This window comes from Populus nigra, chromosome 1 (assembly GCF_951802175.1).
Source record: "Populus nigra chromosome 1, ddPopNigr1.1, whole genome shotgun sequence".
NCBI lineage: Eukaryota > Viridiplantae > Streptophyta > Magnoliopsida > Malpighiales > Salicaceae > Populus > Populus nigra.
Genome location: NC_084852.1, coordinates 13,730,298 through 13,802,386, shown reverse-complemented (window position 1 = coordinate 13,802,386; position 72,089 = coordinate 13,730,298). Strand labels below are relative to the sequence as shown.

The 72,089-nt window shown below is 30.6% G+C and overlaps 3 protein-coding genes and 1 pseudogene across 3 annotated transcripts; 1 reads left to right on the top strand and 3 right to left on the bottom strand.

The window, feature by feature from the left end:
• Nucleotides 1-20,077: 20,077 nt before the first annotated feature.
• On the bottom strand, nt 20,078-22,020 carry LOC133702547 (WRKY transcription factor 28-like). The gene is made up of 3 exons (XM_062126854.1): nt 21,388-22,020; nt 21,126-21,266; nt 20,078-20,795 (listed from the first exon to the last, which is right to left on the bottom strand). Exons 1-3 carry the CDS (start codon nt 21,813-21,815, stop codon nt 20,426-20,428), a joined length of 939 nt encoding a protein of 312 aa, XP_061982838.1. The 5' UTR covers nt 21,816-22,020; the 3' UTR covers nt 20,078-20,425.
• Nucleotides 22,021-44,500: 22,480 nt separating this feature from the next.
• On the top strand, nt 44,501-44,914 carry LOC133669346 (uncharacterized; annotated as a pseudogene).
• Nucleotides 44,915-49,804: 4,890 nt separating this feature from the next.
• On the bottom strand, nt 49,805-56,132 carry LOC133690433 (two-pore potassium channel 3-like). Its single transcript, XM_062110675.1, has 2 exons — nt 54,918-56,132; nt 49,805-50,419 (listed from the first exon to the last, which is right to left on the bottom strand). Exons 1-2 carry the CDS (start codon nt 56,063-56,065, stop codon nt 50,272-50,274), a joined length of 1,296 nt encoding a protein of 431 aa, XP_061966659.1. The 5' UTR covers nt 56,066-56,132; the 3' UTR covers nt 49,805-50,271.
• Nucleotides 56,133-58,205: 2,073 nt separating this feature from the next.
• Nucleotides 58,206-62,469, bottom strand: LOC133680800 (uncharacterized). The gene is made up of 7 exons (XM_062103795.1): nt 62,312-62,469; nt 61,960-62,025; nt 61,768-61,817; nt 61,357-61,421; nt 58,964-59,055; nt 58,754-58,825; nt 58,206-58,664 (listed from the first exon to the last, which is right to left on the bottom strand). Exons 1-7 carry the CDS (start codon nt 62,312-62,314, stop codon nt 58,626-58,628), a joined length of 387 nt encoding a protein of 128 aa, XP_061959779.1. The 5' UTR covers nt 62,315-62,469; the 3' UTR covers nt 58,206-58,625.
• Between the last annotated feature and the right edge of the window lie 9,620 nt (nt 62,470-72,089).

Genomic DNA, 72,089 nt, shown 5'->3' with positions numbered 1-72,089 from the left:
CTAGAAAGTATATATGTCATCTCAAAACAATTCAATAAACTTGAATAATAATTAATAACATAATTCTGAACAAGAAAAAATAAATACTTGAATTTGAAAGAATTACAATGATAGTATTACTTTTCACAACTTGCTAATGGAGTTGGTGTGTATTTCTCTTGAACCGAAAGCCAAAATTTAGTTCATAACTGCTAGAAATTTGACAAAAACAGAGAAGAAAAAATATTTAAATAAATATGTTTCATTTATATATATTGATTTATGGCTTCTTAAAACTTATATAACATAAAAGTAATTCTTAAGTTCAAAATAAAAAAGTTGAATAGGATTATAAATATATACACAACATCTCAATAAAATCAATGATATAAATAGAGATTTTGAAATAAAATTACATAGAACACTAGCATATTTGGTATGTGTAATATAAAAAAATTAATTAGAGAAATTGTCATTTCAATTAAAATGGACCCACAACAAGTAGTAGTTGTTTTAATTAAAAACATGGGTTAAAGTTAAAGGCAAAGTAGTTTTCTTTCAGAGTAATACAAGTTTTGGTTTCAAAGCAAAACAAGTATTAACCAAATATTATTTTTAGATTAAGAAAAACTATACTTTAAAAGCACAATAATACCAAATAGGTACTTATTATTAATATTAAGAATTAAAAAAAAGAAATTAAGAATTAAAAAAAGAAAAGAAATTGAAAAGGAAAAAAAAAGAGTAAATTGAAATTCAATGTCTAGGTCTAACACACCTACATCTTGAAAATTAAATTAAATCTACACCTTTGTCGAACCCACACTTAATAACACAATTCCATATTGTCAACCACTATTGCCGGGATTAGATGAGAGGATTTTGTTGCTTCTATAGTTCTTGGTAGTTGACTACGGATGGTTGCGGGGTTAGGTGTGAGTTTGACAACGGAGTGGAAATAATTTATTTTTTCATGATAAAGGTGTTTATGACCCTTTATATCACAAGATAATGGACACATCGATACTTAATAGATTGAATTAACATGAAACGTTGAACTAGAAAAAAAAATCAATAATTCGTATAGGTAAAATTAAAGGTGACACCAAATACACAATTTTATGTAAAACAATTAAGAATTATTTTAATTGGAGGAGTTTTTTTTTTTTTTTTTATACTAGTAGCTATGGTAAAAATAATTTTATGAATCCTTTCATTTAAAGGAATCAAAGATAACGTAAGACAATAAACAAGGATATCTTAAATAAAAATACTAGATCCAATTTAATAATCTGATAACTTTGGATATGTTTTTTAGATTTTAATATTATTAGTATTTATTGACTTGTTTTTAGGCATTTTTAGAGTTTCAATAGTCAAAATAAAATACCAATACGATAATATACAAGTTAAAAGGGATTTAAAAAACTTATTTTTAATTATTTAAGGTGATGTGTGTGTGTATAAATATAAATTAAAAAAAATGAGAATTCACTTAATTATCTTAATATTTTAATCTTCTTCTTAATTATAAATAGAATGGAATTCAAATAATGTTATTATTCGGTAATGTCACCATGTTAGTATTATTTAAGGATTTAATAGATGGAGTTGATATTTTTACATATAATCAAAGATAATAATTTTTATTAAAAAAATGATAAATAATAATGTCTTTATTTAAGAAAAAATCACAATAACTTCTCTTAGATATCATAAAATGAAAAATTTCATTTAAAAGTTTAAAGATATAGTAAAAAAAACCTTCTTTTATATCAAAAAATATTCTCAATTTTCTCAATAATGCATGTGTGTGCCATATCGTTGTCATTAGTTTGTGTCATGGAGGATGCAGACATAGTCAAGATATTATTATTAGGTGTTAAAAAAACAATAAATAATGAATGCTTAATTTTATGGAATATTAAATAATTTTATAATGTTAAGGATTGGACTGATGATTTTATTGAACAAAAATGAAAGTGATTTTAAGAAAAATAAGAATCGAGTTAAAAAGGCAATTGTTAGTAAACCATTTGAGGGGTTTGAGTCTTCAAGGATTAAACTACACTTATGACATTTTTTAATGCCTAACAAATAACAAAAAAAAAAGAAAACTTAATTTAAAGAAATATATTTTAGTGATCCATTTGAGGTGATCTAAGCCTCCAAAGACTAAAGTTTACTTATGATATTTTTAAATGTCTAACAACTTAGAACAATCTAATTCCTCTACTTTGTCATTTTATTGAACTTGAAAACAATCTCAAATACTGTTGTTTCTTGCTTTGTGAATCATAATTGTGTTCCACCTATATTTGATGTATCATAATCTTTTGCTTGATTGATCATGGATTATTGATTTTGTTCGTGTTCATATAACACTTCGGTCTTTTACATGATAAATCAATTTTTTACCATGAAAGACTATTCATTTCCCTTGTTAATAGAATTAGAATACATAGGGAGCATTACTACCCTCCCTTCAAAAACCTTAGACCCCGTTTATTTGCTGGAAAGTAGTTTTCTTTTGAAAAGTGAATTCCAGGGAAGTGAATTATTTTCCGATATTTGGTAGTATAATGAAAAATAAGTTGAAAAATACTTTCCAGTGTTTGGTTATGTCATGAAAAATGAACTGGAAAATCACTTATTAATATTTTTTTTTCAAGTTTATTAAAATAATGAGGAACAAATCTTGCAAATTAAAAAGTTGAATGAGAATGAAATTGAAAAAAAATATAATTTCATAAATTATCTCAAATAAAATAAATAATAATCAAAATAATAGAGATCAAATCTAAAAAATTAAAAAATAAAAAGATGAAGAAATTAAAATAATAATAATAAACATTTCATAAATTATTTCAAATAAAATAATTAACAATCAAAAGAATGAGAACCAAATTTGATAGATAAAAAATTTCAATTAAAAAATAATAAGGGAAAAGAAAATAACAATTATAAAAATGAGGACCGAAATTAATATAAAAATTAAATTTTAAGGGATGAAATTGAAAAAAAAAATATTCAAAACAAAATATATATAGCAATCAAAAGTTTAAGGATCAAATTTGATATAATCAGCAAATAATATAACATTTCTAAATTTTTCACAACTTCCAGAAAGTGTTTTCCGCTTAAAATAAAAGGAAAACACTTTCCTGAAAACCATTTTCCTGAAAACCATTTTCCGGTAAACAAACATAGCCTTAACCTTATCTTTGAGATGAGAATATGTTTTTCTAAGCTATTCTTCTCTTACCATACTATATTTTTATTATTTTGACCTTGTTATTTCACTAATACTTTTTGTGTACACGTATTTTTTATTGTCTTCTCCTTTTAATTTAAGATTCTTTCGGGTTCTAGGCATTATTGGCCTTCCTTGTTGATTGGTGGTAGTTTTAGAATCAACTGCTCTTCTTTTCCAATCCTTCCATTTGTAAAGGAGATATGAGGAATGGGATGTACTCGGGACCTAACTAGGAGCTCTAAACGATAAGTTACCTTCCCTATTCCTTAATGTATTTTAAAGGGTCCATAATATTAAAAATTTTAACTTTTATTTTTTTTATTGTTGGATGCTTAATTGAAAAAATGGTTGGAGTTTAAGGTACACTCAATCTCTCTACTTGTATTCTTATTTTTTTTTTCCCTGATTTGCCTGGTTTTTCTATGATATGCCTTGTGAAGATTTGATTTAATATTTTATAATAAGTCTTTAACATGTTCTTCCATTGACCTATTCTTATTTAACACAAGGATGTGTATGATTAAATTGGGTGGGAGTACCCATATAACATCTCAAATGAAGATATCCTAAAATATGAGTGGTAGTTAAATTGTTTCACCATTTTGCCATAGTTAACCATTTGGGCCATTATCTAGGATTATCACTTGAAAAAACTTTCTAAAATCTTATTAGTAATCTTGGTATGCCTATCTATTTAGGCATGATAGGTAGATGACATGTGTACTTGTACTTCTAATATTAAGAATAGCCTTGCTAAAACTTGCTAGTAAATAGAGATGTCTATTAGTTACTATATCTTTAGGTAGATCATGCAATTTTATTACGCAATGAAAAAAGATTTGTGCCATAAATGATGTGTAAGTATGAGTTAATGCTATGAAATAAAACTTTTTGGAGAGTTGATCCACCACTACTAGAATTTTTTTATTTAAGTATATTTTTTTTAAAAAAAATTATAATCAAGTATTTTTCATGCAACTCTTATTAATAACTCCCTTGTCTCATGACACATTATTTGCCCTAAACTACTAAATTATGCTTATGAAGTTTTATGATTGGAGGGAACTTTTCCTTCCAAGTTATTTTACCCTATACAACTTTTTATATAGTAAATATCCCAATTGTCATTGTATCCAAGAGGTAGAAGAAGAGTAAAATAACTTGAGAGAGACAGCTTCTTCAAATGAAAGGGAAAAATCATAATTTAGTAGCATGGAGCAAAGGATATATACCAGAGCAATTGATAGTATTTGGATGTAAAATACTTGATGAACAGTTTTGAAAAAAAAAACTGATTTACTCAAACAAAAACAAATTAAAATTAGAAAATATTAAAGATTGATGTACTTATAATGCAATTATCTCTGTTCCTTGTGCTGCAGGATTAATAATACCATGAGTTTCCTCATGATTAGGTTCAGCTCTCGGTTTATTAGGATTGTTGGAGGATTTGCAATACGACTTGGCTTCCGAACATGTTTGTTTGATCAAATATTTTTTTTTAAGCTTCACAGCTATAAATGGCATGATAATTAGTTTTTTATTATTTAGACACTCCTGTATTTTAAAGAAAATATGAATTTTTTAATTATGTTATTTTATATTAACGGAATGAATTTGTCAGTAAAATTATTTTATGATATAGTGTTTGTTTAGTCAAATAGTTTTTTTTTAAAGCCCCACAGCAAAAAAAAAAAAAAAAAAAAAACCATGACAATTAGTAAATATGATTTCACAGTAACTTTTTATTCAATTACCATGTTTAAAATTGCATCTTTACTAGCGAAGATCTCATATTCCATGAATTGTATTAATCTTTATATATCTTCCATTCTTTTGCTTGTCAAAACTTTTCACATTTATTTTTATATGAATTTAATTTTGAGTGGACAAGATTTTTTAATTTAATTGTATAATTATTTTTATAATATTATTTATTTTTTAAAACTCTTACAATTTACAAGTTTATCTAAAAACCTTGTTCAAAATAGTTGGAAAAGGCTTCAAATCCCAAAGCTTTCACACCTTACCTAGTTAGGGTTCCAAAGACCCCAAACTTAAAAAAAAAGAAAAAAAGTGATGAGTTAATGGACCACTTGAGTCCAAAAATCACATGTTAGAAAGACCTCAGGTTTGTCCAAAAAAACTAGCCAATAAGATTAAGAATAATTACACAAATAAGGATATGCATGATCGAGGCTTAGGATATAAAACAAATCATGATTGACCTTTCTAGTTATTTGATGTCTTTGAATGATTACGATTTTTATTTGGATATAATCAATTAAGATTTTAATTTTTTTCTTTTTTTTTCTAATTAAGTGACAAGTCAAATAAACACTCTCTTTAGCTTAGAACTCCCATATAGAGTACATTTCAATGGTGGCAATAGAGTACCATTGTTGGGCAATTGTTTGATGCTCATTGGATCTAGTAAGCAGTACTAGCTCTTTAACCTAAAAGGATTGCCTTGCCTTGGCAGTTGATAGATTGTGTTGTTTCTCTTCACTATTTTATATCTAGTTTGTTTTCAGGTACATTATAAAAGTGTTTTTTAAAAAAAGTTAAATTGTTTTTTATTTTTTTATTTCAAATTAATTTTTTTAATGTTTTAATATTGTTTTAATGTACTGATATTAAAAATAATTTTTTTTAAAAAATATTATTATTATATATTTCCGAATAAAATATATTTTAAAAAATAATCATTACCACACTTTTAAACATCTCTTAATTCAAACCTTGAGACTAATATCATGAAAAAAATATTTCTTTAAATGTACCACATGCATCGATATGATAGATGTATTTTTAAAATTATACTGATTAATGTATAAACTGGTTCATAGATATTTCTTGTTATAAAAAATAGCTAAATTACTCTTTTAGTAATAATTTAGAGTGTGTTAAGTTAATTGGATAATGACTTATCATAACTATTTTTCAATTATATTGTAAATGTGTGTGTGTGTGTATATATTATGATTAGATTATACTTCCACATTTAGAGGCAATATTTATTCAAAAAAATATGTATAAACAAATGATATTGTAATTCTTTCTACCATGCAGACCAACAATGTATGTTTTACCTTGACAATAATTGATCGCGACTTATTCATTTTTATGTTTTAAAAGTGTTTTAAAAAAAATTTAATTTTTATTTTTTGTTTGAAATTAATATATTTTTGATATTTTCAGATCATTTTGATGTACTGATATTAAAAATAATTTCTAAAAAATAAAAAAATTATTTTAATTTATTTTTTAACAAAAAAACACTTTAAAAAATAACAACTACTACACTCCAGAATACCCTAAAAGCTTATATGTGCATGTTATAGGCGCACTAACGAATGCAGAACTCTGTTTCCATAAACATATATGTAAACAAATAATACCTTGATTCTCTGCTCCATGTGGACCAACTATGTATGTTTCATGTCGACAACATTCAAATATATTATTGCTTCACGTTTAACTCTGCCAGGAATATTGAACAAAAACGTTGTACACATGGTCATCTGTTCTTCAGCTCCATGGACCCAGCATGGATTTTAGTTTTAATTAAATATATTTGTGTTTTCCAATTCCAACAAAATTATGTAATTACTCGAAATTTAAGAGATTTGAACATCACTTTTACCTAAATTTAGAGTGGATCTAGGCCGCTACCCTTGATAGCCAGCTAGCGTTCCCATCGGTCAGAAACCTCCCTACGACTTGACTCTACTTTTGGTCCGTCCAAATTTCTTTGTATAGATTCTAGCCTTTTTTTTTTCCAGTCAAGATATGAAGCACATGTTAGGCAGTGGCTTGTACATGTTCTTGAGTAGGAACTTTTTTCCCAAGCTCTACTTTGAATTGTCGCTGCCTAAACAGGCAGTCAACTTTTCCTGCTTTTGCTTCACTCAAATTGGAGAACATAAAAATGTCCATTCAGCATCAAATTCCAAGCTGACCACTGACTGTCACACTTGTAATGCTTTATATCTCAAAACGTCTTTACACATTATTAGGCCACCCAGCAGAAATAGTTGAATTTTGTTTTAAAAAAATGGTTAATCCTTCGGTATCTTTTCGAAACATGCCGTTTTTATGTTTAGGGTATAAATTTTAATGCGGCATTTGGATTGGATTGGATTGAAAGTTTTTTAGGATATTTTAGAGGCCATGTTTTTTATTAGTATTGGGGAGATTGAGGATGTGTTACACATGATTATAAAAGTAGAGAAATAATTGAGGAGAAAGGATACTGCAAAACCTGGTGGATATTCAGGATTCTCTTTGGGTTTGAAGTCAAATTTTAGAATAGAGAGTAATGCATAGGTGAAACCAATGACTACATTTAAAGTAGCCAAACTTTCATTTGTTAGGAAGCAAGTTGCAGCCTTGTAGGAAAAAGGGAAAAATATCGCTCAACCGAAGCATAAGTGAGAAGATTAGGTGTTTTCAATATCAAGGGCTAAGGCATTATGCACGTGAATGTCCAAATAAAAGAAGTATGATTATAAGAGATGATGGTGAGGTGGAATCAGCTTGTAAGGATGATTTGGAGGTGATGTCAAAAATCGATGATTCTAGTGATGTGGAGCATGATGTGCAAAGAGAATACTTGGTTATGAGATATTTGAGTGTTTAGATTTATAAAAAGGATGTAGAGCAACAAAAAGAGAATCTCTTTCATACTAGGTGCTATATTGATAATAACATATATAGTATGAAAATTGATAATAGTGGTTGTACTAATATTGCTAGCTCAACTTTGGTTAGAAAGTTGAACTTGAATACATCTAAGCATGCTAAGCCATATAAACTTCAGTTGTTGAATGAATATGGAGAAGTTAAGGTGACTAAGAAACTTTTGGTTTCATTCATAATAGGAAAGTCTAAGGATGAGGTTGTATATGATGTTATTCTTATGCATGCTACACACCTATTGTTTGAGGGGGGGACCTTGGTAGTTTGATAGGAAGGCCAAACATGATGGATTAAAAAACAAGTATACCGTGAGATGAAAAGATTTACACACTTGTTTTATTGTCACCTAGGAAAATGTATGAGAATCAATTAAAGCTTAAGAAAGCCAAGGAAGCTGAATAAGAATTTATGAAAAATAATAGTGAGGATGTGAGGCCAAGTGAAAATAAGGTGAGCCATGAGTGTGAAATAATTTTTTTTTGGGGGGGGTTTGGCCATTAGAAATAAGTTTGGAGATTTCAACAAAAAAAAAATAACATGGGGAAAGCCGAGAGTTGAGAGAAAATAGTAAGGGTGAAAAAAGAAGAGTGTCTAGAAAAATTAGAGAAACACCTTAATTTTTATGCAAAACAAAGTGACCTTACTCATGCTTATCATTTCAATATAACTATGATTTTACTTTTGTATAAGGAGGCACATTTTAATTTTGATGGTTTGAATTCTTGTGTTCCTAGTGTTGCTAAATTTCTTTTGCAGGAATTTGAGGATATTTTTCCTAAAAAGATCCGTAATGGTTTGCCACCAATTCGAGAGATTGAACGCATCAAATTAATTTTGTTCTATGAGCATCAATTCCAAACCAGCTAACTTATAAAAGTAATCATGATGAGAATAAAGGGCTTCAAAGGTAAGTAAAAGAGTTGATGTTGAAAGAGCATATTTAATAAAGTATGAGTCATTGAGCAATTCCAATATTACTTGTGCATGAAAAGGACAATACTTGGTGTATGTGTATTGATTATAGAGCCATTAAAAATATTACAGTAAAGTATAAACATCATATCCCTAAATTAGATGATATGCTTGATGAGTTACATTGTTCTTCCGTGTTTCCTAAAACTGATTTGAAAAGTGGTTATAATCAAATTAGAATGAAAGAAGAAAATAAATGGAAGACAACAATCAAAACTAAATATGAATTGTATGAATGGTTAGTAATGCCTTTTGGTTTGACTAATGCCCTAATACATTCATGAGGTTAATCAATCATATGTTGAGATCTTTTATTAGAAACTTCGTTGTTGTCTATTTGAATGATATCTTGATTTATAGCAAAGAATTAGATAAATATATAATCATTTACGACAGGTTCTTAAAACACTCATAAAGGAAATATTATATGCTAATCTAAAGAAGTGTGATTTTTGAATGGAAAGAATTGTGTTCTTAGGTTATGTTGTTTGTGTAAAAAGGATTGAGATAGATAAGGGAAAGATAAAGGTTATTCAAGAACAGCCTTCACTTAAGATGATAAGTGAGGTAAGAAGTTTTAATGGTTTAATTAGTTTTTACAGAAGATTTGTCAAAGATTTTAGACCTCTAGTTGCACCATCAACTAAAATTATAAAGAAAACAGTAGGATTTAAATGGGATGATGAACAAGAAAAGATTTTTAACTTGTTAAAAGAAAAGTTGATTTCAACCCTATTGCTTGCTTGACATGACTTTACAAAAACTTTTAAGATTGAGTATGATGACTTATGTATAGGTATTGGAGCAGTTTTAAAACAACAAAAACAACTTATAACCTATTTTAGTGAGAAGATTAATGAAACAACTTTTAATTATCCAATATACGATAAAAAGTTGTATGTATTAGTGAGAACCTTGGTGATTTAGCAAAATTATCTTTGGCCTAAGGAGTTTACAATACATACGGACAATCAATCTTTAAAACATTTAAAGAGCCAAGGTAAGTTGAATAGGCGATATGCCAAATGGATTGAATTGATATAGACATTCTTATATGTCATCAAGTACAAACAAGGTAAGGAAAACATAGTGATGGATGCATTGTCTCAAAGGTATGTTCTTCTTAATACCTTGAACACTAGACTTTTAGGATTTGAACATGTAAAAGAATTATATGTGGATAATGATGACTTTGGTTAAGTGTACGGACAATGTGAGCATTTGGCCTTTGATAAGTATTTTAGGCATGATGGATTTTTATTTAAAGATAAAAAATTATGTATGTCTAAATTTTCATTGTGTGAATTGCTTGTGAGGGAAGCTCATTGTGGCCGTTTAATGGGACATTTTAGATTTGCTTATATTTAAAAAGATGAATGAGTAATATACATTTAAAGCCAATAAAGGAAGGAAAAAATGGCATTTGAACCAAGATATTGGGTTTGGGTGAATATGAGGAAAAATAGATTTCCTGGTTTAAAGAGATCTAAGTTGATGTCGAAAGGAGATTAACCATTCCAAATTATTGAGAAGATTAATGTAACATCTATAAAGTGGAATTACTAGGTGAATATAGTGTTAATGCTATGTTTAGTATATCTAACATTTCATTGTTTTATATAGCTGATGATTGGAGGGCAAATCCTTTAGAGGAGAGAGGGAATGATGTGATCCTAGCTTCAACACTAGAGATCCATTAGAGGTTTTATTAGGTCTAGTCATAAGCCTTAGAGTAAAGAGGTTCAAGGAGGCAATTAATAAACTTCTTCAAGATACATGGGCTAAGATCGACTTCGAGAGCATATCAAAGAATGAAGAACAAGCCTTGATTAATTTGATTCATATTCAAGAAGAGTTTGTTAGGGAGCATCCAGACATTACAGAAAGATTGAAATAAGAAGATTCAAATCTGTCAATTTTTACTTTTAACTATTGTTTGACTATAACTGGAATTATATAATGAATTTTTATGCAATTCTATTTTTATTGGGAAGTAGATATCCACATCTTTCTAGTGATATATGGTAAATCTTCTAATTCATCAATATAAGGGAGAACCATTCGTTTGAAGTTAGGCTTCTATTATACCAGCAGATTATAAAATTCAACTTTGGTCTTATTTTAATTAATTGGGCTATTATTTATTTATCTTTTCGTTTATTATAGATCTTGTCGTATTTAAGGGTTTATTTGGGTGAGATTTTATTTTATTCTTTTATTTATTTTGGGTTTCTAATGTCTTAAGGTCTATTTATCAAGTTCAGGTCTATTATGTCAAATTAGAGTTAGCTTTCTATGATATAAACCAATTGTTAATATTATTTTCAAATTGTAATATTTTTTTCTAAAGTTGTTGCCTATTGTGTACTTTGTTTCTTTTTATGTGGTTGAGTAATTCATATATTAAGTTCTTGATTGATTTTGCAAATTATTTGAAGGATTGATCAATCTCATTATAATTTATACTTCTCATTCGCATCCTGTTATAGGTGTAGCGTAGGGGTGATTAGTTTCATATAACTTTGATTCTCTAAGGAAAGGTTTTTGTTGGGTCAAGTTGAAAGCTTTTCTTCAAAACTCAAATTAGCAATCTAAGAAACAGTTTTGCATCACAAGGCCCATTTTGAATGTAATAAAATAAAACCAAGCCAAAGCCTAATTAATCATTACCAACCTCTCGGGTATATCGCTTGTATCTTAAAAGTAAGGATTAGGTTCCATATTTGTGCTTGATCCCAAGTCACTACTTCAAGCTCATATAGTCTATTACCTTTACTAGCAAATGCAATATAATATTTTAGGCAATATGTATATTTATTATTTAAAAATAAATGCAAAGTAGTTTATCTTAAGTAGGATATTTTAAGGTTATTTTCATTTTCCCTTTACATAATTAGTCCCTTACTTATAACCTTTAATGACTACTTAGGATTTCTAGTTACCATAAAACTAGGTGGCAACTCCTTTTTATAACTTTACCCTTATCAATCCTAATCAGCTTACTAAGATATCTCTGATAATATAATGAAGACTCCATAAGGGACTTAATAAAAGCTAAGCTTTATTTTTCTTATGATAATGTGTTGTAGTACTTTGATGCATACTTTATATTTCTTTGTGTTATTATTATTTTTCTAAGTTAATCAATGTATGTTTATTGTTTGATTTTATTTTTTTTTATCTATATATTATTCTTTGTATAATTTTTCTTTTGTGCTTACATTTCATACATCATCCTTTTTTATTTGTTTTGTTTGAATTGGATATGAATTTATGCCTTTGCACATATTACACAATATTTCTCTTTCCACACACATAACTTTAGGTTAGCATGGGGAATTGGTGGTGTGTTGATGATCATTAACCCAGACAACTATAATGACTCCACCAAACTCTTGTGAAAAGTCTAGCTTAGTAGTCGATGAGTTTCACTCGGTCAATACTATTTGAACCTTGTAAGGTTCAGCCTAATAGGGCTTGTTAACTAAACAACGGAGGACCTTTTAAGACCAATCTAGTTAGTTGACTTACCTTTACACATAATAATTGTAACCTTCTTTTTAAAGAGTCTCACAATAATATCACACAGAGCAGGCCTAATAAATATGAAGTATTGACTCAATCATGATATTTCGAGAGGAAATAGGTGATAAGATGGTCAAAATTCATAAACACTTTATAACAGTTTCAACAAGAGTCTAAAATCTTACAATAAAAAAAAGGATCGTTTGGGCCAAAAACTTCATATGAAGCCTATAAACTAACTTGTTAATGGGACTAACAAATTCATTTGATGTTGTAAAAGGCTAAGTCATCAAGACAAATATCATTTCATTTAGAAATATAGGAATTTAGCGGTAGTATTAGAAATACATTTTTAAAAAAAATTATATAAGCTCTCATGCATTTTTGGGACCCTTTATGTAGATGATTCTTATTCAAAAAAATAGATATAATGTCAACCATAGAAGAGCATCAACAGTTGCTACATATGCCTCAATATGCATGTAAAATCTATTTTAAATTATGGCATGATGAAATTGCATACAGATTTGCAAAGTTCATGAATGTTAGTGATATAGCAAGAAATGTTGAAGAGAATATAGGTATTACGAGCTCGCCTTGGAAGACTTAGGAAGACTCATTCAACCAAAAGATGAATGATCTAAGTAATGGTAAAATCAAAATCTAGATATTAGATCTAGGTATTTTTGGGTTGATATTATTTCCATCGATAGCCGACCTAAATGGCCTAGAAGCAACAAATATATTAATAAAAGTAGAAAGAAATCAAGGCAACCTAATAGTTGCAATTATAATAGAAACTATTATATCTCTTAATTGTAGTAGAAATATATATATATATATATATATATATATATATATATATATTTCTACTACAATTAAGAGATATAATAGTTTCTATTATAATTGCAACTATTAGGTTGCCTTGATTTCTTTCTACTTTTATTAATATATTATATATAATGAGAGTAGCCATTGTTTAGACATTTCTTAGTGGGTCAATTAAAACCCATTAAAAAGTTCATGAAGTTAGAATGGTAGTAGTATAAAGAGGCTAATGGTATGAATTATTTCATAAACACCCTACCACCATATTTAGCAAGAGGATAATTTACATGGGAGAGATGTTGTATGTCATTTTTTTATAGTTAACATTAGTAAGTTTTTTAAATTGAGGTCACAAGATATGTCAGTTATGCACCCTCTATAATAGCAAGGTAGTTAAGGTATCAACAATATGTCCAAATGACATTTGACCTAGCTCAATTTAAAGATAGTTACAAGGATGCAACTTTATTTGTTATATTAAAAGATGAAAAGGCTATCGCAAAGTATATATGGCTTAGGAACCAAAAGTTAGAGGTCAATACAAAAGCAGAAAGACATGCCAGGAAGTGAGTTGAAGAAGAAATATGAAAGATAAATGAAGAAATAAAAAAGTTTAAAAAACAAAATTGAGGAAGCTTTGAACACCAATAAAGAGTTAGAGGAGGTTCATCGATTCATTATAAAAGAGCAAACTCACCTTGTAAAATTATGAGAACATGTTGATAATGAGATGTTCAAACTAACATAAAAAAAAATACAATGATAGTTTCATAGATAATTAAAAAAATAACTCATCCCTGAAAGGATAAAGTTTCTTTATGGACCTACAATACTAGATTAAAAAAAACATGGAATATAAAAAAAATCTTTTTTTAGAGAAAAACTACAAGAAAGAGTTAGAACTAATAAGAAATAAGATATTTAGGTTCACTAGTTTGCTTGAGCAGGGTTATCATATTAGATCATTTATTGAAAGACTCTTCAATAGAGAGAATGCTCTAGAAATATACACCTTGCAGCATGCTCTCAAAGCTTTTATAACCCTGGATGTATCACCTAATTTCCATATCCAGTAAGGGCTACTACTAAGCAAAAAGCCATAAGATTCCTAGGGGTGATACTTGATGCTTAATTTCCAAAGGCTCCATATTCTATTTTATGTTATTGACCTACCAACAAGCAAGGTTTGCCTCTACTCTAAAGCTTATTATAGAAGAAGTTATGAATAAAAAGCCTAAAAAAAAATGGATCCTATAAAGCTCTTGGTAATTAAAGAATGGCTAAGAGAAATTAAAGGTATAGATTTGTATGATTTTGTAAAGGCTTTCAAAACATGATTGGCATAAGATATAGTCATCTCATAAAAGTCTAAGGTGTTTGAATTCACCAAATACATAAGCGTTGAGTGCCTCATGATCCGTTTAAGGATTTATTATGGCAAGATGGTGGAAGTGATTCAAAATGATAAGTCTCTTATTTGTTTCTTCCATGAAAGCTTAAGCAGTGTTGCCTTATCTTGGTACATAAGCCGAAATGGGAATAAGATAAAGTAGTAAAAGGATTTAGTTGAAGCATTCATATGTTAGTATTAATTTAACATAGAAGTAGCACTTGACCGATCGAGTTTACATGTTATGGAGAAGAAAGTCAAAATTTAATAAAATAATATATTGGTGTTAGAAATAAACCGTTTCTCAAATCCAACCTCTTATTTTGAAAAAACAATTAGTCTCACTCCTTATCAAGCACTTGACCGATCGAGTTTATATGTCATGGAGAAGAAATTCAAAATTTAATAAAATAATATGTTAGTGATAGAAATAAATCGTATCTCAAATCCAACCTCTTATTTTGGAAAAACAATTAGTCTCACTCCTTATCAACACCTTCAAGAACCTATTATATTAATACCTGTTGAGAAATGAGTCTGTTAGTTTATGGAGGTTGTACTCGTAGCTGAACAAGTGGAGTAAATCATCAAAGCTATAAGAATTAATGAGACAACTACACAAATATTAATTTAACATAGAAGTGGCACTTGACTGGTCGAGTTTACACATCATGGAAAAGAAGGTTAAAAAATCATTAGAAAAAATATGTTAGTGTTAGCAAGAAACTGTAGCTTAGATCCAACCTTCTTCTTTGGAAAAAAGAATTAGTCTTACTCTTTATCAACACCTTCAAGAGCCTATTTTATTAATAGCTATTAAGAAATAGGCTTGCTAGTTTTGTAGAAATTGTACTTGTAGTTGAACAAATAGAGTAGGCCTTTAAAACTAAAAGAATTAATAAAGCAGTTGAACCAGTATTAATTTAACATAGAAATGGCACCTGATCGATCAATTTTACATGTCATGGAGAAGAAGGTTAAAGAATTAATTAAAAAAAACAATGTTGGCAAGAAACCATAGCTTATATCCAACCTCATCTTTTGAAAAAAGAACTAGTCTCACTCTTTATCAATACCTTTAAAAGCCTATTCTATTAATACATATTAAGAAATGGATCTACTAGTTTTGTGGAGATTATACTCATAGTTGAATAAGTGGAGTAGGCCGTCAAAACTAGAAGAATCAATAAAGTTGCTAATTTTTTTTTTAAAAAAAAGAGGAAAACTCAACAAAAAAAAAAGGCGTTGAGGTGCATCACATGACTAATTATATCTATCAACCAATAAGTTACAAAAATAACCATGAGAGACTCCCCCCTTAAATTCTCCTAAAAAGACAACCAATTCTACCTATCCGTAGTATCTCCAACCATATCCTTCATATTATCCTACCTACCTTATACCATCAAACTTCTCAATTGTAATTATGGCAAGCATATTTTACAAGGTTCCATAATCCCCATAATACCAATAATAAGTCATGCCCCAGAATAGCTATACATTAAATATCAACCTTTTAATCATAACTAACAACATATTTATTATCAAAATACCTAACCTTTTTACCGACAATATACCCAAAACACAACCCATAGCAAGAGTACATGCCTCACATTTCCATGTCTTTAAAAAAAACTATATCAATAAATAATCAAACTAAGGTAAGTCCCTCATATTTTTTATAAGCCCATTCAGTCATCTTACCTATATTGGTATAAATTGGATGAGAGATTTGTTTACAATTCAGGGGTGATAGGTCATAACATTAAGATATGCAATACATTCAAGAAATAGGTTAGCCTGCTTATTAAGAATGGGTTGATAGCCTTCAAAGGATATGTAAATTCACTTAATATATACACCAATCCTTTACCAAATCACATGAGTAAGAATAATGGAATCATGAATATGATAGTACTTAAAAACATGGTGATTAATCAGAATAAATCATATTTAAAAGTGTGAATGGCGACTTTGCATGATATATTAAAAGTCGCAGCTACATAACATGTATTGCATATTTTATTTTAAGTTTCACCAAGGTTATGGGTATGTGATTGATGATTGAAAAGAGCTATACTAAGGTTTTGAGAATTTTTTAATGCTCATTGTTCATAGGTTTGAAATCGGTAAAAAGGCATAAGAGATTGGTATGAGTGATACTGAGAAGGTTAGGTTAGCTGCTTATAGGTACCAATTTAGTAAAAACATGTCATCTAAGATGATCTTAAAAAAGTCAATGTCTCATTATACAAATAATTACCAAGCGTTACCTTATGAATATGTATATCATCGCTATATTAGCTAGTCCCTCATAATCATACAAGCTTCAATATTTGAAATGAAAGAAATGGGTGACTTAACCTGAAATGAATGGTGTTATGCCCCCAAAAGAGTTTGAAGAATAGAAGGGAAAAAAGGGTTGATCATTCACCCAGTAGTACTAGAGAAAAGCTAGTGGATAATATGCTAGAGCTAGACATTGATATCGGGGTACACAGGTTACCGTTAGTCCTAACACAAACCAGTAAAGTAGAAATTAAGAAGAATAAGGTCGAATATTATAATCAAAGAGATTAAAAAAAAAGAGGTGTGAAAGCAATGGAAAGCCAAGTTCTTAAAGATTTTGAATACCCTTAGTAGGTATTGAATATCATGATAGTTACAAGAAAAGATGAAAAGTTGGAATGTGTGAATTTCAAAGATATAAATAGAGCAAGCCCAAATGATCATTTCTTTTTACCTCATATTAACATACTTATAGATAATGCTGCTAAAAGTTCCATATATTCCTTTATAGATGGAAAGGTATGATCATATTAAGAAGGTGGAGGAAGACAAAAACAAATATCATTTTCGTCACATCTTAGGGAACTTTTTATTACGAAGGCATGCTCTTCAAACTAAAAAATATAAGGAAACATTCAGTGAGCAATGATGACTCTATTTCATGAAATAATATATAAAGAAATTAAAGTATATAAGGATAATATGATGGCCAAGTCAAACGAGGAAGAAGATCGCGTCTAGATACTGAGAAAGCTTTTTAAAAGGTTGATGAAGTACAACCTCAAATTGAATCCATCAAAGTGAAAATTTGAGGTGAAGACATGAAATTATTGGGGTTTATGGTGAGATTATAGAATGAATATTATTGAAGAGTTTTTAATAAAATAAAGTAGTATCTATATAATCTTTTACTCTTAGTCCTACCACTACCAAAAAGACCATTAATCATGTATTTGACCATGACAAAACATTTTATGAGTTATGTCCTAGGTCAGCAGGATAATTATAGAAGGAAATAGTAGGCCATTTATTATTTGAGCAAGAATTTTAATGATTGCGAATCTTGGTATACCTTTATATAAAGGATTTGTTATGGTATAATATGGAGTGCACGAAGACTTAAGCAATACATGCTTGATTAGACAACTCAGTTGATATCTAAAATTGATCCAATCAAATCTATTTTTTAGTAGTCTTATTTGTCTAACAAATTGCATGATGGCAAGTTATGCTAGTAGAATATACCATTTTTTATATGACTGGAAAGTTATTAAAAGGTAGCGTCATACCAGATCATTTGGCAAACAATGCAATTGACGATTACGAGCCCTTGTAGTTTAAATTCCCTAATAAAGACATTATAATAATTAAAAATAAAGAAAAGATAGGTGAAGATATATGACTTTGTACTTTGATAGGACAATAAATGTATTTGGTAATGGTATAGGTGTTGTGCTCATTTCATCAACAAAGAAAAAGTATCTAGATGTGATCAGATTACAATTTTAATGTGCTAATAATATAGGAGATTATGAAGCATACATTTATAGGATTGAGACTATTGGAAATGAAAGTTAAAAAGCTTGATATACATAGTGATTCCTTATTAATAATTTACTATGTGAAGGAAGAATAAAAAATGAAGGATGAGAAATTAAAGTCATACCAAGAATACCTTATCAAGCAAGCAAATCAATTTAAAGAGATCAAGTTCATTCTTTTAATAAGGAATCACAATCAACTAATAGAGGTGTTTTATTCTATATTAGCTTTAATTATTCAAATCGGTTATGATAAGAAAGTACAATATGTGTCTATTAAAATAAAGAATGACTTTACTGACTATTGTTTAGTTGAGAAGAAAACAAATGGAAAGCTTTGGTACTATAATATCATACATTTCATTATAAGTTGTGAATATTCGCTCAATACTAATAAAATGGACAAAAAAATCTTCAATAGTTTGCAATAAAAATATTGAAAAAGATTGTTAAAAGGGGTTGTCATTTTTATTCTTGAAAACATGGTTTCCTTTTACTCTTGACAAGAAGTTGATAAGAACTATCAAGTAAACCAAATAAAATTTTATAGTGTAAAAGTTGTAACTACTAAATACTTATAGACAGGAAAAAAATAAACACAGGAGGAGAGAGAATAGCTTTCAATCTTATTAAAGATTGATAAAAATTATCCACCTATTTATTTCTTTCACATTCTTACATTGGTGTCTCTCATATACTATAAATATTGAGTAGTTACAACTTAATCACAATAAAATTTCTTGAAAACAAAACATGTATGGTAAGTGCGGACCATGTTGGAATGATATATATAGATAATTGGGGTGGCAAATGATTTGACATGTTATAAATATAAATATGTAACTAGATCATACACATACATAAACATAAAAGTGTTTAAAAGGTACCTAAAATAGTTTAAGATTGTTGTTCCCTAATTTTTATATATATATTAGTTACAAGTTTATTGTTAGTGCATGAGCATGAAGATATAGATTAAGGTAATGATAAATAGCCTTAAAATAATTTATTTTTTATTTTTTAGTGCTTGTAGTGTGATTGCAATATTATTTTTTAAATCTACTCAATTTTTTACTCTTGATAGCACAAATAAGAGAAAAATAACGAATTATATTTTTAGAAAAATCTCTTTTTCATTAACAGATATAAATACAAGATTTGAGATCAAAATGTATTTATTCTTTAATTAAAAAATAAAAATAAAAATAAGAATTCTCTATAATGCCAGAAGTTCTTTTTTATATATAAAAAATACCTTTAAAATGGCCTATAGTTAGACAATTTTGATAGTTTATTATTGTTTTTCTCCTTCTTTATTTAAATTTTAAAATAAATTATTTATTCAAACCTACACAATTCTTGTTTTAAATATGCTCAAACTTTACTTTAAACACAATTTTCCATTCACCTAATATCTAACAAAAAGCAGTGCCGCTGGATAGAAAATTTCGGCCATATGTATCCCATCAATACATTCACATTAACACTAGCATGATTTATGTTGAATTACAAGTAAGTCTCTAGAAAACGACATCCCATCAATACATCAACATGATTTATGCATTAAAATAGAATTGATATATAATAGAAGGAGAAGAAGAAGAAGAAATTGTTTCATTCTCAAATGAAAAAAATTACACCTCCATACAATAATAAAAAGGAGAAAAAAAGGGAGCAATAATGGACTACATTTGGAGTATAATAAGCGTGCAATCCTCCTACCGCTGGGTTTTTGAAAAACCACTGCTACGTACCGACCTAGCTTTAGACTCATGACCTTCTTGGATTATGAAAGCATTTCCCAATATTGTAGCAAAATTCACCTTTAATCCAAGGGAAGCATGTCCACTTCAGAATTAAGATATAAAGAAGAAAAGAAGTATTACCTAACAAGTCAGGAAGGTAAAATTATTAAAAGCATATGTACACTGAGAGAGACCCTTCTCATGGCTCTTGTCTAAGGAAAATCGAAGGGACAATGTCTTGCAAAAGTCCATAGTCCGGAACTTGATACTGCTGGTGCACATGCTGATTAACGTTTTGTGGATACGCCCCCATGTTCTGGTTGTTCATAGCAGATGGGATTTGAACAAAATTATACCCTTGATGATGAGGGAAGCTAGGCCCACTCGCCATCGGCGCAGGTGCTAGCATTGAATGTGAAAACATAGCCGAAGCACTTCCTCTAAGTGTTGTTGGAATTGGATGGTTGTGTTGGCCCTCGTATGTTGTAATCACGATTGATGGATCCTGGAATGACCTCTCCACACGTTTTTTCACAGTGCATTTCTGAGTAGTGCACCGGTAATAGCTCCTGATAAAAATATAATTAATTAATATTTACTGTTCATCTTATCAAGAATTACCTTCAAGATTACCTTTCTGTCGCTAATTAACACTCCTAATTCATTTTCAGAAATTGAAGCTGGAAAAAGAAAATAGTGGAAGCGATGAAAGGATTGATGATGTTGTACCCTTTGTTTTTTCTTTGACCTTAATTTCGGCAATCATCAATAAGAGCAAAACGTTTTGTCAACGCATGCAAAATATATAGTGTCTATATGTTGGTTTCTGATAAAAACTAGTGCTTCTTGATTTGCTGTGCTTTGGGGGGGGTGCAAGAGGCTAGCTAGGGCATGCATACCTTGGATATGGACTATTCTTGACAGCCTTCTGTCCATACTTTCTCCATCTATATCCATCTTCTAGATGATCGACCTCGCTCTTGGTCATGAAGGCAAATCGTGGCTCTTTTTGCCTTTTCTCTGCTTTCTTCTTTGCCTTGCTGCTCACATACATAAATGAATTACACCATGTTTAATTCAAGAATATTGGCAGAATTAAGAAAAAGTAGCATAGATCAATTCATATATATGATATTGAGGATTACATGAACAGAAACTTACTCTTTCTTGTCAGAGTTTTCTCCTCCATCCTCTGGCTTTTCTGGTTGTGTCTCTTTCTTGGTCTTCCCTGAGTCTTCATCACCACCAGCCTCACTCGAGGAGAAAGAGACTGAAGAATTAGGGGTGGCTGGAACTTGATCAGTACTATTCCCACCATCTAAATCTCTAGCTTCCACTGGCCTTGAACTTTCTTCTATGGAAGAGAACACTTCAGATGAAGAAGGTGACAGGCCAAAGGCTTTCGCAAGTGAATTGTAGTCCACGGACCCATGCAAGCACTCCGTCAAGCTCATGTACGACGAAGGATCAAGCCCTTGGCCGGGACTCCTGTTATAAGTTGATGAACCAAGAATGGAAGGAGGCTTGACATCAAGATGATCCTCTTGGAATGGAGTGTGGTAGTAAAAGTCTCTGTGCTCATTAGACATGGATAAAGAGGAGGAGGAGGAGGAGGAGGAGGAGAGGGTTCGGTTTCTAGGTCTTGGTTGTGCGTTAAGACTTACTTTTGGCTTATTTTCATTTACTTGTACAAAGAGTCTGCGAGTTTGAAGGAGACTTGCCAATGGCTTTTTATAAAGAAAGGTTGACAAAACTACCTCCGATCACAAGGGCAAAAGTGCCCTCTCATATGGAAACATTTCCCGCATCCGTCCCGCCCTCTTCTGTCAATTTACACCCTATTCCCGGTCTACCTCCATGATCACATTTCTAACTATTATAATCTTTTCGTTTTCAGTTAAATGAAAAAATAAATATATATATATATATAGATATATTACCAAGGTCTTCAAAGTTTTCTCAACAATAATATTAAATTTCTAATCATTTAACTACTCCATACACCGGATATTATTGGTGCAAGATGGCTAAGTAATTAATGGAAAGGGTTATTTATTGATTAGTTAATTAAGCCGTATATTAATTAAGAACATAATCTCAATTTTTTAATTATCGGTGCATCTAGAAGCCAAGAAACCTTCTCATAACGATTTCTTCTTCAGAAAATAAAAATCTAGTGTAATATCATCCTCTTGGATAGCACAAGTAGTCAATGTGTGCAACGCAAGATTCAACGTGCATATCTCTATTGATTATAATTAAGAGATTATTCTGTAATCTCTTAATTTCTATGATTAATTAATTAATTAATGTGAAGCAGCTTAATTTGTATATATAAAAAAATGAAGACTCAACTCCATGTTAAATACTCTTATTCTTTTTAGAAAACGCAAATCTGTCATGACCTACCAACAACAAGATATTTCTTGCGTAATATTATTCAATGAGTCTTATAATATAGTAAATTTGAATTAAGTTCATCTTTTTAGCATCATGGATGATCATAGACAAATCATTTATGATCCATGAATTTTATTCTTCATTTATGGATTAACCCAAGGATTATTTTAGTTTGTATAGATTTATATATATTTTTATGTATGTGTGTGTTGTTTTGAAAAGTAAATGGAAGGTATTTAATTAACATTAATAAATAGCTCTTAATATGATTTAGAATATAAAATTTAGAGAGAGAAAATATAAAATAAACCCATTCAGTTTTTTATTTAAATGAGAATATGTACCGAAATACAAAACTCTTATTAAATACTGTAAAATTAGCTTCTAAATTAAATAATAATGAGGATGCTAATTTTCTAACTTGAAATTTACGTACAAGAATCCAATGACTTTATATTATTTCTACAAGTCAGATTCATTAATATGATCCACTCAAACCATATAATATCCCAGCTTTCTTATTTCTCAAAGGCAATTCTTTTCTTCTAGAAAAACACCATTATATATAAATACTAGTAATTGATTAAAAAATGTGGATGATAAATAAATTGTAGGGAGAGAGAGTTGATGGGTTTTATGTTTTTATTGTTATTTTAATGTATTGATGTTAAAAATAAATTTAAAAAAAATAAAAAATATTATTTAAAATAAAATAAAAACATATTCAAAAGTAATCATTATCGCTTAAACAACTATAAATTTGCTTAGAAAGAAAACTAAGGATAAGTCAGCGAAGACTACAAAATAAAATATAGAAAGAAATAAAGAAAAAATGAGAGAAGAGTCAGTCAGGCACGAGGTCAGAGAGAGAGAGAGAGAGAGAGAGTCTGTGTGCTTTTGGTTTCTTTCTAGTCAAACATTCAAACTTCACTGTTTGTTTTGTTTTAATTAATTAAAAATAAAAAAGAGATAGGGGAATATCAGGCTTACACGTGTTTGATACTGGCACCGGCATTTTGATCCTAGCCGACATTACCCCTGGCACGTGGGACTCCCTCAATCGCTTTCTTTCTTTCTTTCCTTTTCGTGTTGATGGGACCGTCATCATCTTCCTCACGCAAGCTGTGAGAGGCGAGGTGTTTTTTTTCTTCTGTTTTTTTTACCGGATGCAGCCCGTGTAATTTACAGGGTATTTGAAAGAATTATAAAGGGTTTTTTTTAAGTATTTTTTTTATAAAAAATATATTAAAATAATATTTTTATCCAACCTAGAAATCAAAATTCAACGAAAACATTGTTTTGGAGCTGTTGGATGATTAGGCAACAAAGAAAGGGACTGAAGCAAAATGAGAACTGGATTTGAAGGAGAAAAATGGGAGTTTGTTCTTGTGTGTGTGGTGTGAAAAGAAAGGAAGAAATTCTTCCTTCTTATTTCCTTTCAATGAGCCGACACAAACATATATAAGAAACAAAATTGGTTCTTTCTCCAGTACTGTTAGCGCAGAGAGATAGAGAGAGCAACAAGGGCCAGAAAAGATTAAAAAAAAATAAAAATTTGTGGTGTTCAATATAGTAATTTCACATAGTATTTAGCTTCGGAGAAACACATATTTCGCATATTTCAAGTTTTCGTGGTGGGATGATTTTAGTAACTTGTATTATTTCCACTATTTTTGGAATTGACCACGAAAATGAGTTTTCGTTTAGTTTTAACAGAACCAGGGTACTAAATATTGAAATTTACAAACTGTTTGTAAACACAAAAAACCATAAAAAATGATAAATTTAAAAAAAAAATCAGGAATTCTAAGAATCTTGTTAGATAAATCTAGAGCTGTTTAACGTTTGTACAAAGAATACAACATTAGATTTATTTTTTTTTGCATTGAATAATTGCTTCAAGATTGAGTTGTCGTAAACCGTAAGTTGTCTGAGTGTTTGGCTTCTAACGATAATCCACACGAATCACCAGTGAGAAGTCTTATAAACCCATTTAAGAGAGAGAGAGAGAGATTGATATGCTTTTGAGAGCTAGCTTTTTTCTTTTGTGTTTTCCAGGTATTCTGTATTGTGTAGAAAATAAAATGCATAACATTCTATTTATAAGAAAACCTGAAATCTCTATAAGTGATAAAATATTAATTTTCTCCTTGAATAACATCACATATATTATTTCAGATAATTTTAGAAATTTATTCAATCAAGTCCCTACTTGATTTTTTCTTAGTTTTAGAATTATAATCCCTTGTATTGATTACATTCTAGTCTCCAATTTCTAAAACTTATATGCAATCAAGTGACACTCGATTAATCATCCTAGTTTTATTTATGACTAATGATTCTTATATGCATAACTCATTAGGTTTCCTAATAAGTTTGTCCAAATATAAATTACAATCATAAATAAAATAGGATTTAACAAATTAAACAAAATAATTTATTATCAATTCATCACTTAATTGATTATATTTGAAGATCAAGTACATGTCTAGCAACGTGTCATGATCTCTAAATATTAGAGAAGTCATAAATGGTTTGACTTAAACTTTCAATAACCAATTTCTCAGTATAATTATTATTCCTTCATCAACAATGTTTCTATTTAGACATTATAGTATGGAGTGTGTTTACTCTGTCAAATCATATTTGTTCTCAACACCACAGTCATTAATTTTTTAAATAAAATTTAAAACTCTTTTCAAATCTCATTCTACATTGAGCAAGAGTTTACAATCAATAATATTTGAGAACAAATGGAATATTTAATCTAATTCACCTAGGGTGATGAATCCTTTATTGATTACCCAAATACATTCATATAGTCCATGTTATACACAATATTTACATATTTGTTACCCTTGATTAGGACAACATGTAGTAGGATCAAAGCATAATGCTTCTTACATAAGATAACTTAATGATCTCAAGTGTAAAGATCACTTACATAACCGTCGCGTGAATCTTTCTATAGACATAGATGATCTGTCCATATGGCTATAATCAACATAACAAACTAGGAAAACTGGGTATTTTCAGAACATCATTGGACCAAGTCCAAGCAAGCATGTCACACAACAATAAAAGGAGGTTAATATCACTAATCAAATTGTGAACATATATTCTCTTTGTATTTGTCTATCCATTAGACGTTTGTCGAATGACCCACGAATTGGATAAAGAAATAGAATCATAATTCTATTGTAATTAGTTATAAGGTGTAGGGGTAAATTCATCAATTTACCCCAAAACCTAACATTTAGCTTTGAGGGAAGAATTATAATTCTACCCTCATCTTCTTCCTAAGCAACAACTTTTGTTACCGGCATGGGGACTGCTCTCGTAGAAGATAACCATGGCAGCGACAGGGATGGTTGTTGTTGCACTACCAGCAATGCCAAAAGATGCATTAGGCATAACAGCACCAAGGGTGTTTAAAAAAAAAAAATTAGGGTTAGATCTAGCCAAAACAGTAGCCAAATATCAAGTCTTATTTATTTATTAAAAAACAAAAATTGGGAAAACTTAATTCTACATAAAAAAATTAATTCACAATTAACACCAATAACAATTAAAACATGCAATCAACAATACTAATTGTCTAACAATAGCTCTGACACCATTGTTGGGTTTCTTGAAATATGTATACGCAATAAAAATGTTAAATTAAAAAAAACATTTAGTCTTAAAGATCTAGTTAGACAGATCTAGAGTTGTTTAACATGTATACAAAGACTACTTGGAGATCATATGTTCTTTTTGGCATTGGATAATTGCTTCAAGACTGGATTGTCACAAACCACAAGTCATCTAAGTGTCCGGCTTCTAACGATAATCCACACGAACCACCGATGAGAAATCTTCTGAATCCTTATAGGAGAGAGAGGTTGTTATACCTTTGAGAGCTAGCATTTTTCTTTTGTATTTTTTAGGTGTTTTGTACTGTAAAAAAAAATAAAGGTATAAAATTTTATTTATAGACAAACCTGAAAACCATATAAAAGGAAAAATATCAATTTTTCCCTTAAAAAATATCATATATATTATTTCAGAAAAATTTTAGAAATTTATTCAATCAAGTTCGTACTTGATATTTTTCTAGGTCTACAATTGTAATTCTTTGCATCAATTACATTATAGTCCTCAATTTCTAGAACTTATTTATAATCAAGTCATACTTGATTAATCATCACAATTTAATTTCTGATCAATGGTTAGTATATGTGTGACATATTAAGTTTTCTAATAAGTTGGTCCAAATATAATTACAATCTTAAATAAAATAGGATTAAATAAATTAAACAAATTAATTTATTATCAATTCATCTCTTGATTAATTTATATTTAAAAATCACGTACAATGTCTAGCAATGTGACATAATCCCTAAATATTAGAAAAGCCATTAGTGGTTTAACTTCACCTCTTAATGACTAGTTTCTCGGTGTAATTATTATTCCTTCATCAATAATATTCTAATTTAAATATTATAGCATAGAGTATATTGACTATGTCAAATGATGTTTGTTCTAAGTATCATAGTCATTGATTCTTTGAATAAAATTTAAAACTCTTTTTAAATCTCATTTTACCTTGTACAAGGATTTACAATCAATACTATTTGAGAATAAATGTAATATTTTTTCTAATTCACCTAAGTTGATGAATCCTCTCTTGATTACTCTAATACCTTTATATAGTTCATGTTATATCCAATATCTATCTATTTGCTACCATTGATTAGGACAACATGTAACAGGATCTATCCATAACACTCCCTATATAAGATAACTTAGTGATCTTGGTCTAAGAATCATTTACATAATCGTCACATGAGCCTTTTCATGAACACAGGTGATCTCTTCTTATGGAATTCTCATACAATATAATCTTATAAAGAGAAAAAGGAACCATATGAAATTTGAAGCTCAATTACCAGCAAAACAAACATTGAAAGATGAACTAGAAAAACATTTTAAAATGGATAGAAAACCTGACTTAAGTCAACAAGTCAAATTTATAGTGCGGTCATATGATCAGAATAACTCCATAGAAAAAAAAATTGATTATAGAGATCAACTTTTAAGCAAATGATGAAAGGCAAACATGAAAAAAAAATTAATTTTAATTTGCATATAAAAAAAAAACTCGAGTTAACCCAAGTAATTCAATTAATTCATGACTCAAGATATAATATCGAGATAACCCCATAAAAATAAAAAGAAAAACAATTCACGACACTTCAGGCCTAGTAACCTAATGTTGAAATGATGAAATTGAAAAATAGATCAATTTAAAAAAAATTAAAAAAATTAAAGTTAAATTAGATTAATATTTAAAACCCATGACCTAGTCATGTGACAAGGATTAACATATAAAAAGCAAACATGAAAATATCACAAAGCCAAATTCCTTATCATCCAAATTTTTTTTTTTAAATAACAATCAAAACAATGAGGACCAAATCTGGTATAAAAATTAAATGAAAGAAAATAATAATGCACTAAATTGAAAAATAAAAAAATAAGAAAATGATAAAAAAGATAGTAATCAAAAGAATAATTTAAATGAAATAAAATACTAAGGGATGAAATTGAAAAAACAAAAACAAAAGATTAGAAAACAAATAAGAATCAATAGAATAAGAATTAAAATGGTTATAAAAAATAAATGAAATATAATGTTGATGGATGAACTTGAAAACAAATGAACTTAAAAAATCATGAAAAGAAAAACAAATAACAATTAAAAGAATAAGGACCAAAATTAATAAAAATACAAACTGACATGACATATTTTATTTTTGGAATGGTTGGGGTGAAATTCAAGGTTAGGATAAAGAAAAGAGGAAGGAAAAGAAACAAAGTTCATATGAGTCCAATTGTTGCTCCATCATGTACACATACCTAACCTTCAAAAAGAGGACTTCCAATGTCGTCGTAGAAGGCGATGTTTGATTGTTGAGAAGCACCACATACATTGCATAAAGAGCGTGGGTGCCTCACACTCTCTAATGCATGCATATCACACATTAGCCACTTTAATTTTTTTAATTATATTTATATTTTTTAAGAGACTAAGTTATCCCTCGCTTAAATTGATTATACTAAAAAAATCATGATGAAAAGATAAAAATACCCCTGGATGTTAGTTTTAGTTTTTTTTTCGAGTAATTTAGTTATTACATTGTACAACCAAAGCGAGAAAAGATCAAAAAGCTCATAGACCCCAATTTTAATTTATTTTTGCTTCTAATAGTATTCAAGTCATTTCACTATGCATCTAAAATGTAAAAAAATGAATTTGTCCCCAATTAATATAATAATAATAGTATCCTATGGAAAAGGACACCCCCCCCCCCAAATAGTTTTTTAGGAAAGGAATGAATAGTCATTTTACTATTCTAATTCATAGTAAATTGTGTCTTTGTTTATAGTGAAAGGCTTATGGCTTTTAAAATTTTTTTTATTAATTATCTAAACTTGTTTGTTGTGTTTATTATTAAATTATGATCTAACCAATCATAAAAATAAAGCGGGTTAAATTGGGCTAGTAAAAAATCATTTTTTTTAATGAATAAACATTTAAACTCGAAAAGAAAGTGAAAAGACAGGCTAAATATAATTAATTAATGAAATGGGTTCTAAGATCCTGATATATTCAATAAGCTTATACAGAATCTCTGAGTATGTTAAGTCGCTTACTTATTGGTAAATCAAAGAAAGAAGAAGAAGAAGAAGAAGAAAGGGACTTAATCAAGCTATATATTATGCGTGAATACACACACACACAAATGATAATAACACAATATGATTCAAAAGATAATAAATATATATCTCTCAATTAAGAAAATAATAATATTTTACAAATATCCAAATGTTTTTTTGTCAAATATAAAATAAAAACTAAAATCTATGCCCTCATGGCTACAATCAACTTAGCAAACCAGGAAAACAGGTTATTTTCAGAACATTCTTGGTATCCATTAAACGTTTATCGAATGACCCACGAATTGGATAAAGAAGAAGATGATGCAAGAAAACTCGTCCTTGAAAAAATTGACGGTCTCAGGACTTGATGGAGCATATAATAAATATATATATATATATATATATATATATATATATATATATATATATATATATGCAACCATAATCTAGCAGTGTTCAAGGTTTCTAGAGCAAGGGTCAGTTTCACATTCGAGATATCTTATGACTGTTGATGGCCGTCGGACAGCTTCAAACTCACTTAATTGATGTTATATTTTTAAGCTATTTTATTAATTAAATAACTCTAAGAACTAATTAAGTAGAATTATTTATTTGAACGATTAAATATATATTTACCTCATTTTTATTTCTTTTTGTTTCTATTTTTCAAGCCTAACCGAGTGCTACACTTCATCGAATTTCTTGTTGACTGAAAATATTATTTTGTGTTCTTTTAAACTTAATTCACAATGAGCATTCAGTCAAAGACGAGAATTTCTTCCAGTCAACAGCTAATGTGAAGCCGATGCTTGAATGTGGACCTTCCAATTTGTACCTCCTGGGGATAAACATGCATTTCAAGTGTTCAATAAATGCTTGCATCTAGCAAATTGCAATACAAAGAACATTTTTATATTAATCATCCATAAAAAAATATATATATAATACTCTTGCATCAAAGATATTTGTTCCCTTCTTTGACTTTAAAAATTCAAACCTTCCACCAATTTCAAAAAGAATTATTATTTTTTAAAAAATATATATCACGCTAATATAAGGATGTGTTTTTTTAATATCATTCAACATTCGGAGGATACCTTTATTGTTCAAGCTCAGAAAACACAATATCTCAAACTAGTTTATTCACCTTCTCTTTGATTGTTTATAGTTCATGCGTTTTAAAACAAATTTAAAATAATAATAAATTTTTTTCTTTACTTTAAATTAATATTTTTATATTCTAATGTGTTAATATTAAAAATAATTATTTTAAAATAAAAAAGTATCATTTTAATACTTTTATGAATAAAAAGCACTTTTAAAGACAATAATAATTATATTCCCATATACCTCATACTATTTTTGTTTTTGTTGTTAGGTTGGGTTTTTAAAAAAATTTAATTTTTTAATTTTTTAATTTTTATTATTTGAAATATTAATATTAAAAATATATTTTTAAATAAAGAATATTTAAAAAAACAATTACCGCAGTTAACCATCTCGTCGCAGTGTTGTCAGCAGGCAAAAGTTTTCATACCTAGCAATTATTAAAAGGGTTAAGGCAATAGGAATCGAGCTAGAGCTAAAAATAATTCAAAGAACAAAACAAGAGGAAGAAATTTATGATGTGATGTCAAACCAAACTTTTGCAAGAATTTGACCATCAACATCATCCTTGAAAATTAGAGGAGCTAAAAGCTACATCACCTTGTAGACCAATAACCTCGACATCTTTCTTTCTAGACGACACGTCATCCTTCTATTAATGTAAATACCTCTAATATTATTAGAGGAGCTGCTCAGATATTAAATTTATTTTTTTAAAATTATTAATTTAAATTTTATAAATTTTAAAATTATTAGAGATAATATGATTATTAATTTTAAAACCTGTAAAATTAATTAAAGTATGCACATTAATTAAAAAAAATATCCCTATCAGTTTTTTTACCCAAGAGATTACAATAAAATAAAATAAAATGAAAGCAAACAACATTAAAAATAAAACAAGAAACTATCACGCATTGTTAAGTAGTTGAAAAGAAATCCACCAAATTTCTGGTTTTCTTTGATAATTTGAATTTTGAAGAGAAAAAGGTCAAGTTCATTCTTCACGGATTGATCTCCACCAGGATCATATGGCTGAGGCACAACATAAGTAACAAGCAGCTTATACATGCTTGTTCTTGTTCTTCTTTTTTCATAGCGATAAATTAAAAAGAATAAAAAAAAAAAGAAATATAAAAAGAACAGTATGCTGCGTTAATTAAATACATCACATATGCGTCATGCGTATGTCATTTCTCAAAAGCTAACTAGCATCTAGTTAGTAAAAATACATGGGTCATCATCGTATGTTGAATACATAAGATTTCTTTCTTGAAATAAAACACCATACGCGTGTAAAGCACGTTTGAAATTTGTTTCAAATTCTAAGGAGAATCTATTTATTTTTAGGATTATGATTTTATTGGAAATTATTACTTATAAAAAAAATTTAACAAGAAATATTTATATGATTAAAACAAATTATAGATCAATCAGAAATTGATATAAAAAAATCCTTAATTAGCAAGTTTTTGTAAAATCTAAAACTTTTTATCTCATATTAAAAAAAATATACAAGATTTTCTTGTAATTTATATAGTCGGAAGTTGAAGAGTTATAAATGAGGCTAAGCAAAATGTCTGCGTTTAATCCTGATAAGATAAAAATCCATCACAACTAGCAATAGAAAAAGCAGCGTCTTATGGCACCAGGATTCTTGTGATCAATCATAGCAGTAAAAGGATTCCTATAATCCTATAAATATGTTGTTACCTATAATTCCTTCATATATATATATATATATATATAGGCAACAATCACTCATGTAATTAATATATATATACACACACACACACACAAAAGAAAGGTGTGGGCCTTTTTGTTTGCATATTCTTACATAGTATCAGAGCCTGAAATGGACTCCCCCACCTCCTCTATTTTACTCATATCCTTTGTTCTTGAGTTTTTACCTTACAAGACTCATCTACCCGATATCTTTATCAAGTTTGCCTCCAATAACTATCTCTTATGAAAAACTCAAGTTATACCAATTCTAAGAGGTCATAGTCTCCTTGGTTATGTAACTAATGACATTTCTTGCCCTGAATTAACCATCATTGGTGTTCATGGCACCTTGCAATCAAATCTAGCAACAGCAACTTGGCTGCATACTGATTAGTTGATCCTTAGATGGATCAATAGCTCTCTATCAAACGTTCCTCATTCTCAAGTCATCAATAATGAATCCTATCATGATGCTTAGATTGTTTTAGAGACTCTTTATGGAAGTCATACCCGAGACCTTATACAACAAATGAAGGGAGAGTTGAAGACTCTCAACAAAGGTTCTTATTCCTCATAAGACTATCTGCACAAAACCAAGTCTTTGGCCTTGTTGTGGTGCAGGGAAACCAATGGATGATGATGATCTCATTGTTTGAATCCTATGTGGATTAGGATCTGAGTTTGATCCTATTGTTGTAGCACTTAATGCTCGTGACATGTTTCCTTCTCTTGAAGGTGTAATTAGCAAACTATGTGATTTTGAAATCAGACTTCATAATGAAAAAACCACTCCATCCAACATTGCCTTCTACATAAATAGAAATCATTCTCATACAAAATCTCAAGCAAGTTATAATATGCGTGGTCGTTCTGGTAGCTATTCCAATATGCAATTCCAAGGATGTAACAGAGATGTTTACAACTCACGATTTGTTGACAATTCTTCTAGAACCAGACTATCCTCATTCACTCATGCAAGTCGCAACTCTAGTCGTAGATGAGGAGGTATTACTTGCTTTCGTTGTGGTAGTCCAAATCATAAAGTTAATGGTTGTTTTGCTTCAAATGACGAAGTTGCACAATATAAAGCTTTTGCTGTCATTCAAGTAGGAGACAACGTAGAGGATAGTTGGTATCCCGATACTGGTGCCAACCAACATATGACACCAAATTCTAGTGAGGTGTAAGGTATTAACTCCTATTCTGGTACTAATACTGTTATGGTTGGAAATGGTAATGGTCTCTCTATAGTTAGTACATGACATACTAATATACCTACTACTACTTTTAAGCTCAATAATGTGCTGGTTATTCCTCATATAAAAAAGAAACTGTTATATATATCTTAATTTACACGAGATAATAACTATTACTTTCTCTTTTTTTTATAGGGATTTCTTCTCAATGACATGAAGACAAAGCAAGTGATTCTTAAAGGTTCCATGGAGGATGGCTTATACCCCATCAATCTATGACAACTTCCACATCATTTCTTCAACCTTTTAGCAAATAAAGTTTCAGTCAGTTTGTGGCATACATATTTTGGCCACCCTCACTCTCAAATTCTTATCAGATTATCTCTGTTGTCATTAAATAGAAAAATAGATTTCAGTGAGTGTTGTATGTTGGGCATGTCTGCAAAACTACCTTTTAATTTTGTCAATCATATTCAACTTCCTTTTTGCATACACTACATACTGATGTTTGAGGACCTGCATTAGTCTCCCTTTTTGATGGTTTTAGATTCTATTTGATTATTATCGATGAACATTCTCGTTACATATGGCTTTTTTTTATAGCTCGCAAATCTAATGTTGCAACTATATTTTCTACATCCATGACACAAATGGAGAATCAGTTCAGTACATCTGTGAAAATTATTCAAAATGATGGTGGTGGTGAGTTCATTAACACTATTTTGCAAAATTATTTTGCAACTCATGGTATAATCTATCGACTCTCATGTCTTGGGACACCAGAACAAAATGGTCTTGCTGAACATCAACATCAACATGTTGTCGACATAGGTCTAGCTCTAATGGCACATGCATATATTCCAACCAAATATTGGACGGCAACATTCAAAACTATTGTTTTTCTCATTAATCGCCTCTCATCTTCAGCTATTAAACACAAGTCCCCTCATGAACTTGTCTTCGACTCTTCACCCAGCCTTGATTTCTTACGAACGGGTCTTTGGATGTTATTATTATCTTTTACTTTCACCTTTTGGTAGATCCAAATTAGAATACAAATCAATTTACTGTGTTTTCTTGGATACTTGGCCAAACACAAAGGATATTGGTGTCTTGAACCACATTCTAGTTGTCTTTTTATCAGTAGACATATCAAATTTAATGAGCTAAACTTTCCTTTTAAGACTAATACAGTTTCAAATTCATCTAGTCCTTGATTGTTTCAGCTATAAACTCTTCCTAAATCTCTTAAAAATAATGCTCTGCATTGACCACCAATCAGTTCACAAATCAATGGAGTGTCTGCTGCAGAGCCTGCGATCAGCCAATCTTCAGCATTTCAACCCATAACTCAAATGCAATCAGTCTTGCCTTCTTCCCTAACTAAGTCAGCAACTTCTATTTTACCATAACGTACTCATTCCATGGTTACACGTACTCAAACAGGAAATCTTAAACAAAAAACATTCCTTTCCAGTAGACATCCAATACCTATGTGTTTTCTTGTTGATCTTACATCTTAGCCTTTAAAGTCCTCTTCCTGCTGTCAGGCCTTCGACTTCCTCATTGGAAAACAACAATGTAAGCTGAAATGCATTCCATACATGCCAACCACACTTAACATTGGTACCTAAGACACCAGATTGAATCTGATCAGTAGTAAAAACACAATCTGATAAGACACCAGCATAATTGACAGGTATAATGCTAGACTTGTGGCCAGGGGATTTACTCAACTTCCAAGACTGGATTATGATGAAACTTTTAGTCAAGTTATCAAACCAAGTACTATTCGGTTAATTCTCAATATTGGCATGTCTCACGGGTGGCGCATTAGGTAGTTAGATGTCAATAATGCATTTCTTCATGGTGATTTACATGTACGTGTCTATTTAGCTCAACCATCAGGTTTTGAGGATCCTCCTCATCCGCATCATGTTTGTCTTCTTTATAAGGCTTTTTATGGTTTAAAGCAAGCACCTCGTGCTTGGTATATGAAATTCAGCAACTACATACATAAATGGGTTTCACACGATGTCTCTATGATCAGTTCCTATTCTATCATCAACAAGGTTCAAACGTTCTTCTTCTATTAATCTATGTTGATGATATCCTTCTTACTAGGTCATCTCCATCTCAAATATCTGCATTCATTACTCATCTCTTCTCTGTCTTTCGCATGAAAGACCTTGGTGATGTTCATTATTTCATTGGCCTTCAAATTGTCAAAACTGACGCGACACTCACCACTACTCAAACAAGGTATTTACTGTCACTTTTGTATAAATTTGGTTTAGCTGGTGCTAAACCAGTTGCCACTCCTATAGCATCTGGCACAACCTTAATGGCTACAAACAGCATATTGTTATATGATCTCTCACTTTTTTGTCAGCTCGTGAGTTCTTTACAATATCTCACACATACAAGACCTTGACATCTCTTACGTTGTTCACCATGTTTGTCAATACATGCATGCCTCGCGGGGACCTCACCTCATTGTTATTAAAAGAATTTTTTGTTATCTCAAGGGCACTCTAGACCTTGGTCTTCATTTTGTTCCAACACTCTTAATTGCTCTTCATGGCTTTTGTAATGTCGACTAGGTAGGTTGTATAGATGATCGATGATCCACATATGGTTTTGCCATCTATATGGGTACCAACTTGTTGTCATGGGACGCTAAAAAGCATGCCACCGTATCTTGCTCTATAGAAAAAGCAGAATATTGTGCCCTAGCTTCACCATGGGTGAACTTATATGGTTCATGAATATGTTAAAAAGCATTGGTTACTGCTTTCCGCCTCCAAAACTATACTATTACAATATTAGTGCTATTACTATGGCTAAGAACCTAGTTTTTCATCACCATACAAAACATATTGAAATTGATGTCCATTTCATCAGAGAACGTGTTACTAGTGGTGCCCTCCCGCTAAAACATATTGCTAGCCCTACTCAACTAGCAAATATATTGACCAAACCACTTTATTCAATCAAGTTTGCTTCCAATCATGACAAGCTCCTCATTGGTCCTGTACCGCCTTGAGCTTGAGGGGGAATGATAAGATAAAGATCCATCACAATTGGCAATAGAGAAATCAGTGTTTTATGGCAACAGGATTCCTGTGCTCAATCATAGCAGTAGAAGGATTCCAGTAATCCTATAAATTTGTTGTTACCTATAATTTCTCCATGTATATAGGCAACAATCACTAATGTAATTAATATATATATATACACACACACACACATGACTAATAAAAGAAGAAAGGTGTGGGCCTTTTTGTTTGCATATTCCTATAAATCCACCGTTCGAGCATGTCTTTGGCACAAGCATGGGCCTTGAGCCTCGGGTACTGAGCCTGTGTTTGGATTTGCTTTATACTAGCTTCTTTTGGATTTGTGCTTGTTTTAAATTGATTTTTTGGCCCATAAAAATTATTTTTTAACTTATGAATAAAGAGTCTTAATGGTCCTTTTTTTTAACCTAAATAGTTTTTTAAGACAAAAAAAGTTAGATTTTAAAGCCAAATGATTTTAGGTTAATTTTGTTTTATAGTGGGTAATTAAGACTGCTAAATAAAAGAATTAATTATAATGATTCTACATCAATTTTAGTTCCAAAATCCATTATAAAAAGAGGTTGAAGAAAAAGTGTTTTACACATATCTTCATACTCTTCTTCACCTTAGTTTTTCAAATTACTTCCTTAGTTTAAAGCTTGTTTTTTTCTCTAAAGTTTAGGTTCTATTATAGTGTAGAGAAATTTTGATATTTCCTAGAGTTTATGAACCTTGTTTAGTAGTGAAACTAAACAAGGTGATATTGTTAAAATCTTAGGAGACTGATAGCAGTCATTTTATTTGCACCAGAAGATGAGTAATAAAGCCTTAAAAAAATTGATCCTTGACAACAATTGATCTTCATCTAAATTAGATTTTAAGTACTCCAACAAGTAAGTGTTATTAAACAATGTAGTTTAAATTTACATGATTTTTTTCATTCATGATTGTTTTATTATTTTGATCCTATTTTTATAGTATTTATTATATGTATTACCTTGTAGTTGAACTAACAAAACAATTAATCTCAATTAACATTAGGTAATTTATTCAGATTAGTAAAAACATTTTGCCAACAATATTAAGGTTTTATTCTGTTATTTATTTATTTATTTTATACATATATAACTTTGCGAACTAGTTTAATAATTTAGGATGTTATTAGCAACTTTAAACTTAAGTTAAAATTTAACCATTAATCTATTTTGTTAAGTTCATGCATTTTATTTATTAAAAAAAAACCATATTGAAATGATGCATGTTAAATATATATCATTTGACCTAAACAATTAAAATGAGATTAGATCAGCCTTTTTAATTATAAAACTTTTATTTACTAAATTGTTTAATTTTTTATGGTTATTATATAATTTTAAATTAGTTTTTTTTTGTTGAAAAATTTAATTAGTTACTACATTTCTTATGTTTATAACCAAAATTTAATTATATAATTTTGGTTGTTATTTAAGAAAAAAACAATATTGATCATTACATCTACTTAAGCGGTTACCATGATCAATATTGCTTCAACATGTACTATTTCGGTAGAGAGAATTGTACCGTCATGAATTTGAAATATAAAGATGGAAGGTATGTTAATGAACACTTAAACGACTTTCAATAATTTATTAATTAGTTGATAACCATGAAAATATTGTTAGATAATGAGTTAAAAGAATTATTGTTTTCAGAGACTCTACAAGATAACTAGGAGACTTTAGTTATAACATTTACGAATTCTACTAGGAATAGTGTTTCGTCACTACCTATGGTTAAAAATAGTTTATTCAATAAAGAAACAAGACGACGTGAAGTGAGAGTAGATAATGCATGGGCTCTTGTGATAAATAACAGAGGGAGAACAGGAATAGATAATTCTATATAGGCACGGTAAATCTAGAGGCAATTATAAATGTTATCGTTGTAGGAGAAAAGGTTAAATTAGCAACTGTATATCAAGCTACTGCTAGAAAAGAATTATTTACTATGTATAAAACAAAGACTATGGCAGAATAAAGATGGTTAACAATAGTTATGTTGGTGTTTTAGGGTTTGATGATGTGTGTATAATTAATGAATTATTTTAGAGCTAATCCAGTAGCTTCTTCCCTCTAAGACACAAATGATTTTTGATGGATTATTGTGTGGGTTTTGCTTGTTTATTTTCTTATGAGATTTAATTTTCCAAAGTGGTTTAAATTTCTAGTGGAAAAAATGGGATGTTTTTCACAAAATTGAATAAAGGCCATGGCATACTTTTTATTTTTTGTAATTTATAAATTGAGTAGTTATTTTTTAAATCAAAGTAGCTACAAAGAAAATCTAATAATATTTTATTATATATTACATTATTTCTCAATCTTATACTTCTATAAAAATAATAACCTTAGGTTTTTTCTAATTAGCTAATATATCACTCTATCAATTAATTTCATTAAAATTAACTATCATTGTGTAATAAAAGAGTAATTTAATATGAATGGATGGAAATATCATTTTAAGTCATTAAAATAAGAAATAATACATATTGGTGTTTAGATTCAAATTTAGGTAAGTTCGATTATATGTTAAAACTATTGTATATAAGTGACCTTTTTTTTGCCAAATTTATCAAATGATGAATTTGATCCCACCATAGTCGTAGTTATTGATGCATGGAATATTCATATAAAAACTACATCTTGAATGGATTGAACAATATATTATATGATGTGTATAGTTGAATCAAAGTGCAAAGGGATTATATAAAGCTTTGGACCAAAAGTACAAGGCTGAAGATGTTGGTATGAAAAAATTCATAGTCAATAAATTTTTGGATTTCAAGATGATCGATTCAAGGACTGTGATAAGCCAAGTTCAAGAGTTTTAACTCATCTTGCATGATATTCATATTGAAGGAATGGTTTTTATTAATGAATCATTTGGAGTGGCTATAATTATTGAGAGATTCTCACCACTTTGGAAAGACTTCAAGAACTACCTTAAGCATAAGTGCAAAAAAATAGGAGTTGAAGACCTTATTTTAAGGTTAATAATAGAAGAGGATAATAAGTTGTCTGAAAAAAGAGTTAACTCTTCCAGTATGGCTTCCAAAGAAAACATTGTTGAATTTAGGGTGAAGAACTAAAAGTAAAAGCTTATTATAAAGGTCGAGGGGATTGATAAGAAGTTTAATGGCAAATGTTTCATCTGTAATAAAGTGGGACATTACGCCAAAGATTGTAGAAATTAGGCTTAGCAAGGAAATCCTACAAAAAAAAAATTACTTTATCCAATGTTACCGAGGTTAATCACGCTATAAATGAAGTTTCAGAAAAGAATTTGCTTGTTATTATTTTTAAAGTCAACCTGGTTAACAATCATGAGTAGTAGTGGATTGATAATACTGCAATAACAAGTTTATGTCCTAAAGATGGTGTTTTCCACTTACAAATAAGTGGATGATGAATACTTGTACATGGACAATACATCAACCTCAAAGGTACTAAGTATTGGGAATGTCATATTAAAGATGACTTTTGAAAAGCTTTTCACCCTCAACAATGTGCTTCATATTACTGAAATTAAAGAGAAATTAGTGTTTGACTCATTGTTAAGAACAATAATTTTAAGATGGTCTTTAAGAGTGATAAAAAAATTAGAAAAGACATCATTTGAATTGTGAAAATATGGAAGACCTTTTAATAAATACCTTAGAGTATATAAATGGTAGTCCCTAATCCCAGAAAGGTAAAGCTAGGTCCTTAAATTATATATCATTTTTTTTTAATCGGATATGCATACAATAACAGTGCATATCAATTTCTTGTATAGAAATCAAATATTCAGGACATTCATCCTGATACCATAATGAAATGAATGAATGCTATATTATTTGAAGATGTGTTTCCATTTAAGGAATCATAAGAAAAATATTCCCTTAAAAAAATGATAGAACCTGGCTAAGTAGCTATCATCAATTGAAAAATAATAAATTTGAGCTTAAAAGGAGTAAAGGGGCAAAACAGCCAAAACATTTGGTCTTGGTTTTCTAAGATACATGTTAAAAAAATGAACCTAAGACCTACTTTAAAGCAATGTCTTAGCTTGAAGCTTTCTAACAAAATGAGACAGTAAACAATGAAATTACATCTATTATAAACAATCATATATATGAATTAATGGATGTTGCACCTAAAATTAAGTCATTAAGTGTCTTTAAAAGAAAGAAGAAGACTGGAAGAATTATTAACAAATACAAAACAAGATTTCTTATCAAAGGACTTAAACACTAATAAGGTTTGCATTTTTTTTTACACATATTCATTTATGTTAAGAATAACTTTCATATCAGTGTTAATAGTCATCACAACCATTTACAAACTTGAAATACATCAAATGGATGTAAAAATATCTTTCTTAATCATTAACAAAGAGGTTTTTATGGAATAAACCGAGGGTTTTATTGTTAAAAAATATGAAAAGAAAGTTTATAAATTTATCAAGTCATTATATGGTTTGAAATAAGCACTTAAATAATAACATGAAAAATTTGAAAGGGTTATGTTTTCAAATGAATTTAAAATCAATGAAGTTGAGAAATGTGTTTATGTGAAAAACACATATAAAGATTATATCATTGTATGTATCACGGAGATGGTATGCCAATTTTAGACAGTAATGATCATGTGATCAAGTCTACTAAGAAAATAGTAACTAATAAGTTTGACATGAAAGATTTGGGTGTTGTAGATGTCAAACTAATAATAAAAATTACTATGATATTTAATGAATTAATATTGTCCTAATCTTATTATATTGAAAAAATTCTCGATAAATTTTATGAAGGTGATAATTGCATTATCAAAACACAAATTGACATAAATGTACATCTTTCTAAAATAAACCAATTATAATATTCTCAAATAAATAGGAGCTAGATGTATGTTATAAATGGCTCAAGATTAGAGATTGCATGTTCAGTTAGCAAATTGAGTAGATTTATCAGTAATTCGAGTATGTATCATATAAAGCAATAAATAGGGTACTTATATTTACAAACTTAGACTATAGATTGTAATATATTAGCTACTCAACAATACTAAAAATGATAGTGATGTAAATTGAATATTTGATACTAATATTTAAAATCTGCTAATGGTTATGTTTTCATACTTGGTATGGCAGTTGTATCATGAAAATCTTCTAAGAAAACATGTATCACAAGATCCATAATAAAATTAGAGTTTATCAATCTTGATAAAGTTGGATTAGAAGTCAAATGGTTTCTGAATTTCTTAGAGTATATTCCTTATTGTCCAAAATTAGTGCCAATAATCTATGTTTATTGTGATAGTCAATCATAAATTGAAAGGGAATAAAGTGGTATGTATAATGGTAAGTTTAGACATATATATCATAGATATAATAACGTTAAACATTTTCTCTTGAATGAGATAATTTTCATTGATTATGTAAAGTCAAAGGAAAGTATTATGGATCTGTTAACTAAAGGTTTATTAAGAGAGCTTGTATATAACTCATCAAAAGAAATAGGTTTAAAGCCTTTAAACAAGAAAGAGTTTAATGAAGGTAACCTTATCTAGCTAACTGGAGATCTCAATATCTAGGTTTAAAGGAAAATCTAAGTCATATAATATTCCTAGTAGTACTTGAAATTATTATTTCCCACATATTTTATTATGAAAAAAGTGTTAGTTATAATGTGATAAAAGGAGACCTATGCTTTTAGTGATTTTTATATCTTGGAATACCAAGTCGAGTATAGAAGAAGACTCTTAACGAAAGATCACCTATATGAGTGAGAAGTGTGGCCATTTCTTTGAAAATTTTAAAAAAGACAAAATTCTCTAAAGCACTCGTAAATCTTAGAGATGTTCAGGACCAAAATGAACAAAACTATGAAAACTAAAGAAAATACCTAAGAAAAGAATTATGTGAATACAATTGTCTTAATTTAGTTAAGTGAATCCGAATAATAATTCATTAAAAAATGATTAAAGTCAAAAGTTACATATCATGATGTAGTGATCCACCAAATCATTATCTTTTTATGAATTTGCATGTCTTTATATACTAGTCAGAAAATTTCTATTCATATGGGGGATTACTAGAAAACAAAATTTCAAAAACATGGTTAATAGGCATATTTGAGGTCAAATTAAAAGTGGGGTGTCACTTTTAGGGTTAAAAGCTTATTGAATATTATTATCCAAAAAATTTTAAAAAAAAATTAACATGATTAAAATAAATTATAAGTGAAAGAAAAATTGATCTAAAATGAAACTTGGTTGGCATGTTTTTATGAAACCCAAAACCTACTATCCTATATTTGAAAAATACAATATTTTCTTGCAATTTATACAATGAAAAGTTGAAGAGTTATAAATGAGCTTAAAAAAAGTGGTTTTAGGCTTAAGCAACGCGTGCATACTTGCTTGGCTCGAGCATGGGCACATGTACAACACAAGTTTGGGCATGAGCAAACATACAACACAAGTTTAGGCATGTACTTTAGGCTCTGGACCTCTATAATGCAGTCAAACTTGTGAAAAATCAAGGTTCTCACCATTCGAGTGAGAAATTGTCACAACTAGATAAGAATCTACCACAAGCAAACTATGTGGTTGGTCTAGAAAAAGTTTTTATGGACTAGTGGGACAAGTATAATGGCTTTGAAGGGTGATAAAAAGAGATCTAGAATCAGACTTAACTTTTTACTAGGTAATTCTATAAGTAGGTTTTTTTTACATACCTTGTTGTTCATTAGACTATTGGATCTCTTGAAATTAAGCCTCAAAGTTGTTGTTTGGTCCAATTTATTTTATTTTATATTTTGTGTTAATTTATTTATACTTTCGAATTTGTATTTGTTTCCTAATAAAGGTATAGTTTTTTAGCTTATTTAAATATCTTGTAAACCATTAAAGAAGCAGACACCATTAAAAATAAAATTAAGAATTTAGAGTTCATATTTGCAACCCTTATTGCTCATCAAATCTTTTGTGTTTTATTTGTTGTTGTTGTCTTTATAGCTTCCGCCTACATCACTCTGGCTCTAGGTCTTAAGTCTTAAGCTTCGAGCCTGAGTTTTGGTTTGCTTTTAGCTAGCTTATCTTGAACTTGAGTTTGAGTTTGTTTTAAAATAATTCTTTAACTTATGAACAATTATTTTTTACTAACCCATTTATTTATCCAACACATAACACATAAAAAAAGAGCCTAAACAATCTTGTTCTTTAACTTGAATAGTTTTTTATTTAATCCAAAAAATCAGATTTTAAAGTAAAAAATTGACAGGTTAATTTTGTTTTGTGGCATGTAATTAAGACTAATAAATTAATGGAATTAATTTTTATAATTATAGATCAGTTTTTATTCCAAAATCCACTATAAAAGGGGACTAAAGAAAAAGTGTTTTACATAAATTTTCATACTCTTTTTCACCTCAGTTTTCTAGATTATCTCTTTAGTTTTAAGCTCAGTTTTTTCTTTCTTTTTTATTATACTTTATAGCTTATAAAGAGCTTTTGAGTTATATTTCTTAGAGCTTGCAGAATCATTTCATTTGCATCAAGAGAGAAACGATAAAAATTTAAGGACAAATAATTAATCATTGACAATAACCAATTTTCATCTGAATCAGTTTCCAAATACTTTAACAAATAAGTATTACTTAACACTCTAGTTTAAATTTATGAAATTTTACTCGAGCATGGTTGTTTTGTTATTTTAATCCTATATTTATAGTATTTATATGCTTTACTTTGCGGTTAAACTAAACAAACAAACAATCTCAATTAACTAATAAGTTTTTGCTAGCAAGGAAATCACAAATGACTTATTGTATATAAATGCACCCATATTTAGATAATTGCAAGAGGCTTAATTACATAGAAGATTAATACTAGGAGTGTTCACGATTCGATTCAGTTCAGTTCGGTTTAAACTCAAAAAACCAACCGAACCGAATTACATTAATTTTGTGAAATATTAACCGGACCAAAAACCAGTTCAAATCTAACCGGTTCGATTCAGTTAAATCCAGTTTTTTTGGCAAAAAACCGGGAAACCTAATCCATGTGGAAATCAATGGCCCAGATCATTTCTCAAGGTAGAGAGTTCATTTTAGCCTCTGATCATAATCATGATCGTGATTTACTCTTATCTAATACTGATACCATTAGAAGTAGTTTGGGTAAACAGTACAGTCATTCTGATGCTTAAGTGCGTGCATTGCAATGTGATTTTGATACTTACTATAGTGAACCTGAGGATAAGGAGGATTATGAGAAATGGAAATCAAGGGGTTTTGTGATTGATGAGAAAAAGGAGGAGATTGAGAGGTTTATTAGTGAAAATAGGGTGATCAGGGAGATTTATGGCGAGGTTGTGCCTTATAGAGTTGATGATGAGAGTTTTTGGAGCAGGTTCTTTTATAGGATGTTTAAGTTGAACCAAGCAGAGGAGACGGCTTTGCTTGTTAAACACTGAAATGCAGATGACAGTGCAATTGAAAATTGAAAGGAAACTGGGAAAGGAAGATTGGGAATTAATTGAGAGGAAGATTGAGAATTTCTCTGGGCAAGGAGGTAGCTTTTTTTTAGAGGCATGAAGGTTAAGTTAATTGTTAGGGTTAGCCGGTTAGGTTGCAAGTTAACTATTTATACCATAAACTTTTGTTAATTGTTTAGTGGGTCCGGTTTGGTTTGGTCTGATTTCTGGTTCAAAACCAAAACCGAACCGGACTTGTTAAAATTTATGGTTTTGAAAATCAGTTTAATTAGTTTTTTATTTCAGTTATGTTTTTTCGATTAATTTTTATTTATTTTTCTCGTTTAATCGGTTATTTTGAACACCTCTATTTAATACTGCTGGCGGGGTAAATATATGGAAATCTACACGAAACCAACTTAGCAAAGTATAGTAAAAAAACAGTCAGATGGGTGCGTGCGTATATATAATTAATCAAGATGATATGAAATGGTTGGTTTCTACAGATGTGCGGGTGGTTGCTTAAGAGAGATGACTTTGTAGTGCTACACTAGAGATTGGAATTAAGTTTTTTTTTTTTAATAATAAAAAAAAGCTTGAGATTGTTGACTTTAAATGGTTTGCTTCCATTATATGTGACATAAAGTGTATGGTCTTTGGTGAATTAATGCCAGTCCCTGTCGATTTGGAAGAGGAGCAGGTTTTTGTTAGGTGTGTGACCAGAAAAAAGGGAATCTTTTTGATGTGGACTCCATTGGAGGTCTCTCTTGCTAACACCCTAATTTAAGGCAGAAAGGTGCTCCTCTCCCACTCTATATCTAATTTCTAGCATGTCATTGTTTGGCTTGAACCGAACATAAAGTAGCACATAAATCTCCATGCAACTCGGCCAACCATTAACCTCCACGCTTCACCTTCTCAATTGGATGACTTTTTAATTTATACATATATATGTGTGTATGATTAATCTTCTTCCTTTTGAGATTGAAATTATGACAATTTAATATTGTAGCCAGCATGTAGATGTGTGTTCTTTGTTGTCATAATTATTATTATTATTATTTAGATTTAGGGTAATTTGTGTACGCCAACACATGCTTACGAAAATAGATTGTTGAAGATAAATTCCGAAAGGTCAAGGAAGAAAGCCCACATGATGGATATACCACACAGAGGCACTTGAGGTGGGCTGTCAGCAGCTAGCAGACAGCAATCTTTCATTCGGGGGAGAAGGAGAAGAAGCAGAAGAGCTGCTGCAGTATTTTACTGAACTCGGAAAATGAAAGGGTGGGAGAAGCATAAATTTCAAGAATAAAACGAGTGAAGCACCAGGAGGGAAGATGAGATCATAGTGGGAGCATTAGGATCTGTCATGTTTTACAAATCACACATCAATTTGGAAAAACCGAAAGCAACCGATCATGTGATGGTTGTAAGTAAATGAGAGCCCAAGCAAGCATCGATCTTTATTATCTGGGTACTCCTAACACATCAAGAAACATGGAGCTTGCAGTGTTTAAGCATGTTTTGCATGCATGCAAGTTTCTATTACAGATATGGTAAGATCCCATGTTAGGCGCCCATCACATGTAAAACAAAAAATCCTGCAAGATCAGTTGTGTTGTTAGAGTGTTTGCCTCTTTTACAAGCATGAGAGTGACTTTCATTTAACCACGACTTTTCTTTAGTACACAGGAAGAGATTGGAATAAAATCCAAATTAATACATTAATTTGGTTTTCAAATTTTTTGTGTTTTATTTTGTCTTTTGTGTGCTTGAAGTAAAAAATCAATGCTCACTTTCATCAAAACCATGTTTGTTTTTGTATTTTAAAGGTGTTTTTGAACTTCAAATTAATATTTTATAGTATTTTTATATCGTTTTGATATGCTGATGTTAAAATTGATTTTTAAATAATAAAAAATTATTATTTTGATGTATTTTTAAATAAAAAAACACTTTAAAACACAACCCTTATCATATTTTAAAAAAAACATGTATCATTGAAGTTTTCTTAAGCTAGCTTGAACATCAAATGTGAAAGGTTCTCAAATGGTAAGATTCTTTCCTGTGTCAAAAGCTCTTTTGACTCGTCCTCCCTAGTTAATTATCATTCTCCCTTCCATGACCGAAATTGTCAAGAATTGTGGCCACCATTAGATCATTAGCCAACAAGAAAGAAAGACGATAGTGAAATTTGTTTAAAATCAATGCCCATATATATCACCAGTTGCAATATATAGGACAAGCTAGGTGACTTGACCGTGCCCTAACGTATCGTTTTCCCCCTAGTTTCTTTCCTTTTCTCCTTTTGAGTAAACGCCATGTTCTAAAAAAAAATGGTTCTTGATTATCTGAATTCAAAAGGTTGCGTTGCCCCTCACCTCATTGTGGGCTCATTGCTTTGTTTTTCTTCTCATGTAAATAGTTTTTACCTCCAAGAACTGAGAAAAGGAACTAGAAAGAGATTCCAGAAGTGGACTTTTGAGAAATAAGAAGCCTGTGTAATGGACAGCATGTGTAGACTTTGCACTCCACATCAAATCAAAGCTCACTAAAGCAATTGCTTTGATTAATCCGCGAGTGATCAATTGAGCTTTTTGAATTTAAACTTTCAAACAAGTTATGAACGAAACTGACTTCGTCTTTGGGCACCTTTTCTCATTGGAAATCTACCAATTCCCTTCTACTTTAAGCTAGAATATCACAGAAAGATTGACATCGCTACCTTGGAGAAAGATAAGAGGGCTTGACTGGAATGTACAACTTTGACTGATTTTGTCGCCCCTCTGTTAGTTTTTAGGGTGTTTGGACTTGTTCAAATAAATAGTGCATCTGCTTGAATGAATTTTTAAGAAAGAAAACAAGAAAAGGAAGGAAAGAAATGCAAGCAGCCTTTCATGAACAAGAGATGGACAAAAATGAAAGCACACCCAGCCCCAGGCGGGCGTCATCATTAAAAGAGTTTAATCACGCTGATCTGAACCTAATTACAGTGCTAAATCTAGGCAAATCCCAACAACCCAGCTTCCAGTCATCAAATGTTAGATCATTATTTCTACTGGGAAATTAGTGAAGAAAAAATCATTGACGGGAGTTTACGTTTTACCAATTCAAAGTAAACAAAGCCAGATCACCGGTGTTATGTCAAAAAAGAAAATGGCTCTGGAAAACAGAGAGAGACGAACAAAACAATGATTGCGCCATTTATATATATATATATATATATATATATATATATATAGCTATGATCCATATCACGGATTCAGTGGATATACGAAGACATTGATGAATTCCCACACATGTTTAGAGAATAGTTATCTGCCCTGCTGGCCCCTTCAGCTTTTTAATTTTTTTCCTTTTTGTTGGAAAGTTGACGTTGAATGTGGGCTAATTATAATAATTATAATTATAAAGATTACTAAAAAAATGGTCAAACACTATATAACTCCACCTCACACCTTGGTACATAAATTTCTCAGTTTTTTTTATTATTATTATTTGTTTCGTGTAGTTTTAGGTTTGTTGGTTTCAATCCTTGAATTTTATTTTCACCATTATGAACCATGTTTCAGTAAAAGTCATCTAGAAAATGAGGGGGAGAGAAAGATCTCAACCAACTATATCAAAGCTATAAAAACATATCAATCTTGGTGACAATAACTTTATCTAATTAAAAATAAAAATTCAATAAAAATAATTTTATCCTCTAACTATGCTGAAAAGCAGATCAAGCCTATAAATATTTTTTCAATTTGGTTTGGTTTTCAAGTTCTTAGTGATGAAATAGTGTTTTTAGATTCAAAATTGGGTTATTAAGATTTTTAAAATAATTTTTAGGTGTTTAAGATTAAAAATAAGTTGAAATTTGGGTCTTAAGGGTTCAAAAGCTCGGATCCTGATATCCTAAATAATTAAAATAATTAAAAAATAAATTAATGAATGATATATTGTCTATCTAGATGACATGTTATCCGTTTGATTTAAAAATAAATTTCGAGGGCAAACAATCATTCTCCCATTAAAAAACCACATAGTAAACTTTTTCCCATGTGCTAATGTTTAATCTCGTCCTTCCACTTGGCTTTTTAAAAAAAATTCATTTAATTTTTTTAGTTTTATAATAAAATTATCTTTAAATAAAATGATTTTTAAAAAGTATTATATTATGTCATAATTTTCAAATAAAATTAGAGCTTTTTCTAGTAATATTAATAGTTATTTTATGAATAATTATATATGAAATTCGAATTATTTGTTTTATTTTTTTCATACAGTCAAATAAAAATAATAAAAACATAATTTTTTGTTTCTTGATTAAAAATTGCTTAACATATCATGATAAGGTTTTATATGAAAAATCAAGCTTTTGATACAAAACAAATATATATTGTTTGGAAAAATAAATAAAAATGAATGAATAATAAAAACAGAATTTCATCTAAAAAAAATATCTTTTTAAAATATTTCAAGTAATGAATATTAATAATGAAAATAAAATAATATATTTTTAAATAAAAAATACTTTAAAAAAATAACTGCTACACCATTTTCAAACCCTCAACTTTTTTTATTATTATTATTGAGAAAGAAAAAAGAAATTGCAACGGAGTCCCCTTGGCTACAACATGGAGATAATGACCTGAACGCCTGTAAACTCCTTTTATAAACAACGGTTCAAGAGAGCAGTTACCGACCTTTGAGGCTTTTGTTGACGCTTGCCAGGATGACTAGATGTCTAGGTTGACAAATGATGCTGAGAGTGTCTAGAATGCACTTCTGCTGCTGCCCCCTTGACGCATAAGCAAACACATAAAAACACAGGCAGATAATTGCTGCAGATTGAATCAGGATAAATTCCTGCTAATGTCGATTTTAATTCGAACAACATAAGAGAACCTATCCCAAATGGGAGGAAGGAGCAGCCCCACCTTCATTCATTCGATAATAAACATGAACCAGTCATGTTTGAATTACACAGAGCTTCATCTTTTTGGCATCTCAAAAACAATTAATCCGATAGGCCTACACTAGCAAAATTAAGTGATTTATACTCCAATCATCACATCGTCATCCCCCTGTCATTAGACCAGACAACCAGTAGCGTGACTGCTAGGAGCTAAGCTGCCGAAACAAGCAACCTTGAAAGTCAAACCGGTTTCTAAACTCAGTTGACAGCGTGTGGAAATTTGTCCATTCAGGACCCTTTGAACTCCAGAGATGGGGGTAGCCATGACGAATAGGAAAGAGGACCAACTTATCAGGCACTGCAATTCATTTAACTATATTTCCTTCAAGGGTTTCAATCTATAATCCACTGAGATTTCTAGTGTTTGGTAGCGCATGAGAAGACTTGTTCAAGGCTGGCTTTCCATGAGATCAGCAAGTGTAATCTTCCCACAGTTGCCGGTGTCTAGCCTATCAAATTGCTGGCATATCTGTAGAATATCCTTCTCCGATACCTTTTCCATCTCCTTGAGCTTGTATATTGCATACTCTGATTTACTGCAAATTTGAAACTAATGTAAGTAGTCAATAAAGACAGAATATCCAGTCTAGGCCAACTAGACTTTGATATACACACCATGCCAGATTGCGAAGAAATGACACCATATTGTCATCCACTCTCTGTTATTAGATAGAACTACGTGGAAGCTACAATTCATGATACTTATTTCTTGGAAGAGTGAGAGAGAGAGAGAACCCCCGTGGTAAGAGACAAAAGACAGCTAGAAATTAACTGAGCCTAATCCTTGAAATTCATAACGGATGCTTCTTGAATTAGCAAGAAATTTAAGCCCTCTAAAAAATCCATACGAACAAGGAAATTTCCATAGCCATATTTGAAAATTGATGTCTGCCACATAGATTAAGAAGCTATAGGCACCATGAAGACCTAAGTAGTAAGGAAATAGAGTCATGATCAAAATGAAACCTGTAATAATAAATTTCCCAATGATACAAATGAAGCCTAAACAACTTCTCAAAACCGAAAGAAGAAACCTCAACAAAAAATTTCTTCAATAACTCAAAGACCTAAGTCAATGAATGTACATATTAATTGAACAATAATACCAGAATACGCTTTTCATTGACTGCATTATTCTCCCCCAAGATTTCATAATGAATCCTTTGACTAAGAGGGAAACCAATGGAAGCAAGGTCATCTAGATTACTGAACCAACATTGTCAGAAGTGATTAGCCTTTCTCTTCAATATAATGAGACAGCAGGAATCGTCCAGATGCAAGGTTTTGATGCTTCCCTAGGGAGCTGTATCAACAACGCAAAAACTAACTTGCCAACATGACAGCTAACAGGTATATATATGTTGTGCTCCAAAATTCACCGAACCTTGAACCAAGTGCTTCAACTAGTGCAAACATATTCACCATGTTATCAATTATTGTGGGTGCCTACATAAGACCTACTGGGTGGTACCACATCTCTGCATATGCATATAACTAAATCAATGTTGTTAAAGGTGAAAGGCGGTAAAAGATGCCAAGCCTGTAAAATGCCCAAGGTGCTAGGCACTCGCCCAAATGAACCAAGACAATATGCTATAAATTTTTAAAAAAAATGCAATATTATATTATATTATATTATATAAATCTAAAATATATATCTTTCCAATTAAGATTAGATCATTAGAAATTCAAAAGAAAATATAAAATACCATAACATGGTAGTAAGTTATATTTTTCACCCTTAAAACAAATAAGATAATTTAAAGTAGTAAGTAGCCAAATAGATTAAAAAACAAAATTAAATATCAGTTATAAAAATTGAACAAATAGGTCAAAACATAAATCAGCTAAAAATAAAATCCAACCAATAAAAAAGAACATCAAACAGGTGCTAGCCTTAACGCCTTGCACCCACTCGCAAGGTGCTCGCCTAGGCGACACATCATTGAAATCCAATGCCTGAGGCTAATAAAGGCATCGGGGCCTCACCTCCCCTCACCTAGAGCGCCTAGGTGAGTGCCTTAGCGCCTCTTGACAACACTAAACTAAATAAGCATTGGGAAATTGACGCTACATTCTATAATGTTGCAACTTATGTACCAAGATTCTCAAAACATCATCAGAATCCTTTCATGTTTGTAAACTGTTTTCCTTTTTTTAAAATTTTGCAAGCCATGTAGTATCCTGGGACCAGCTTTTGTGCACTGAGACTTAAGCCCACCTCTCCAGTACAGTAACTAGGAGATACTTGGCAGATTGATTAAAAAAATAGTAAAACATTTAGAAAACAAAATAATACATACACCAGGTGCTTATTGAAGTCAAATATAATAGTTCATGTGGAACTATAGGTATCTTTTGCTTGAATGAAACTATGTACTATAAAATATCAATTTAAAATAAGTTTCAGAAATTAAAATATAAGGAAAGACATCAGAAAGTTTGTAGTTTTTAAAGAACAGACAGACAGATGGGATGACGAGGCCCCATGTATAAATCTCATGTTCTCTTATACGAGGCAGAGGGTTCTATTGGGAGCATGGACAACCAGTCACAGAAGAAGAACCACCATGAACTAACATGATAACTGGGGTAAGAGCTTGTCTTAGAGTCAAATTACTTCAGGTCTTCAGCAGTTCAGACACCATTATGACACGAGTTTATTGCTCTAATTTAGCACAAAAGTTAAACACTAGCCTCTATTCCATATTCACAATGCTATATTTGGCAGGTTTCTTGACACCATTAATCAACTTTTCCACCAAAAAGCCTTTTCACCAGACAAAGAATATTTGGGACTATTATAGAGGAAGTACGAGGAAAGCAAGGCCTATGCATAACAGGGTGGCAACTTGTCCAGTCAACCAATTTCAATTCATGATTTCGACTTGTGTAGACCCAGGACATGAATCAACTATGATCATTCACTTAAAATAGGGCTAAAATTCATTCTCTGCACAACAAGATTTACACTTGCTTCACCCTCGAAGAGAAAAGGTACAATTGTTTTACAGGTGACCCTAAGAGCATGTATTCACATTTAACAAACTGTGGATTTTATAGGACAGGGGCTTATACATAACATTGAGAAATTTTCTTGGGATTCAAGGAATGAATAAGGTTCAATATGGAGTCTGGCAAAGTAATGAAGTACCTGGCCAAATTGAAGGTTTCCTCAACTCAAGGGAACAAAGAGGGTTAAATTTTCAAACAAATCCATAACTATTACTCGGCGTCAAAATATTTGATTCGACAAAAATACCCTTAAATTTTATGAATTATCACATATATTAAGAAATTTTACTAGTAAATACCAAATTTACTGTCTTTTTAAAACAAATACATATATTGTCTTACCTTAAATTCTACGTGCTTAAACTAAAAAGACCTTGACAATTGCTTTACAGTTGACCCTAAGAGCATGTATTCACGTTTAACAAACCGTGGATTTTATAGGACAGGGGCTTATACATGGCAAGGTAATGAAGTACCTGGCCAAATTGGAGGTTGCTTCAACTCAAGGGAACAAAGAGGTGTATATTTTAAAACAAATCCATAACTATTACTCGGTGTCAAAATATTTGATTCGACAAAAATACCCTTAAATTTTATGAATGATCACATATATTAAGAAATTTTACTAGTAAATACCAAATATACTGTCTTTTTAAAACAAATATATATATTGTCTTACCTTAAATTCTACTTGCTAAAACTAAAAAGACCTTTGTCCTGTTTATATAAAAGGATTTTCTTTTTTTTTATAGGACAAAAAAAAATATATGGCATTACTGAATATGTAAATTAAACTCTATATCCAATTAAGAAATAGAATAAAATATTAATATGATTTCTAAAAAAAATATGTTAATCACATTTTTCATTATATTTCTATTTATACATCACATAAAACCTTAAATATCTTAAAACAAGCTTTTTGAATAATTCATAACCTATAAAGTACCTTATTGGCACTTTATTTTGCCTATTAAAACTCTAAATACTTTAAAATAGGTCAGGAAAACTCAACAATAAAATTTGAAAAATACTATCAAAACTTATCAAATTATTAAATTAAATCCTTTATTTTTTATTCATGTCTATATCTTTAATATTTGTCTCGCTTATATTAAAAATTAATTTTTTGAAATAAAAGGCTTTGTAAAAACTATACTGCTAATATAATCATGTTATAATTTAGTGAAGCATTGAATAAAATTTGTATTCACATTTGTATCTTATGTATTTGCGTTATATATATATAGTTTTATTCCAATTTTATTCCTACATAGTATTTTATTGATTTTTTTTTCTTTTTCTTTATAAATGAACTACTAAGAGTGAGCTTAAATATGTCTAAACCCTATCAACTAATACTTCAACTTTCTTCTATAACCTACTGAACTTTTAGGAAACCTGAAGGCCACATGCACTTTTCAATTAAAAAAGCTTTATTATAACAAATTATGCAGCAGTTGAGCAAGTAGCCTAAAATGCATAGCAAAAGGTAAATGTAACCAAGTTAAGTTGTAAGCAGTTTACTGTAAGTTGTGGCTCTCAATGGCTCTTTATACAAAGTGTTTGAAAACGTTAATACCTCATTATCAATATCCAAATTTTGCAAGCACTAGTTACATAAACACAGAGCTTTAATAACAACCTACAAACTAAATCTCATTCTTTACCAAGTTATTCTTACAATGTGAACACAAATCTCAGAAGCTCAACTTTTCACAGAAAACATCGCAATTTAAGCCTTTAAGTACTAATAGCAGTTTGTACATGGTTTTCTGTTTCTTTCAGCAAATTAAAGCTCAATTGCATGTCAAAAACTTGTAATTCTATGTAATTCAAGGTCAATACATATACTAACAAAACAAAAGGGAATACCCAATATGATTATGGAAGGGTAAATAAGATAGTCCAGATCATTATAAAACTTTAAGAGAGCAATTTTATTAACCCATGACCTTCAAAGCAAACAAGTGGAAGCATGTATGCTGCAAATGTGAAAAAGACAGTAACAAAGCATACCTCACAAACCCATTGTTGTCAATGTCTGCAGCAAGAAACTCAGAGACAGTCATGTGTTGACCAAGCACCCACTTTGCCAACATCCTATGCCGCTTATCCACTCTTGCCTCAGCCAAATACAAAAATGCTCGAGCAACAGCAAGTGTCGACACAAGCAACCAAATGGAAGCGAAAATACGACCAGCCAATGAAGTGAATGCCCTATCACCATATCCAACAGTTGTAACCGACATAACGGATAGATAAAGTGAATCCAACCATCCTAACCTTTCGACAAAATGCATAAAAGCAACACCAACTCCAATACAAAGAACCACGACACCTAATGCCAGTCCCACCTTCATTCTTATCCTCATCCTCCCTTTCTTCACATCAATTATATATGAACCAGCAGATTCCTTTTCAACCCCCCTCTTAACATTCCTCAACAAATGACTCTCTTGCAAGTCAAGCACATAACTAACCATCCCAGAAAGCAAAATATCAACGAAACCAAAACCAATCAGCACAAACAAAATGGAGAACAACTTGGTAGCAGTACTATCTGGGGTAATGTCCCCATAACCAATAGTACACATTGTCACAATACAAAAATACAAAGCATCGACAACTGGGTTCGTTGCATTTCCTTTGAACTTATCACGATTAAGAGAATATATAAGCACACCAAGAGACAAATACAGTACCAAGAGAACAAATGCTTGGCGTACTATTGATTGAGAACCAAACTTAGGCTTGGTAATGGCAGGGTGGTTAAGATCATTGATGACAGCCATAGCAGGTGCAGTTTTGGACCTGTGAAGATTGGTTTTTGTCCATTGACAATCAGGATCAACAAGCCAAGATTGCTGTTGCTGCTGCTGATGGTGATGTTGTAAGTGAGGAGAATCAAGAAATGAGCTAAAATCTAGATTAGGAGTGGAGGATCTTGGTGAATTGAGAGAAAGAGTCAAGGCTTCAAGGAGAGGAGAAGGGTCTCTTGGAGAGGCAGACGATGGGCCAAAAATAAGGCGGTCTTTAAGTTCAGAAGGAGTTAGAGGGAGAGGCAAAGAGATTTCATCGTCTTCAGGGAGAGGGAAAAGGGGTGGATGTGGTTGCGGTATTCTCTTTCTTGGGCTTAGGTATGGAAGTAGAGGCTCTTTCTCCATATCGCCGATTCTGTTCGCCGGTAAATGGTTACCAGAGGGATAATGTTTTAACTTTTAAGGATCCCAAAAGGTAGGGATAGTTTTATAGACAGATGCAAAATTTGATTTGATTCAATTCGGTCCTTTTGCTAATAACCTTGTACTACCTGCCTTTTCAACTTTGTTACAGCTTAATACTCTAATTTTAAGAATTTATAATTTAATCCCTTATCTTTCGTTAAAAGCTATCTTCTTTTGTTTTTCTTTTTCTTTTTTTCAAACGGAACTTCGGGGGGAGAACTTATCATCACTACATACACATACATACACCGTGATATAGATATTTTCTTAATCAACGTTGAAATGTTTTTTATTTTTTTTTAATACAGTAGAAATAAAAAATAGAAACTAAAATCTAAAATGAAATATACTCATCATATCAGCCTCGAGTAAATGTCACATCCTAGAAGGTGGGCTTTTCCAAATCTAAAAACGGTCATCTCCCTTAGCAACTAGTTTAACTAGGTAATCTATACATAAGTTACCTTCGTCTAGAATATGTTGGATATTTATTTCCTAAGATCATGACAACAAACCTTTGATCCATGCAATGATAGAACCAAAATTGTGGGAGCTTGTGGAATCCTCTTGTATGAGTCTGAGAGAGTCTATAGAATACGAATTAAAAATAATCTTAGTCATACCACTATCCCAAGGTAAACTCATTGCTAAAAAGATAAAAACTAATATGCATACAAAATCAACTACCATATTAGCATCATCGTCTTTCTATACATGATTGATGTCAGCTATGTTTGTTGCTTACTCAATCCCAAATTTATCATTTAATTTAACTTAATAAAAACTAATATAGCAAGAGCTATGAGAAAATTAAGCTCATAAATAAAGGATTAAGATATAGATTTTGTCAAATATGAACCCTAAGTTATACTGTGTTCAAGAATTCAGGGGCTATTTGCTCCAAGATTTAATGTGTGAAACTGACGTGTGTTTCGCTGCATGCATATGAATAACGTATGATTCCACATTTCCGCCGAGAAATAAGCTACGCATCTTCACGCGCCTTTGTCACTGCCATGACAAGTGGTTCTTTTTAATAAACAATCCACACTTGAATCGGTACACTCATCAAAATTTGGATTCAAATCTAAAATAAGAAGAGGAAAAGCAAACTTATTTGCTAGCGTGTCAATGATTAGTATAAAAACATCTTTTTCCAAGAGAAATTTGATCTTTTTTCGAGAGAAGCTTCGGTTCCACTGCTCTTAGTTGTCACTGTGACTTTAACATATAAAAAGCCGCTTTTATGTGTTCATTTGAGAAGCTATAATTTGTAGCTTTTCCGCTTTCATATGTAATTTTTAGAAGCTATAATTTGTAGCTTTGCGAGCACTTATCTTTTTTATTTCTTTTATGGATAACCTCGTCTGTCTGTTAACCTCGTCTGTCTGTCTGTCTGTCTGTCATCCACATGCAACGAAAACGAATAATGGCTGCCACAAGTGTGCCATCATCAATTATTGAACATAGTCCCATTTCCTTGGATTATTTGTATTGGTTTGGAACACTATGCCAGAAAGCAGAAACCAGCCACCCTTTTTATTGCTTAGATCTTGTTCAATACTCTATACAAATCAACACCAGCAAATTTAGCGACAGCCACTGCGCCTCTAGATGCTCTGGTTGGGTGTGCTGCAACTTCTGCAGCACATCCCCTGTTCCCTTCTTCCAAACAGAGCGCAAGACAAGGATAATAATTTAACCAATCGTTTAACCAATGATCTTCGGAATTTTTAATAAGCCAGGAAACCTCCTTTGTAGGATACAGACAACAGCATCCCATGTCTCAGACTAGCTATCTATATACAGAACATGCCATGAGCCATCTAGACTCGCCACGTTTACCATTTTCTTTCGTATGTCATATTTCTTCCATTTAATGCAAAAGATAAGAAACGCTATGAGGTGACCATACCATAATTAAAGGGTTGAACTAGTGAGCTACGAACAATTGGATTCCCACAAATAATGTTTCGTCATGTATGGCAAGTCACATGTGAAGTTGAGTGCGACAAGACACCAAGGAGAACTACAATCTTTTAGCTAGAGCAATCTTACAAACATCCAAGCAAATCAGCAATTCACCAGAACGAAATATATAATAAAATAAAATAGTTACCAATAGTTTGAAAATGCCAGTTACACACCGAAGTTTCACAGTTGTAGCCATGGTAATCCTACTTTCTTATCAATACATCCCATCACATTGATCCAACAACCACGCCAGCCCAGCATCGGGACCAAAATGAATCTTTTCACATCATCATACCAATTTTGACTTTTTCAAATGGCAAATTTGGTGGTTGTCAATGCTAGCCAGATTCATCACTCAAACTCAGAATGAGTCTTTGAAACAGGATTGATAGGGACATGAGGATTATGACTACAAGGTCTAGCAAGGAATACAGATGAGCATTTTACTTACAAAACACACAAAAAGTGTCTAGGATAAATATACTACCAATATAAAACACCGATTGAAACACAGGTTGCATATGAGTTAATCATCGTCATCTAGAACACTCCGACGCCTCTGGATCTGAAGAATTACATGAAAAGGTCAAAAATCCATATATCCCCCAGACACAAAAGGATATCAAAAAAACAGTTTAATCATTCACGACTTACTGTGACTTTTGTCTGCTTGGTTGTTTGGTTGTTAATCTGTTCCAGCATTGATATGAGCCGCTCCTCAGAAACCTACAAATAAAAAATTCAACACAGTATGGTTGAATACTTTGTAAACGCTCTGGGTGAAAATTCCTATATAGATCATAAGCACCCAAAATATACTTAGGAATGAACCAAAGTGCACCAAGCCACGGCCTTCTGTCATACCTTTTCAACTATTTGACCCATTTGAGCAGCTCTCAAGATGACATCTTCAACACCTCTTGCCTTCTCAGGCTTCACCAGAGCAATTCGGGCAACTGCACAGATAGCATGAAAGTAAAGGAACACAATTGATCCCCCAATAGTTGATAAGACAATGAAAGGTCATATTAACACAGATACATGTTCCTGTGCACTCGGCGAATCAATTTGGATCTGCCGCTGAATTGCAAGAAAATTTCCCTTGGCTTATTATTCTAGTTGAACACACAGGCTTTGGCTTTGGTGGAGACACTAGACCCAAGACACATTTCACACCTGTGTTTGGTTGTAGAAGATGAAGGATAGTCCAACCTGTCACTCTTTAGTTTGGTTCATTTCGTTTAATTATTGGACTTGATTTACGTTATTGTTAGACATTTTGTTTTGTGGGCTATACGCCCAATTGTTGGTGTTATAGGGTTTTACCAATTATATGTACTTTTTTTTTACATCTCACACCGTTTTTTATTAAACAAGGAAAGCTACAAATTATTCTCTACTCCCCTTTCCCTTCTCTTCTCTTGATTCATCTCTTCTTCTCCTCCTCCTTTCTTCCCTTTCTTTCTCCCCTTTTCTTTCTTCTAATCTTCTTTTCCCACGTCAACCTAATAATCTCTTATTTTTCCGTTACAAATTGGGCATTAATCCACATACCTTAACCACCTGAAATCTCCTACTTTTTCCATTACAGCAGAGTTCAAATCCACTGCCCAAATCAACCATTCACTTGCCAGCAAGCCAATATATGTTACCTCTCCAAATTTATAGCAATTGTAACAGGCTAAATACCAACACAATTCGCTATCCAAATAACACTACCACTGTCTAGGCATCTCACTGAAACAACCCTAACAACACAAACCACCCAATAACCCAACCATAATAACCCTTCAACAGTCAAATCCAACAGCGCCCCCCCCCCCAACCACCAGCTTCCACATAAAACCACAACAGCAATAATGCTGAGAGCAGCCACCAGCAACAGCCCTAACAACGTCGCCCCAATCTACCAGCAAATCAATCTACCAAACCAAGAACTAGCATTATATTTATCATTGGCATAAAAGGAATATATTAATGTTATTTTGGATGCCCAAGTTGTTTTTACCAAGATGGCTAGGTTCAACAAATCCTAGTTCATGGGCAGGGCTACCTGCTTCAAACATTGCAGCTGCTAAATCCTGATCTTTGAAGGTATTATCGAAGCCGCTTGGAGCTATACTTGACAAGGTCGAGTTCTTTCAACCTTGAGGAAGTTGGTGGGAACACTAAACCAGAGACACAATTCACACCCATGTTTGATCGTAAACAATGGAGGATAGTCCAGCACATCACTCTTTGATTTGGAGTTTGATTTGCCAAAAATGAATGATCTGAGATTAATTTTGCAAAAATATTTTGACTTTGGGTTCTCGAAAATCCATTTAGCATATCAAACATCTGTTTGTATATCTTTGGTGTTTATTGTTCATCCATACCTCAAATATCATTCTGCTATAACATCCAAATAGCTTATAGGCTTATAGTCTATCCATACATTCAATGAGCATTTCTATCATATGCTTGATTTTAGTGAATGTATTTTAATTAAATTTAGATAAAAGTTTATTCAAATCTTGAGAAAGCCAGCATTATCAGAAAAGCAGTGGAAAATCTCATTGGCAAGGATTCTACTTTCCAAACCTACAAACAGATTATCAACACATGGGCCGAACCGCTGTACAATCACCAAGGAAATTACAAACATCCTAATAAAACAATATCCTATTGAACTAGCTTAATACTTAGCCCAGTAAATGTGACAAATACATTTGTTTTTTTAACAATTCTTAAATACATGATTATGAACATGTCCACAACTAATAAAGAGAAGAAAAATGGAAACTTATTATAAACCAAACAAGTTAAAATTACAAGCCACAGGGATTCAAGAATGTTCATGCTGAAACTGGATACAAATCAAGATACTTGTTACTCGGTATCTCCACCGAAAAAGAATGATTGAGAAACCGCAAACCCTTAAGAAGTCTATACAACGAGATTAAAAGAAATTCCTATAGAGTCTAAATTCTCCAACAAGGAATTCACTGACCAACTCCATTCTAACCATGCAAAATTTCACCAAAAGACATAATGTTCTATAATACCATGCTACATTATTGCATCATAAAAAAAGAGTGCCAAACCAAAAACAAAATTAACTAACAATTGAATAATGAAACAAAAGCAGTGTGGTAATTTGATGCTTTCTGAGAAGGCAACTATGAAGCAAATTTTTCAAGAGAGCATGCACAATTGAAAGATTAATTATGATCCAATAAAAGAACTTCTAGAGATGATCTCAAATGTGAACTTACGTCTTTCTCGTGCTTCAGAAGACAAAATCTGACTAAGCATCATTTGCCTTCGCTCCTCAGCATCACTGCATTAAACATATTAATAGTCCATCTTGAGAATTCTGTACAAGAATAACAGTCGCATGTCGCAACAAAAAATCCCATGAAGTTGTTTAGACAGAACCTCAATTTCTGATTTTCTATGAACTGTTTTCAAAAGTAGCTTTTTAAAAACAGCTCAGAAACAACCCAGCTTTCAAACATCTGTACAAGGTTTTGCTAATCCCTCACTTACTCAGAAACTAGAACACCATTTCAAAAAAATAAAATCTCGAGAATATAATTTATGCTCTCGTTTCAAATCAAGTTTTCGGAAACCAGAAGAGGCCCTCTGTTGAGTAATAATGCAAAAGTAGAATTTCAGAAACCGACCTCTTTGCATCTTCTTGGGCCTTCTGTTGTTCAGAATTTTGCGGATTTCCCTGTTCAATTAGTAGTAAATTTTCAGCAATGCCATCATCATAAAAGAAATAAATTTTAAAATGCCACGTATACTTCATACACACAAATTAAATTAAGAGAACTAAAAGTAGCAGTAGTAACAACAACAACAATAATGATTACCATGCCTCGTTGAGCCATGAGCTCTTGCATTCTTCTTTGTCTAATTGCTTCTAACTCAGGATCAGCCTATAATTAAGAACAACAATAAGAAGAGTTGAGCGGAAAAAAAAAGTGGTTTTCCTTAACTGTTGGTAACTACAAAAAGACTCCAACTTTGAAGTGTGTTTGGCAAAAATAATGGAAACCCACATGAGATCAGTTCATATAGTACCTACTTATATGAAATTAAACGTTCATACTATAAATTGAGTAGATAAGAAATATTAAGTAATAGGTAACTAAAAGGAGCAAAAAAAAACTAAAACAAAATAGAGGGAAATTAAAGGGGAAATAAAAGGCCTTTAGAGCATACCATTGATTGATTGGAGTGATCGAGAAAATTAGATTCTTGCTGAAGATTGTGAATCTGCCTGCCCCGCCTGGCTTTGCTTTTCTTTGCTCCTTCTCCAAAGAGATTTTGTATATTATTGGGTGGATGCTTTACGACATGGCCTAGCGTTTGGTAGACGCGATTTTGTGAGCCCTAACGGGCTACTGGCTAATGGGCCCAAAGCTACACATCCATCCATAAGCAATGGGAGCTGGTTGGACCGGGTTTAGCCTTCTTTAATATCGGGTCAAATTCAAATTTGTCGTCCTATCGCTCCTAACTAGCTAATTGATCCATACTCCACCGGTCAAATAAAAAAACAAATCTTTATTTTAATCTTCATTGTTCAATAGGCTTGATAAGCTTCAATTTTATCCCTAAATTTTGTTTTATATATATATATATATATAGTCCTTTTTTAGATTTTATGTTTTATTCCTAAGCTTTAATTTCTTTCATTGTAATCCCTTATCAGAGAATAAAAGAGCAATGAGAAAGAGTTTGGTTGGGCATATTTTGATCATAAAAAAAATCAATCTTCGTGTTAATAGGTTCATCTTCAAGAAATGAGTCTAATAGAAGTTGTTTTTCTTCTTCAAACATGCCAAAAATTGTAAATTAGGGTTCATGAAGTTTTTTTGGATACAATTTTTTAAAAGATGATTAAATGGTGTTTCAGGGCTCAAAATAAGTTTATTGAGGTTTTTAAGATGTTCCTAAACTATTTTTAGGTGAAAATTGTTGAAAATTGAATTTTTGATCTAAAAATTTGAATTTTAGTTTTATAGTCACCGAATGTAATAAAAAAACAAATTAGTGGATGGCATGCCATCTACCTAGGCGAACATCATATCGTTCATTGTATTAGAACAAATTAATCAGGTGTGCGGGCATGACTTGCTTTTTTTCTAACAAAAATCATATATATTTAGCAACCAAAGTAAATCTCCAAGATAAATAAAAAATATATAAAATAAAAAGAATAAACAAAGTAAAATATTTATATTAATATCTATCTTTTAATTCTTACTAGAAAAAATAACTTCACACTTTTGTATTTAATTATCATTCATAATTTTTTCTCCAATTTATCAATTAATATATTTTCTAGTTTATTTTATTAAACACCAATATCATTTTCCCATTCCTATGTTAGCAAATTTTATGATACCAAAAAAACAAATGTATACATTATATTATTGTCTTCTTCTCTTGTGTTTAATATTTATTAGTTAATATTTTATTATTTATAATATTAAAAATTTATATTATCTTTCCATTCTAGAGTTAATAAATTTCGTGATATCAAAAAATACATATGTAATGCATGTTTTGTTTCCTTTTTTTATGTTTGGAATTTACTTAGAATTTCACATGCAATGTAACACAAGTACCTTCACTGGTATTTATAGCATCCACACCACACTACTCAAACTTAATCCTTAGATATAATAGATAGTATGAAAGAAAATAAAATAAAAATGACCTGATTTAACCCGTTAAATTCACGATTCTAGTCATGAGATTGAGATGACTCTATAAAGAGCAAATCCAAATAAATTTTAAAGTTTAATTCTCAATCAACCATGTCAGACTCAATGTTAAATGATGAAATTTATTAAAAATTAATTTAAAAATAACACAAAAAATAAGTCAAGTCAACCTGGATTAACCTATTAAGGATTATTCATTGGTCATAAGGTCAAGATAACTTGATAAAAAACAAACCAAAAAAAAATCATGAAACCTAATTTCTAAAAAAACATAATAATAAATGATGAAATTGGGAAGAGAAAAAGGTCAATTAAAAAAAAATAAAAAATAAAGTTAACTCGTTAAACCTGCGACCCATGTCATAAGTCAGGGACAACCTAATAAAACCCAAATCCAATGTTGAAGAACCTGAGATCCAAGTCATGAGACCGAGATAAACTTTTAGAAAAAAAAAAACAACTTGATTTAACTAGGATTAAAATGATAAAACTCATGCCTTTGGTCATGAGACCAAGATATCCCCATAGAAAACAAATTAAAACAGATTGTGAAGCTAAATTCTTAACTGACTCAATATTGAATAATAACATTGGAAAAAGTTTCAATTAAAAAAAACAAAAAAGACCTAAATCAACGCAGGTTAACTTGTTAAACACTATTATCAGGTTAGGAGGTCGGAATAACCTAATAGAAAGCAAACAAATCAAATCATGAAGCATAATTCCCAATTAACTCAATATTAAAGGGAGAAATTGAAAAAAAGAAGTTAATTAAAAAAAACTCGACCCAACCGGTTTAACCTGTTAAACTTGTGATCCATGTCATGAGAGTAAAATAACCCAATAAAAAACAAATCTAATATTAAAGGGTAAAATTAAAAAAAAACATTGATTGAAAAATAATCAAAAAAGGAAAAAAAAACAAACAAAACAATTGTGCAAATAAGGTCAAAATAGGGTTTTCACAATGGATTGCTATAGTGAAAACCCTACATGTTTTAATGTATTATATAATATAATGGATTGAAAACTGACCCATGAGTATCCATTGTCATCTATAATTTTAACATGTTGATTATTAGGTTAAGCTTGGTCAACTCATGAGGGATGAGCCTGGTCCAAATATTTAGAGGAGTTATTAAATTAAGTAATTATTTCCTCTACTTTTATATATATATATATATATATATATATATATATATATAGACACACACACACACACCCATATGAAGACATAATTAACTTGAAAAGATTTATAATGACGATCATACTATGAAATATCTCTTCGGTTCTAGTAATCGAAGTGATACTAAATCAATTGAATTAGAAACAAGAAACGAATTCTTATGTCACTAGTAAGTTTCCTTTAAATCTACAATGGTATCAAAGCATGATTTTAATATATGACTTCTGTTATTTTTGTGCAATACATCTATTACTGCATAAACATTAGTTGTACATTCTATATTGAAAGAATGCTTTCGTTGAGTCTTAGATTTACAAAATTTTATTTCCTGTATTGTCATTCAAATTCAAAGAAATGCATTGGAGAATTATAATTTTGTTAATATTTTATCTTTTTATCATTAATTAGAAAGACCATTTCGCCAAATAAATGGCAGTCATGTAACTACCATTTGTTAATTAAAAAAAACTACAAATTAATCACGAGAATTGGTAAATGTCATTTTATGGTGTTGGCTAGTCAATTGGTAATTGTCATTTAACAATGGAGAAAAAAAATATTATTTGTATGAAAATAATAAGTTATGAATTGCATATTTTTATGTAATTTAAGTTTTAATTACATTATATGCATATATTTGAAAATATCTGCAATTTGATCAGTAAGAGTTGTTAGTTGAAACTAATAACTATAATTTTTGTACTTATTTAAATTTCCAATAATAATTAGACCATACAAATAGAAATTGATTAAGTGTTTAACATTATTTTCATTTATATTATATGTGTTAGATTATTATTTGTTTAATTTAGAATAAAGTGACAATAAATGTCATTTAAATTGTACTGAGATACTAATATTTATAATTGGTGTCAATAGTACTTGATATAGTTGCATCTACGAGTATTATTGCTGATTTGAACCATGAAGACAAACTAAGTGGAAAAATTACGATGTTTGACATATTGTAAGATTGAGTATCTCTTGAAAAAGTAAAAAATGTTGTAAATAATTACATAACCAATGACTGAACCTAAGCAAGGAAACATTACTCAGCACAAGCTTGATATGGAAGCACATCAAACCTATAAGTGCAAGGATTATATAGCTTGTATGTTGATGTTGAGTAGCATAAGAAATGATATAATGTTACATTTTGAAAGGCATCGTTCAACCCAAGTAGTTTGGGATGCAGTGAAGATTTTGTATGGGGAAACCTCCACTATTAGATTTCGTTAGTTAACCCTCAAAATTAATGGTTACAAGAAGCACCAAAATCAGACGATGAGATAACATCTTACAGTCATATCTAACATGATTAGTGAACTAAAGGATATTGGGCATGAGATGATTAATGAACAATAAGTTTAAGCTGTGATCCACTATTTGCCAACAATTAGGAACACATGTATGTTAACCTTACCTATAATGACAAGATCAAGACATTTGATGATGTTGCATATCATGTTGAGCTTGAAGAAGATAGATTTCTCGTTGAGAAGCTTGTAAACGAAGCTTTCATATTTGAGACGAAGATACAAGGAGCATGACTCTAATTATGAAAAGGGCAAGGGTGAGTCCTAAATATGGTAAGAGAGGAATAAAAGCAATTAGTAATGGATATAAGCAGAAGCATGAGAAACACAATAATAAGAAAAACAAGAATATGGATTGTTTCAATTGTGGTAAACCTGATCACTTTTCTCGTGATTGTATTGAGCCAAAGATAATATTTAACCATAATCATCCTTCTAACTTATACGTTAGTAGTCTTACCAAATTTGTTCCTTTTTGGATTATAAACTTAGGAGCAACCAACCATTAGCAAGGGATCGAACAACCTTTATGAAATTTCATCAAATTTTAAAAGAAAGTAGATGTATATATACATGAGGAATAATGCTTCTACTGTTGTGCTTGGGATTGGTACTTGCAAACTGGATTTGCAGTGCGATCACACACTTTATCTTTATGATATACTCTACGCTCTTAAAGTTTGACAAAATCTTGTGTTTATTCTTGCTTTACTATAATTGGGTTTTTATATTATTTTTGTTAGTTGTTGTGTGAAAATATATTCGAACAATATTTTTTATGATTCTTTTTTAATATAAAATGATTTTATGGTGTTAAACACCGTTAATGTATCTATTAAGAATTATGCTTTTATTTATGTTGTTTAAAGTTCCAACACTACTAATAATAACAATATCATAACTTGACATGCTAGATTATGACACATTGAGTAAGACCGATTACATATATTGGTAAAAGCTGGTCTTTTATGATCACTTACCAAAGAAGAATTGTCCATTTATGAGTATTGTTTTGCTGAAAAAACAACTAGATTACCATTTGGCAAAGCTAAAAAAGCAAGTAGTCCATTACAACCTATTCATTTAGACATTTGTGGCCCAATGAATGTGAGGGCAACATATTGTGCGAATTATTTCATCATAATTATAGATGATTTCACATGATTTGGTCATTTTTATTTAATCCATAGAAGTCTGAAGCATTAGATTGCTTCATTTGATATCTCAATTTGGTGGAGAATAAACTAAACACAAAAAGCAAAGCTTTAAGAATCAATCGAGGATGTGAATACCTATTTGAACAATTTAAAATTTTTGTGATGAAAAATGTATAGCTAGATAGTTAACTATTCCTTATACTCCGCAATAAAATAGTGTAACAGAAAAGAGAAATAAGACCCTATTTGACATGGTTAGGTCAATAATAAAGCATGTTAACTTACTAATTTTTTTTTGGGAGATGCATTCTTAACTGCTACCTACATACTTAATCATATGCCCTTTAATTCTATCTTATCCACCTCGTATGAACTATGGAATAACGAAAAATATAATCTAGGTTATTTGCATCATTGAGGGTGTGCAACTTATATTCACAATAATTCTCATCAATATAGAAAATTTGGTCCTAAGGGGAAGAAGTGTATATTTATAAAATATTTTGAATATTTTAAAGGATTTGTATTTATTGGTGAAAAAGCTAATGGAAAAATGACAAAGATTGAATCACATAATATTGTATTCTTAAAAAAGGGTTTTCCAACGACATGTGAAGTTAATAAAGATTTTCAATTATATGAAATGGAAAATCTAGACTATAGCGCAACAAGCCATTCAGTAGAGGACTTAGAGGAAACTTTTAATCCTTCTAAAAATAGTAAGAGTGATATTTTGTCTATTCATACTCTCAGGGAGCAAGATCATGCATAATCTTAACCTCATAGAAGCATTCATGAACTAATTTCTTGTCGTTGATTTAAGATTGAGGAGGAAACGTTCATTATTGCTCCATAAGATGATGAATAGCCTAAAACATTTAGTAATACTCTGTTTGGTCCTAAAGCAAGAGAATGAATTAAAAATATTGAAGAAGAAATGGAGTCGATGAAAACTAATCAAGTCTAGGACTTGGTCACTTTACCACCAGGACGAATATCCATTAAAAATAAATGGGTTTTAAAATTAAACATAAAATGGATGGGTCAATAAAATGTTATAAGACTTGACTAGTAACGAAAGGCTACACTCAAGAAGAGGGAATTGATTATGAAGATACATTCTTATCAATTATGAGGAGTACTTCAATTCATCTTATTTTAGCTATAGTTGAACATATGGACCTAGAGTTATACCAAATGGATGTTAGAACTACATTTCTCAATTAATAACTAAATGAGGAGATCTATATGAATTAGCCTTAGGATTCGACACTAAAGTACAAGAGCGTAAAGTTTGCAAACTTAAAAGATCCATTTATGATCTTAAGTAAGCTTCTAGATAATAGAACTTCAAGTTTCATCAAGCTATCCTTATGCGTATTTAAAATATTCTAACAATAGTTTTATAATATTGTCTTTATATGTTGACAACATCCTAATAGTTGGAAATAACAAAAAGATGATTGAAACTATTAAAAGGTGGTTATCATAAAACTTTGAAATGAAAGACATGGGTGAGGCCAACTATATTCTTTGTGTGAAAATCATAAAAGATTATGCTAAAAGACTTTTAGGTTTAACTCAAGAGACTTGCATCAATAAGATATTAGAGCACTACCACATACAAAATAGCAAACCAATGAGCACCCCTGTTGATAAAAGTTTGAGCCTAAGCCGTGATATGTGTCATAAGACTCTAGAAGAAAAGGAGAAAATGTCAAGAGTACCTTATGCTAGTGTCATCAGTAGTTTGATGTATACAATGATATGTACACATTCCGATATATGTTATATTGTTGGATTGGTTAGCCGATATCAATCAAATTCTAGTTAGAAATATTAGAAGACAGTCAAAAGGATTCTATAATATATGAAAGGAACTTCGAATTGCAACATATGTTACCAAAGAAAGAAAAACTTACGATTGATGGGTTACTCTAATGCTGATTGGAGTGGAGATTTTGACCAATCCAAATCAACTTCAGGATATGCTTTCTTACTTAATGATAATGCAATACTATGGAGGAGCAAAAAACAATCTTGCATAATCTTATCTACTATGAAGGTTGAGTATATAATTTGTTCCGAAACAACACAAGATGTTGTTTAGTTAAAGGGTTTGTTGTATCATTTGAAAATTATCAAATCAACATCATACTTGGTGACAATTTACTATGATAACACTGTGGTTACAACCAAAGATCTAAAATACCATGAAAAGACCAAACACATCAAAATGGGATATCACTATATTAGAGAAGCAATTATTAAAGATGATGTGATCCTAAAACATATCTCTACAAATTTTATGGTTGCAGATCCACTCACAAAACCAATAACAAGGGATGTATTTGTTAGACATGTGAGATCCCTTGGCATATGTAGAATGTAATTGATAATATAACTAGTTTTAAGGATCATACAAAGGCTTACAATAATGAATAAATATCATTAGTATATCATGTTATTATTTACTCTCTTTTTATGGAATATATTATGAGTATTATATAATATAATTTGTTAAAGTATGTTGATATACTTATATTAGCTCACTCACATGAGCAATCTCCTCTAATATTTGTAAGGTGAGTAGAGATGAGATTATTTGAGTTTTAATGCTCAATAAGTGATTTGGGCCCAGTGAGAGCAATTTTAACTCAAAGTAATTATTAAAAAGTCATATTGGTTAGGACCAAGATGAGGTTCTTAAATAAAAGAATCAATATGAATGAATTCTCACTATTTATGTGTTTATTATGATTGAAGGCGAGTATGCCACGAATGACAATGAGCAAATAAAAATTTCTAATTGAAGTTGATGCAACCATATTATTCAATAGTTTCACCCACATTTAACTAGTGTTTTGCCTATGTTTTATATATAAAATGCCTTGATATTCTTTATTTTATGTTTTGAAGGCACTTTTGGATGAAAGATGCAAAAAGGAGTAAATTGGAGATAATTGGCAGATTTGACCTTCAGTCGATGTTTTGTGCAGAGCGTGAGCTCTAGAGGTTGAAATGAAGTGATTCCAGTGGAATTAAAAAGGTAACATCCATACCTTTCTGGACATCTAAGGCAAGAAAATAAAATAAGGAAGAGCATGGAAATCGCAGCCTTCAAAGTCAAATCTCGCAATCTGCCAGTGTTGACCTTTGGCCATTCCAACTTGAATATCTGGAGCTACAGAAGTCCAATTGATGCAAACTCAATTTTGTTGGATTCATGACTCAAAGTTATATAAACGCTCAAACTTTCAGCCAAAAACAATATCATATGAGGGAGATATGATTTTTCAAAGATGACATCTGAATTCTGCCAGCAAACAGGTTTCGTGAAGAAACGAGTCCAAATGACATTCCGAAGCATTTAAACCGATATCCAAGTTTTTATTTCAGCAATTTAGCTCCTCTAAATCAAAGCTTGAAGATTTCATGCAAGGCTATTTCTCCTTTTTAGGAAAATAGTTATTGAAGTACTTAAATGTAAACAGTCTACTTAATGGAGGACTATTTTGTAAAATAGAGACCTAGGGTTTCCTAGGATATAAAAAGAATGAGAGAAGAGAAGGGGAGCAGCCAGCCAAGGAGAGAAAAACGCCCCCTTCCTCTAAGAAACCCTAAATTATGCATTCTTTCTTCTTTTTGATTAGTTGTTCAACAAACATGCAAGGCTAAACACTTTTTCTTGGTTGCAAGGACACGGAAACCTTCGGATTTCAAGAACTGTGAGATTTATTTTACCTTTTCTTTTCAGTTTATATGATGAATATGTTTGTTCTCCTATGCTTATTTTTCCTATGATTGTTTATTTTAATTGCTAGAGCGGACTCTGAGTTATTATTGTAGACAATCTATTGTTAAGTTTGATATCAAAACCGGAGTTGTGGTATATGAACTTGTGAAGCAACTGAGTTTAATAATTGTGGCGGATCTACGTTATTAATCTTAGGGAGAACATTCAATCAAATCAAACATAGACTGCGGACAGTTATGTTTTCTTGATTAATCAACTTATCTAGTTCTTAAGGCTGCCATTGAATTAAATTACTAGTGCGGACACTGTGGTTGTTTGATGGTTAGGGCTAGTTATACGGCGGATCCGTTAACTAACCAATGTTAAGAAGAGATAAATATTCAGAATATAAATTGATGTTTCGTTTCCATGATCAGTTCTGATTTCTGTAGGTGGATGTGTGCTTGTGACCAAGGTTTGTTCTCTTGATAATTTTCTGATTTTATTAAATTTAGTTTGATAGTTTTCTGTTTTCTTTTGCTTTAGCCTAGATAACGTCCAACCCCCCCCCCAAATTGCATATCATCTAGCATAAAAATCTGACTTGAATCTTCCTCGTGGGATCGACCCCTTGCTTGCTCTATACTATCTTGTGTGTTGTGTTTGAAGCTAGGGTAATTAATTTGTGCGACCGCGACATCGCAACAGAAGTCTATGTTTTTTGGCGACAAGACTAAGATTCGTATGGTGTATTTTCTCTAATAAAGAAAGCAACGACATACACTTTTTGTTTTCATATAAGAAAAGAGTAAGCTCCATTATAACATGTATTTAATACCATATGTGCTAATACCATTACAAAAATAAAAAAA

Bases quoted from the DNA above. Each gene is read 5' to 3' on its own strand.
- LOC133702547 (XM_062126854.1), bottom strand. From the start codon at position 21,815: ATGTCTAATGAGCACAGAGACTTTTACTACCACACTCCATTCCAAGAG. The intron at 21,267-21,387 runs GTAAGTTTCTGT...GTATGTGAGCAG, and splicing joins GAAAACTCTGACAAGAAAGA to CAAGGCAAAGAAGAAAGCAG. The intron at 20,796-21,125 runs GTATGCATGCCC...TATTTTTATCAG, and splicing joins AAGAATAGTCCATATCCAAG to GAGCTATTACCGGTGCACTA.
- LOC133690433 (XM_062110675.1), bottom strand. From the start codon at position 56,065: ATGGAGAAAGAGCCTCTACTTCCATACCTAAGCCCAAGAAAGAGAATA. The intron at 50,420-54,917 runs GTATGCTTTGTT...TCAAATTTGCAG, and splicing joins GACAACAATGGGTTTGTGAG to TAAATCAGAGTATGCAATAT.
- LOC133680800 (XM_062103795.1), bottom strand. The intron at 61,422-61,767 runs GTCGGTTTCTGA...TGTTTAATGCAG, and splicing joins GCCCAAGAAGATGCAAAGAG to TGATGCTGAGGAGCGAAGGC. The intron at 58,826-58,963 runs GTATGACAGAAG...TTTTATTTGTAG, and splicing joins TGGGTCAAATAGTTGAAAAG to GTTTCTGAGGAGCGGCTCAT.